This window comes from Miniopterus natalensis, chromosome 5 (assembly GCF_054644295.1).
Source record: "Miniopterus natalensis isolate mMinNat1 chromosome 5, mMinNat1.hap1, whole genome shotgun sequence".
Taxonomy (NCBI): domain Eukaryota; kingdom Metazoa; phylum Chordata; class Mammalia; order Chiroptera; family Miniopteridae; genus Miniopterus; species Miniopterus natalensis.
In genome coordinates, this window is record NC_142085.1 from 90568106 (window position 1) to 90638666 (window position 70561).

General features: G+C 57.1%; 1 protein-coding gene across 1 annotated transcript; it reads right to left on the minus strand.

Annotated features, from left to right (window-relative positions):
• Positions 1–1917: 1917 nt before the first annotated feature.
• On the minus strand, positions 1918–60694 carry RPS6KA2 (ribosomal protein S6 kinase A2). Its single transcript, XM_087817746.1, has 21 exons — positions 60595–60694; positions 32355–32471; positions 30278–30359; positions 24369–24449; positions 24089–24168; positions 20923–21029; positions 20493–20530; positions 19422–19564; positions 19233–19303; positions 17718–17806; positions 17069–17133; positions 16793–16895; positions 15058–15188; positions 13918–14043; positions 11803–11892; positions 11211–11369; positions 10567–10728; positions 9710–9786; positions 7969–8086; positions 4091–4228; positions 1918–3315 (listed from the first exon to the last, which is right to left on the minus strand). The coding sequence occupies exons 1-21, from the start codon at positions 60691–60693 to the stop codon at positions 3190–3192; spliced, it is 2202 nt and encodes a 733-aa protein (XP_087673872.1). The 5' UTR covers position 60694; the 3' UTR covers positions 1918–3189.
• Positions 60695–70561: the final 9867 nt, after the last annotated feature.

Sequence of the window (70561 nt, forward strand, 5' to 3'; positions counted from 1 at the left end):
TGGGGTGCCCGGCTGTATCATGAGCCCATGGTGTACGCTCACCCCCTTGGGCCCCCTGAGACCTGGGTGGGGAGGGCAGCTGACGTGTCCCATGACAAAGCCAGGCCCTGCATGGAGCGCACACACACGTGTACACGCTCACATGCACTGCGCACACACGCTCTCAGTGGGGAGCTGGCGGCCCTCGGCCACCTCCCCCGCGACGCGCCACCTCGTGGCAGCGGAGGTGACAGCAGCCGGAAGTCGGGGTGTTAGGTAGGAGCTCACCTGCAGGCCATTACTGGCAACAGTACAGAAAGGCCAAGACACGATGCTAGAAAAATATCACACTTCATAAAACCCGTGTTTATTTAAAAAAATCTATTCAGAAAGTCTGGAAAGCGTAATAAATACCTGTACAGGGGCCGCCATCTCAAACACAAACCGCAGCGGGGACAGAAAGGCCCGTAAACAGAACTCGGCTCGTGGACAAAGTGCAGGGCCAGGGCTTGGGCACAAAGCGCGCTCTGAGCGGGGACCACGAGCCTGGAGGGTTCCTGTCCCTTCCCCGGACGCCTGAGCTCGGGAGGCTGCACTGCAGTCACCTGTCTGCCTCACGCTCAGGACCCTGCTCCACTGTCTTTATGGTCCTGGCCGAGGTGAAGGACATGGGCTCGCGGGAGCCAACGCAGTGCAGTTGGCCGCCATGCGCTGGGGACCCAGCAAAGGACTGGGACAGTCCCCGCAGGCGGCCTCGGGAACAACACCGTTTAGTGAACAACACTGGTCGACAAGTTATCACTCAGAAAGCAAACAGCCTTCCAAACATCGACACACACGAAGCCGATCAAAACACAGACAATCCAGCCGAGGAGAGGGCGACACCGCGGACCGAGGGTGGCATCTGCGAAAAACTTCACACCGAGGGGCGCCCGGCGGGGGTGACACCCTAGAGGGTGTTGTGAAGGGTCTGTGTGGTGGTGGGCTAGGGGCCCGAGGTCCAGCGTGGGTTTCTCAGGACAGATTCTGGGGGTTTATGACCCAGGGGCGTGGCCATGTGTGAGCAGGGGCTTGTGAATTCTGACATCTGTGCGAATCCGGGAGCCTCCCCGAGCGCCGGGAGTCCACACAGGCGCGGTGAGGACCCTAATAACCGGTCATCCCCTCTCCAACTGTGGCCCTGCTACTTCTCTAAGACTTCTGGAAGCTCAGTTTCCAAGGTGGGATCACCGCTTCTCTAGGCTGACTCCTCACTTCGCTCTAGGTGAGGGTGAGGACCTGGAGGTGTTTTGGATTCAGCAGAGCAGGGCGATGGGAGCCTGGGGGGTCCCTTCGGGGCTGCACTCACCACGTAACAGACACAGACCCGGCTGGGCCACCTCTCAGATCTCCCAGCCCTGGGTCCCTCCTTCACAGCTTGGGGACAGCCCCGGGCAGACAAGCCAGGCCGAGGGCAGGTGGGCAGCGGGGGGCTGAGCAGCAAACCTGAAACAGGGCTTCGGTCTGTGTCCAGGAGGGCAAAACCTGGCCTGCGGGCGCTCTTGTGTTTCCTGTTTCTAATAATAAGTGAAGTGATTCAGACCTAAGCAAATCTATTGTGGGCAGAAGTCACTTGAGCCTCGGGGAAGCATGTTCTCCTGAGGAAAGAACTGCCTGGCCGGGCTCTGTGGGAACAAGGGGCACAAGTCTGTCCCCACCTGTATGTCCTGTGGTTCTCTGAGAAAAAATACCTGTGGAATCATTAAGTTCACGTTCTAAGGTCTGAAAGTCACAGACCGAGCTGAGGAGTGATTTTTCGGAAGACAGCACATGTGCATGTGCGTCTGTGTGAGTGAGTGTGCGTGCGTGTGCATGCGTGTGTGTGCATGTGTGTGTGAGAGTGAGTGCGTGTGCGTGTGCATCAGGTACTAGAGGGAGTTGAGATTGAGGGACAAGAGAAACAATAAAATATTGTCTTTTTATGGAGAACCTGGCTGTGACCAGCGGGTGCTCCTGCAGCCCCATCTGAGGCAGAGGGCAGACAGACTAAGTGGCGAGGGACAGACGGACGAGCGGTGAGTGACAGTCCTCCAGCCCGGTAGGTGGGTGGCTCCTTGGTTTGGGGGCACCTGGAGGAGCCTGAAGGGCACAGGCACTGTCCCCTCCAGACCTGGGCAGGGGGCCACGCCTGTTACGATTTTATTTAACAAAGGAGCGCACAGCTGGTGGGCGGCCCGCAGCGCCCGTGTGCACGTCCCGGGGACACGCTGACCGTCGCTGAACGCCAGCAAAAACAGACACAAACACAGAACACAGCACGGCTCCACAAAGTGCCCCACCACCTGCCAGTGCTGCCCCCGTCCCCCCGCCGTCCCCTCCCGTCCCCAGTGGGGCGACACAGAGGACTGGGCTCGGGGTCCTGGGGGTCAGTTTCTCGGGGACGGGAGGGGAACAAGGTGAGAAAACCCACTGCTGTGGGGAAGCAAGGCCTTGGCCGGCCAGGCCCTCAGACAGTGGACGCCCAGCGCCAGGGGGAACTGCCATCCAGAGCTGGGGGGGACACAGGGCCTCGGGACAAGGGACTGCAGCACAGGCTCCTGCTGGCTCCTTCCCGGGATGCGAGGTCCTCGTGAAAAGTGGTACCAAGGCAGAGCACAGGCCGGTTCTGGGGGCCCCTCAGGCTCAGATCTGCCGCAGAGGACACCGCCTGCACCCCCGTCAAACACGCCGGGCAAGGAGACAAGGGCTCTTTGGGTCATCTTCAGGGGGCTGGGCTCTGCTCCTCGAGTCCTGTGCCCTCTGTCATCCTCCAGCCGGGGGCAACCCCGGGACCCCGAAGCTGGACCCTCCCGAGGAGGCGCAGCCGTAACCTGCTCCCTCCTGCATGACCGGGACCACGCGTTGCAGATCTGAGGCGTGAGAGCTTTGTTGCTGGGAAATATCTGTCCGATGAACAGGGGCCGTGGTGGTAAACGGCCTACGGAGCTGGCAGGAACCGCAGGCCTTCGGCGAGGTGACTGCGGTGACCAGAGTGACCACTGTGACTGGAGTCCATGCGGCTTGCTGGGGAAGCAGGTGCGAGGTCGGCAGAGCGAGGCATTAGGAGGTCACGGTCGGACCGTCGGGCTGAACCAGAGGACGCGGGCCCAGCGGAGGCACCTGGAGTCACCCAGCACCGCCTGGGCCGGGCCCAGGAGGGGGCCCGCCGGCCGAGCGCCTGGAGTCCCGCCGCTACAAGCGCGTGGACGTGAGTCTCTTCATGCCCCTGCGCTGCGCCAGGCCCGACGCCAGCACCGGCTCCAGCCGTGGGGCCTGCGGCGTCCGGTTCAGAGCCAAGTAGGTGGCGGCCATCGCGCCCTGCAAAACAAGGGGGGCTGGTGACTGCAGTGCCACCACTCTGCTGGGGCCAGCAGCAGGGCCTCTCTGGCCTCAGTTTCCCCCACGTGTTCGGGGAGACAAGGCCGCTGTGGGACACCGAGCTCCACAGTGACCCAGGGTCCTGTCCCTGTGTCCACCTGGCACCCCAGGCCAATCTGAGCTCTGCTGCGATGTGGGGTAAATATTTCACACTCTCCAGCCCAGGCTGAGGTCAACCACCCCACTTCCGGCTGGGGGGCAGTCCTTTCTCTCGGTCTTTGTCTCTCTCCTTTTCTCTCTGTTGCGTGGGCACACGCACACACATACACGCACATACACTCACACATAACATATACACACACACTCACACACTCACACGTAACATATACACACACACGCACGCACGCACTCACTCACATATACACTCACACATATACACACACACATGCACACACTCACACATATACTCACACATAACACACACACACATACACACACACTCACACACTCACATACACTCACACATAACACACACACGCATACACACACACTGAATCTGCCAGAATGTTAACAGAGCCTGTAACTTACTCAGTGTCCTGCGTGTGATCACGTGTATGTGATGACATGTGCAAGTAAGTACATGTGGGATTCCCATCGGGCCTGCAGTCAGCCCCCTTCCTGCACAGGTGATTCTCTGGGTTAATGGGGAGGCTTCACAGAACCTTTTCTGGGTCCCCCAATCCCTCCATTTTGCTCTCATGAGGCCTGCACATACCTTCACCAGGTGGACATCCTGTCTGCTGAGCTGATTCTGGGACAGGTACTCTCTGTTCACAATCCACGGGTGTTTCAGGACCTGAACAGCAGTCAGGCGCTGGTGCGGGTCCACATGGAGCATCTTGGATACCACGTCCTGCGGGGAAGGTCAAAGGCCAGAGAGGAAGGTCAAAGGCCGGAGAGGAAGGTCAGAGGCAGGAGAGGAAGGTTGGAGGCAGGAGAGGAAGGTCGGAGGCAGGAGAGGAAGGTCAAAGGCCGGAGAGGAAGGTCGGAGGCAGGAGAGGAAGGTCGGAGGCAGGAGAGGAAGGTAGGAGGAAGGAGAGGAAGGCCAGAGGCAGGAAAGGAAGGTCGGAGGCAGGAGAGGAAGGTCGGAGGCAGGAGAGGAAGGTCGGAGGCAGGAGAGGAAGGTCAGAGGCAGGAGAGGAAGGTCGGAGGCAGGACCAGAAGGGGTGAGCTGTGCTGCTAACTGAGCCTCCCCAGCAAAATTCCTCTCTCCTTTGTAGGGCAAAACCTAACTGTTGTTCTTAGAGTGATTCTATGCATTTTGAGGTGAGATATTTATTCTCAGGTTTATAAGTATGTGATTGGTTTTTAAGTTTTAACCGTCACAGGTTTATATTGTGTTAAAGACGTTATGTCTACAGGGAAATCAGATGTGGGGATGTTCAATGGCGCATGTATGTTCCTGAAATACTGTTTCAGTAAAGATGTCATCCTCCCAAATCAGAAGCTGAAATAAGGAATGTCCCACAGATAATGAACCATTTCACAACAATGTATGTAGCTACATTTGTATCAGGATTGCCCACAAATATTTGCTACAAATAATTGCCAACCGTGGAACTGACAACCAGTAACCATCACACATGTCCCACAGGCTCCTGTCCCATCGACATGATTTGATTATTTGATTGTAAAGTGATAATAAAACTCCTAAAGCTGGTTAAACACAGAGCTCCACATTACAGGTACATGTTGTGTTACATGTACACACGTGCCCACACAGGTAGTTACTGTGATTTCCACTTGCACAGCATTCGTGCACCTGTTCTTGTGAGTCCCCAGGATCGTCCTTGGGGGAAAGAGGTGAATGTACTTTCCCTGTTGTACAGATAAAGATGCTGATGTTTATAGTCATTAACTAAGTGCCCGAGGAGGACCGGGATGAGAATCCGGGCTTTCTCACTAGCCCGTGTCCCTCCACACTTCAAACAAAGTGAATGAACTAGAGTGTGTGCACAATACAAAGCGGAATTACTCAGCAGAATTTCTGGCCATAAAACACCACAAGGAAATGCTATGTACTACAACAACACCCTTTCCCCACAGAAAAACCCGATGCCTTTTAACATATGACATTCATCTCCGTAACTTCTTGAACAAACACCTCCTGGAGGTACTGTTCTCATATCCACGTGTGATGGAAATGGAAGCAGAGACACCTACATCGTCGTGCTCAAGATTCCATGGTAAAGAATGATGTTCTTGTACATTCAGAAGGTGGGTAAAGTAAAAGCAAATGAGTCTGTAGGCTCTGCCTGTTTCTGGAGGATCGGAGGCTGCATTGTGTGGTAAGCACAGAGGTGGGGAAAGGCACTGGGGACTGGAGGAGGAGAGGACGTGGCGGTGAGGGGGCAGGAAGAAGTCGGCGAGGTCCTGGCAGCAGGGAAGTGCTCTGTCTGCAGCTGTGGGCTCGGTAATGCATCCTGCACTCAACTCTACTCCTTTCCCAACATCGTCTCCCTGCCCCCGGCCCCTGCTTCGGAGATCATGCCCCAAAGAAACCATCAGCATCCAAGTCCTGAACTGAGAGAATTCCATACTCATGTGAGACAGTACAGATAGAAGGGAGCACTGGGAGAGTCAGGGTCACTAAGGGCCAGCTACCATCACCTCTGCCATCACCTCCTCCATGACCACCACCATCTCCTCCACTATCCCCACCATCTTCACCATCTCCTCCATCTCCTCCACCATCTCCACCATCCCCACTATCTCCACCATCCCCACCATCTCCTCCATCTCCTCCATCATCCCCACCATCTCCTCCATCTCCTCCACCATCTCCACCATCCCCACCATCTCCACCATCTCCTCCATCATCCCCACCATCTCCACTATCTCTACCATCCCCACCATCTCCTCCACCATCTCCACCATCTCCTCCATCATCCCCACCATCCCCACCATCTCCACTATCTCTACCATCCCCACCATCTCCTCCACTATCCCCACCATCTCCATCCCCACCATCTCCTCCACCATCCCCACCATCCCCACCATCCCCACCATCTTCACCATCCCCACCATCTCCTCCACCATCTCCACCATCCCCACCATCTCCTCCACCATCTCCACCATCTCCACCATCTCCTCCACCATCTTCACCATCCCCACCATCCCCACCATCTTCACCATTCCCACCATCTCCTCCACCATCTCCACCATCCCCACCATCTCCTCCACCATCTCCACCATCTCCTCCACCATCTCCACCATCTCCTCCACTATCTCCACCATCCCCACCATCCCCACCATCTCCTCCACCATCCCCACCATCTCCAACATCCCCACCCCCCCCACCATGTCCACCATCTCCACCATTCCCACCATCTCCTCCACCATCTCCACCATCTCCTCCACCATCTCCACCATCTCCTCCACCATCTCCACCATCTCCTCCACCATCTCCACCATCCCCACCATCCCCACCATCTCCTCCACCATCCCCACCATCTCCAACATCCCCACCCCCCCACCATGTCCACCATCTCCACCATCCCCACCATCTCCTCCACCATCTCCACCATCCCCACCATCCCCACCATCTCCACCATCTCCTCCACCATCTCTACCATCCCCACCATCCCCACCATCCCCACCATCTCCTCCACCATCTCCTCCACCATCACTGTAGGAGGTCACGCAGTGATGGTGATGGCAGAGTTGGAGTCAGAACCCCAGATCTTCTTCTCTTCTTCCAGTCACTTTACAGTAGCACAGGAAATAGAATATTGGTGCTGCTTCTTACTAGTGCTTGGATTCTAACTTACTATTTCATTAGAGAGAAATTTGATGATGTCAACTAAAAAAGACCAAGTCTGATGAACAGAAGAAACAGGATGGTCACAAACAGGGCAGCTGCAGAGAAGCCCAGATGCAAAGTATCTAAAGTAACAGAGATGCACCTCCGGACCGGTGCTCTGCTCAGTCATTCTGTCATCAGTTGGGCAATCCTTTGGCAACATCACTAACAGTGTGGTGGTTAATTTTAGGTGTCAACTTGGTTAGGCTGTGGTAACCAGGTGTTTGGTCAAACACCAGTCTAGAAGTTTCTGTATTTCTAGATGTATTTCTTAGATGAGGTTAACATTTAAATCAACTGATTATGAGTAAAGCAGATTACCCTCCATAGTGTGGGTGGGCCACATCCAATCAGTTAACGTTCTTAAGAGAAAAAAGACTGAGCTCCTTGAGGAACAGGGAATTCCGCTGGCAGGTGGCCTTTGGAGTAGAGCTACAACATCTACTCTCCCCTGAGCCTCCAGCCTGTCACCTACTTTGTAGATTTGGGGCTTACCAGCCTCCACAATCATGTAAGCCAATTTTAAAAAATAAACCTCTCTCTCAGTCTCTGCCCCTCTGTACATACATATACATCTTATTGGTTCTGCTATACCAAGACTGTAGAAAATGTGAAAAGTGCTATAAAATATTTTTGCCCCCAATTTTTTTTTAGCTGAGCAGCTTTAAAAAAAAATCTTGAGGATAAATTATCTGTACTGTTGATAGGAAAGGGGTCCTCCGGCTCTGTCACAGATAAGATGGTTGCGAGCGAGGCTCCGACCTAAGGAACAGCATGGGCAGTGGGCTCACCTTGGCCGCCTCGGAGACGGAGTCCCAGTTCCCGCCCGAGAGGGCGTACTTCCCACTGCCGATCCGCGCCAGGATCTCCTCGGGAGTATCGTCTGGCCCGTTTGCAAAGGGGGTGAATCTGTGTGATGAGAGGATTTAGGGCGATGACCTTCCACTTTATAAACGTAAATGAAGTCCACAACGGAATGCAGCCTCTTTGTTGTTAAAAACAGCCTTTTCTTCCCCATTTTGCTCCCAATCGAGGATTACGGATAAACCATTCATTTCTAAATGCTCCGCCCATTGTCCTTACGTGGTCACTGCTGGGGGTCGACAGAGCAAGTGAGCAAAGCTCGGTGGACCCAAAATGAGGTGGACCCAAAACGAGCTTTCTGGACCGTTTCGGGCTTCCCCGGTGACAGTGTGTAGCAGTGGTCTGCCTTGTGGCTCGGTTTCCATGGTGACGGCGTGACATCATGGATGGGAGCCTGAGACCTGAGCCTGGCTGATCTATCGCCCACTCTGGGATCTTTGATAAGTTAACTTTTGAGCTTGCAAAACGGGCAGAATCGTGTGCTCACAGGGGTCCGTCTCAGCCGTGACACTGCAAACACGCAGAAAGTATGTGACCCACCACGAGAGCGAGAGGGGCGCTCATTCTGCCTCGCTTACTGTGCCCGGGGCCCGTGGGCACACACGTTGGGGGGATTACGTGTGGTTCTCACGGTGAGGCTGTGGCCCCAGCTTAGGGAGCAGCAGCGTGAGCATCGGAGGAGCCACATGGGGACCCAGTGTGACGCCAGGAGGTCACGCTGCTCTCCTCTCGTGGTCAGCACTAACTACGGATTTATTATAAATACCTCAGTAAGGCCACAGAGACAGCGGGCCATTCCCATCCATTCTACTAGGGTATTTTGTCCATTTCGCTACAGTGAACAGGACTGGATGTGCCCTCCACTTGAGCATTTAATAGACTTAAAAACATTGGCCCGGCCTGTGTGGCTCAGTGGCTGAGCATCGGCCTATGAACCAGGAGGTCAGGGTTCGATTCCCAGTCAGGGCACAAGACGGGGTTGCGGGCTCCATGCCCAGTGAGGGGCGTGCAGGAGGCAGCCGATCAATGACTCTCTCTCGTCGATGTTTCTCTCCCTCCCTCTCTCTCTAAAATGAGTAAAAACATATTTAAAACTAAACAAGACATTGGGAAGCAGAGGGATTTTTAAAAATTCTAGACCCTCATGGTTGGAAGGAGCCTCAAATGCCACCTGTGTTTCCCCTCATTGAGACTGAGGGAGGTGAGGCCAGTGGAGGCCAGGAGTCAGCCCGGCAGCGAGCGCCTGGGGGACACACGACCCGCTTCCTCTGACACGGGGGCCTCGTCCCAGGAAACCGGTCCACGCAGGTCTCAGGGCCGTGGGAGTCGGTCCCAGCACATCAGTGGCCGCCTCCTTCAAGAGGCTGTTCGACCATGACTTTTATGGGCGCGTCCTGGCTCAGGAGGATGACTTTGAGGAGCCGGTGTTCGAGGTTTTTAGGGAATGCGGGCGCCGGAACCAGCGGCCTGGGCGTTCTGTGGGGGAGCCCAGCTGTGCAGCCCACGTTCCCTAACTCTGCAGATGCCGCCCAAAGCAAAGGCAGGGCTGCCTTCCCTGTCCTGTTCCCAGCTCTCCCGAGAGGGGCTGGGAGGCCTGAGATCCGCCCACGCCCGAGCCCCAGCCCCGCGGGAAGCGGCCCTCGGGCGGCCCCTCGGGGCCTGCGTTACCCCGCCAGCATGGTGTAGAGCAGGATCCCCAGGCTCCAGACGTCGCAGGCTGCGTCGTAGCCCTGCCGCTTCAGCACCTGGCGGGAAAGACAGCAGCCAGTGAGCGCCCGGCGAGGAAGGCTCAAGGTCACGGAGGCGCGTTGTGCCCGTGGGACGGTGACGCCGGCAGGGCGGGGAGCAGGGGATGCCGTCTGCTAAGGCAGAGCCGCTCCGGTGTTCCCAGTAGGGCTCCCCAAAGGGCAGCACACGCGGGGAGCCCAGGCTCCTGCCGGAGACGGGACGGAGCGGGAAGGAAGCGTTCAGCTTCTAAGGCAGAAGGGCGTGATCACGGCGAGACGGGCATAACGTGGACCATCTCAACCACTCTGAGAGGGGCATTGAGCACCCCCACAGCCGTGCCGCCGTCACCCCCGTCGTCTCCGGAGCTTCCAATTCTGCCCCGTCCAGCACTCAGGCCCCACGGCCGGCCCAGCCCGGCACCAGCGTCCCCTCCGTCTCTGTAAACCTGGCTCCTCCAGGCGTGGGCATCTATCCCTCTGTGTCCGGCGGACCTCACTTCACACTGTCCTCAGGGGCACCGGTGCCGCGGCGTGGGACAGGACCTCCCTCCTTTCCAAGGCCGGGTAATATTCCACCGTGCGGCCGGACCCCACCCGGTCGCTCCATCCGGCCGCCTGGGTGCCCCCCCTCGGCCGCCGTGCGCCGCGGGCAGAGAGCGACCAAAGCGATCGACTGCGTTGCGTGCGAGCAGGGTTGGCGGCCGAACCTTTCTGACTCACATCTGTTCCCCGACGTGAGGGCTGAAACGACCCGCGAGGCCGCCCCGCCCAGTCCCCTGCCGGCCGGAGCCCTCTCACCTCCGGCGCCACGAAGTTGGCCGTGTAGCAGGGCGTCATCAGCAGTCCGTTCTCCGCACGCAGCTGCTTGGCGAACCCGAAGTCGCAGATCCGGATGGACTCGGGGTTCCCGGACTCGTCCATGTACAGTATGTTGCTCGGCTTCAGGTCGCGGTGCACCACCTGCAGGGCGGGAGGACCCGCCTCGGTGGGAGCCCAGGACGGGGTGGGGGGGGCGGAGCGGGAGGGCCGGGGCTCAGGGCGGCGGGTTCGTTCGGGAACCGTTTGCTCCGAGCGGGTCCCACAGCAGAAGCAGCTCAGCCTGGGTGCTGCAGTGAGGGGCCCACCCCTCCTGACACTCGGCCTGAGGAGACGGCTCACCCCAGGGCGAGTGAGTATCTCAAGGAATAAATGCGACGCTGCGCGAGCCGAGGGGACAGCGTAGGGGGCAGGAGAGAAAGGGGATGCGGTGAGTTCAGGTGACGTGAATGTAAAGGTTTCCGAGGGCGAATATTCTCCCCACGCCCGCCGCGTCCGCGGGGTAGGCGTCGGCCACCAGTGAGGGACGCGGTGCCAGGGATGACAGTGACGGGGATGACGCGGTGGCCGGGGCGCAGCCGCCCTGAAAGCCGGCCGTGCCTGTGCGGAGGGGCCCCGGCGCTCACCCCCTGGGAGTGCAGGTAGTCCATGGTCTTGGCGATGGTGCACAGCACATCGCTGGCCTCCCGCTCCGAGAAGTACCTCTGCCGCAGGATGCGGTCCAGGAGCTCGCCGCCCCGCATCAGCTCCGTCACCAGGTACACGAACTTCCCGTCGTCGTAGACCTGGGGGCCGGGAGGAGCGCGGGCGGGTCAGGGCCGCTAACAGCCCCCCGGGGGGGGGGGCGCTGGCGCTCTGCACCCGGAGCTGCATCCCCGGCCTCGCCCACCGGGGCCCCACCTGCGTGTTTGGGGATACTCAGGAATGACAGCGGAGCGCAGGTGCCCGCCTGGACCGGAGCTCTCATCGGTCACCTTCCCCCCTTTTCCGCTATGGGATTTGGAAGGACGGGGGTGGGGGGGGGAGGTGAATGGATGACCCGCACGCAGGTCAGGCAGACCAGCTGCTGCGCATTTCTGGGGGCGCGGGGCAGGAGCCCGCGTGGGCACGCGCTCGGGCGCCACGTGCGGTCGGTGGACCGTGCGGAAAGCTGGCGATTCGGCGCCCGTTGGAGAGACGCAGGCGGCAGCCTGGCCGCGGCTGCGGGGAGACACTTACGTCCTTGAGGGTGATGATGTTGGGGTGCTGGCCATACCGCAGCAGGATCTCGATCTCCTCCGAGGGGTCTCGCCTGCTCTTGTCGATGATCTGGAACAGACAGGCGTGGCCGTGGGGCTCCCGAGGCGCCTGCGGCCGGGACCCTCTCCGCGCCCCTCCCGCCGGCTCGGCTCCTGTCCCGCAAAGCTCGCGGCTGCCCAGGAGTTCACGGCGACCCGCTCTCCCCGCGGCACCCGGCGGCCCTCAGACGCTGATTTTGACGTATCACAAGGTCTCCGGGGACCGAGTGACGGCGATTTAGCAAAGCTGAGTTCAGAGGGCGTCTCCGTGAGCTTCGGATGGGAACACGAGGGAGACACGCCAGGCCCGCGTCACCGGGGCTGTTTCAGAGGCCGGCGGGGGCCGATGGGGCTCAGAGCAGCGCCGTCCCCGGGCGGGCGGGGTCGCCATGGCCGAGCAACAGGCCCGTTTCTTTGCGCTCACTGGAGGCAGTGGGGGCTGCTGCCAGTCGCCCCACAAACTAAGGGGATCCTGTGAGTCGTGGCCTACACAGGAGGAAACTCCATGACGCTAAGTCAGCGTATGAAGCGTGTGCAAAACACGGCTCAGAGTGTGAACAAAGTCCCCTGAGGCAGGAGGCGGGTCGCCGTCCTCACATCTGCGTGGACGGCATCTGGATGGACGACAGCGGCCTCCTTCCCACCCTCCCGAGGAAGAGTGAAGATAATCCAGAGCCTAGGATTAGTCGACCACGTGCCCGGGCTGCAGCCGCGAGCGGCCCGGGACACCGGCGGGTTCCCCACTGTGACCTTGGGACACAGCAGCGTCCTTCACGGTGGTGCCCCCCAGTCCTCCCCAGGATTGAACTAAAATTCGCGCTGAGTCTCCCTCCTCCAACCTCTCCTTCGTGTGCCCACTGGACAGGCTGGCCGTGGCGACGCCGTCAGCGGGACTCACCGATTCACTGTTCCTCCACATTTAGATGTGCTTGCTTTGTTTGAGGAATTCAAGATAAATTTGTAAAAGGCCATGAATTCCTAACCTGAGCTGAACCAAGGGCTGTGAGTTTTCGGGGCTGGTCTCTCGTCTGGCAGGTGAGCACTCCCTCGGGGTCAGTGTGGGGACACTGGGCAGATGTCCCAGGGGACACGCATGCCGTTCCCGGGGATACACCTCTGGAAAAACCTGTTTCCGTGAAGGGCAGCAGAGCGCGGGTGAGCTGGGAGGGACCGGGCCGCCTCACCGGGTCATCGCTCTGAGCCAGGTTTCAGAGCTCAGGAAAATCACAGCGGGTGGCACTACGCCGTCCACACGGCTGCTTCTGGTTACATCTGTCCCCAGATGTTCTCTGAAGACCACGAGCAGCGCCACAGGCCACACACCTGGGGTAAGCCAGAGCGGGCCTGGGCTGGACCTGGCTGCTCGGGGTCCAGTTCAGCTTCGTGGGCGGGGGTGGAGTCGAGCAGCTTGGACAGAATGCACAGCTCCTGCTCCCCCCTAAGGCAGATCGCGACGCAGCAGGTAACCGGCCATAATCCACCTCACCAGCCGGAAAACCCCGGAAACCGATACTTTGTATTTCCAGATCAAATACTTAATCTTGCAACAATGACAGAAGCTGAAGCTACTTTGTGGAGAGGGACAAATTGGATTATAGATAATTGTTACTATTTACTGTCCTTGATGGTGGCCAGTGAAACCACCAGCTTCAGCCGTTGCGGACATGACCCATTTGCTCTTGTCTTTATTTCTTTGACTTGATTTTTGGGGACTGTATCTACCTTTCCTCCTTCCTTCCCCCGTCCCTTCCTTTGCCAATCGCTATGCCCGTCCCCAGCTCTACTTTCCCAAATACGGGGTGCCCAAAGCTGTCACTCCAGTGTGGATTCTCTGTAAAGGGGGGCAGTACCTACATGCTGAGTAGAACTGAAAATATTCATGATTAGCAAAATAGTGTTCAGATGGGTGACCCAATGTCAAAGCAAATGGGCTCCACTGCGTGGGAGCTCGGAAAGGTGAAGGGGCCGGGGCAGGCGAGCGGGGCCTGCAGGCCGGGCACACAGCTGCAGCGTCCCGGCGCCCACACACGGCACCGCCCCGCGCGCACGGCCTTACCTTCACGGCGTACTCCGCGTCAGTGGCTCTGTGTACACACCGCTTGCACACGGAGTAGGAGCCCACCCCGATGTCCTCCTTGATCTCATAGCCGTCGGTGAAGTGGATGTTGTTCCCGTGCAGCTGCTGGAGAGGGAGGAGGGCGCCTCAGAGCTCTCGGCAGGCACCGAGCGCGGGCACAGGGTGGGGGGTCCAGACTGTGCGCCCCCGACGTGGAGGCCAGAGGGGGCAGGGCCCTCTGACAGAAGCCGTGGAGCGTGAGCCGTGGCTCCCGATCTAAATCCCGGCCTCCCTCGCCTCTCGAGCTATGACCACCGTCGACGCCGTAGTGCACTGTCGGCTGACCAGCCACGTTCCCTGACACACTGAGTGAGGATCTGGAAGGGAGGGGACGGAGCCCAGGAGCCCCAGGAGGCCCAGGGCGGGAGCTCTGACGCTGCATCCAGAGCGCGTGTCTGCATGTCAACACCTAACTGGAAATCTGACCCCATGATGTCCCAGTGGCCACCTGCTTCTGTCCCTACAAAGCCTCTGCCCACCTACTTAGCGGGGACAGAAAGCACCCAGACCAGGGTGCACCGTCACAGCCAGTGTCCATTAGGACATGCCAAGTTTCCAAAAGGTCATGGGGAAAGAAATATGAAATCCATGCCATCCAATCCACCCCGACTGGGCTCTTAGATAAAACTTCATCATGATTCCTCTTAGAGTTCTCCACGTCTGGTTAGATTTTATAAGGTGGAAAACGCTATAACAATGCCCCTTCCCTGACCTCCCACAGGAACATTTCACGCAGGGAAGTGGCTCCCACACACGGAACCGCTCTCCTGGGGTCCTGGCTGGGCTCCCCACAGCACAGACGCCCCCGAGGGCTCCGGCCACAGCACACCACATGACCCTCAGCTCGGGGCTCTTTCCCTTTCTTAGGCTGAGTGCAAAGCGGGGGCAAGAGCCACGGCCAGATGCCACGGCCAGCGCGCAGTGACGCCGCGAGGCCAGAGGAGTCAGGACGAACAGCACCTGCCTCAGCGGCGATGGCCCAAGCTGAGCTGGTCGCGACGCTGGCGACAGAGCCCTCTGACCGACCCACAGGCGCCAAGAGGTGGGCGCGCGGGTTCCCACAGAATGGGGGAGGGTTACCTGCACGATGGGGTGAACGGCGGCTTTGTGCAGGTCCTGCTGCAAGGGCTCCTGCACCAGGTTGGAGGCCACGAAACTGAAGCCTCTGAACAGATGGTGAGCGTTGGCGCTGGGGGGGACGCCCGGCGAGTCTGCAGGTAACAGGAGAGAAGTCAGGGTCCGGGGGAGCAGAGGGGCTGTGGGGACCGTGGTGCGCGGGTGTGGGGGTCAAGTCTGTGTCGTGTGTGCAGTGTAGTGAGAGTGCCGGTGCTGGAGGCGATCAACGGGCTGGAGATGGGAACTGTGTGGGGCTACACTTTATCCTGGGTGGTGCCAGAGGTTTGATTTTTTTAATGGCAAAAATACTCAGAACAAACACCGGATAATCATTGATCACAATGCACTAACTACTCCTTTCTCTTTTTTAAATCCTTACCCAAGGATATTTTTTCCACTGACTGGAAGAGAAACAGAGGGAGGGAGAGGAACATCGACGGGAGAGACACACGCCTCCCGCACTCGCCCTGACGGGTCGGGGATGGAGCCTCGCCCGAGGTTCACGTCCCTGGCCGTAATCGAACGTGAGACCCTTCAGTCCACGGGCCAAGGTTTCAGCCACTGAGCCAAACGGGCCCGGGCCGCACCAACTATTCCTAAGGACAATCTACCCAGAACGGAGAGCTCTCCACCCCGCCCGCTGCAGACAAAGGGCCACTGGGCACCTCGGGCACAGGGAGCCAGTTCTGCGTTTCGAGGTTCAACCTCGTGCGGAGACTGAAGCCTGGGGGTAAAGGACCCGCCCTGTGCCACGCGCCCCAGCCTGCGGGGTCCGCAGTGCCCCCGCTCTGCTCTGCAGGGCACTCGGGGGGGGTACAGCCCTGCCAACTCCAGCCGCGACAATTCCATCAGCGGCTGGAAACTTGTAGCCAGATGAGCACTAGCTGCCGGGCCCCTCTCCCCGCAGGGACCGAGGAGGCTACTGCGGCTCCCAGCAACCTGCCCACGCTCGGCCGGTCGTTAAAGGTTAACGGCCGACGCTCGATCCGCGTGGCTGGATGGTCAGCGACGGTGGCACAAGTAGCTTCAACAGCATTAAAAACGCTTTCTAGTCACCCCGGGGCTGCTGCCTTTTAGGGCAGTTCCCACAGAAGAGCAAAGATAGGAGCCGGATAAAAGGAAATCTAAAGCTAAGCGCAGCGATCTCTGCGGACCCCGCGGGTACTTTCTGACGTGCGCTCAACGTTTAACGGGTTTTAAATCCTCGACGGGCAGATGACACGCGACCGGGGCTGCATGCTGTCTTTAGCACTGACTTGAATAAAAAGGAAAGGCTGTGAGGCACTGCAGGAATCCGCCACGCGGCATCCAGGGCCCCCGGCCAGGCCTGTCCGCCCGCTGCTGCTGTTTCCCTCAACCCAGCCGGCGCCCGGCTCGCGGGCTGAGAAAATCCTACCCTCTTATCAATACATAACCAGAGAGAAGGCGATTCTTCCGCGTCCTCAGTGCTCCCGTTACCACCTGCCTCAAGGCAAACCGTGTGGGGTAACAAATCAACTTTAAGTAAAATCGACTGCAGAATTCACGAGGCGTGAAGACCCCGTTTCTAGACAGCACGGGAAGGCGCCGTGTCCACGACTCTCTTAGTCCGACGTGAAAGTAACGCTGAATCCCGTGTGCAGGGAAGGCCGCCGGGGAGCCGGAGGAACGCCTGCTGCTCGCGCCGGCCCGAGAGGTGGGCGGTGCCGCGGGCACCCACCTGTGGGCGTCCGGGCCGTGAACTCGGGGTCGAAGTGGAAGGTGTCCTCGGGCCGGCCCACCGCGGGCTTGAAGGGTGGCTTGATTTCCCTTCGGTACAGCTTCTGCGGGGGCGAGACAGGGCCGAGCCCGTGAGACGCCGGCCGGCTCCGGAGGCTCCTGGGCGCCCATGCGGGCGACGGGTCCCCGGCAACCTCCGGTGAGAGCCGAGCGGCGGGTGTGCCCCCGGCCCTGCCACCCCATCCCTGTGTGCAGCGGGGACCACGGGGCCACTCACGTTCCAGTCTGTGGTGACGAAGAAAGGGTGGCGTTTGATCTCCTCCACGCCATCACTGCCGGCACCTGCAGGACAGAGCACAGGCCGGGGCCTGACTCCGGCGGCTGTGTGAGCTGGGGGTCCCACCTGCCCAGTGACATGCGGGAGGGACAAAGACCCTAAAGACCACTGTGGGAACCCCCCGTAGAGTTACTATGGATGAGTTAGATAAAATAAATGACAATTTCACTGCTTTAAAAAAAGAATCACTATGGAAATGAGTTAGTATGTAGGTGACCCGCATGCACACCTTGGTATTAACGTTTGCCGAGGTGTCTTAAGTTAAAAGGAATTAAACTAGAAGCAGCCTCTCAATGGCTCTGTCCTTAGTTTTAGTTACAAAAATAAGGAGGTGACACAGGTAGAAAAAAGTGCCACCACTTTGTGTAAAAACAGTGACCTTTAGGAAAGAGCTCGCACCACGTGGGCAGTGGCTGTGCATTTGGACCTCGTGGGCCCTCGTGTCCTTGGGGCTCGGACGCAGGCAACGGCATCCTGACCCCACCCCCGTCGTGACCTCGGGAGACGGTGGAGCTGGAGCAGAGCAGGGGGCAGGTGGCCCTGTGGGCCCCTCGCTGTCGCCGGGGTGGGGCCGGGCCCGGGCGCTTACCCAGCCGGTTGACCGGGTTCCGCTTGAAGAGGGCTCTCAGCAGGCTCTGCGCCTCGGGGCTGAGGAACTGCGGCATCCCCAGCTTGGCCCTGGGCAGAGTCAGGCGAGAGTCAGAGGCGGCCTGGGGACCACAGCCCGCCCTCTGTCCCGGCCCAACCGCGCTAACAGACAAGTCCGCTCCAGCAGCGCCCTAATTTTCGGGTCTTAGGCCCTTGGTTGTTGTTGCTAACTCTCACCCGAGGATGTATTTCCACTGATTTTCAGAGAGAGTGGGAGGGAGGGAAGGGGGGGAGAGACATCGACGTGAGAGAGGCACATTTATTGCTTGCCTCTTGCAGGCAACCCTGACCGGGCCATGGATTGAACCTGCAACCCAGGTGTGTGCCCTTGACCAGGAATTGAACCCGTGACCCTTCGGTTTTTGGGCCGACGCTCTAACCACTGGGCTACAGCAGCCAGGGTGTCTTAGGCCCTTTTGCGCTGTGAGGTTTGTGAGAGCAACAAAGGGTTTTTGTTTATGTGGGTTGTACCTGTGATGTCGCCATATTAGAAATTAAAACTGAGAAAACGTTATAATAGCTATTTAATAATTTCTTTAAAACAATAAAGCCACTGAAAAGAAGCCACAGCCATCTCATGAACACAAGGACTTTCTAAATGGAAGGTGACTGTGATTTCCAAAGCGGCAGCAAGAGGGCTTTGGCGAGAACAGCGGCGATGCTCCCACCTCGGGAATCTCCTCGGGGGCCGGGGGAAGGAGGGCCTCGCACGCCCTGATGGGGGTCTCAGCCCCGGGGACCTGGGACCACAGCTGGGAGCTGCCCTCAGAAATGCTGTCACTCCCAGGGGCCGGTCACGAGCCCACACCCAGGGTTTTCTGGAGGGAACTAGTCCAGCTTTACAGAAAGTGCAGATCTTTCCCCCTTGAGATGAAAAGGAGCCGAGGTGGTCACTCAGAAACGAGGGGCCGGGCTACATGTCATCCACGAGGTGAGCCCAGGACTCTCCCCCTGGAGCTCGCCCGACGTCCCGTCACAGGGGCCTTGGGCACATTGAAGATGCCACCGCAGGAGGCACTGGGGTGAGACTTCTGTTGGGGACTCTAAGGGCAAAACCCATCAGTGTGGTAACTGACTCACACTGTTTGCACTCAGTCACACGGCAGCAGGCGCCTGCCCGGGGCAGGCGGGCTCGGGCACCTGCACCCACGGGGCCGACGGGGGGCGGGAAGGAAACCCCGCGCCCGAGTCCTCCGCCCCTCGCAACCTGTCAGTCATCACATCCCCCAAACCCACTATTGGTCCTCAGAGAGTCTTTTCTGGTGGGCAACCCTGTCTAGGCTGGAGAGTCCCGCAGAACTCCCAGTGGCCCCCAGGGCTGGCCATCCCCTTCACCCGCGCGGTTATCATTACCCCCAGCACCTACTTAACGGCCCCGGTTTCCAAAACTGGGGCTCTTCATGTCAGAAGGTGCTGACAGGTGTGGGGGGTCCCCACGGCAGGCGCTTCTACTCACTTGAGGATGAGGGCCATGGTCTCCTTCCTGTCCTTCCCCTGGAACGGCAGGGACCCCGTGAGCATCTCGAACTGCAGACACAGAGCGGGGGGGCGAGTTCAGACCCAGGGACCCAGCGGCCGAGAAGGTTCCGGCAGTGCCCGTCCTGTCCCGGGACAGGCGCGAGGCCGACGCGGACCCGGCCCTCACCATGAGCACGCCGAAGGACCACCAGTCGGCGCTCTGCGTGTGTCCCCGCCGGTTCACCACCTCGGGCGCCATGTACTCGATGGTCCCGCAGAAGGAGTAGGCTCGCTTGTCGTGGTCGATGGCCTCCTTACTCAGCCCGAAATCTGAAGGTACAACAGCACCCGGCACTGAGTCTTTGAGGGGCGCAACGAGTGGCTTCAGGCCCACAGGCGGGCAGCTGGGACCGAGCACACGGCTGCCTCCTGCGACGCCCGTGTTCAAACACTCGCGGGTGAAGGACACGGTGCACACGTGGGGCTAAGTTTAGAGCACCTCTAGTTTCATCACCTATGAAAACAGGTGCCATCACCTCCTTCCAGGACCACGCGGGGCAGCGAGAACCTCACACCCCCCGTGGGCTTGCTCACTGCTGCCTAAGTGACTTGCTTTGCACCCCGGTGTTCGGGGGGTTGTTTGTAATTTGTGTCCGGCCAACGGACGCGGTGGGTCCTAGGGGCTGGTGGAGGCGAGGAAACGGATGCTCCCCGGGGCCCTTGGAAAGGAGTCAGCCTGATGACACCTGGATCTTAGCCCCGTGAGATCCACTTGGGCCTCCGGCCTCTGGAACTGTGAGGTGACAAGTCCGTGTTGTTCTAAGTCACCACGTGTGTTAACAGGAACAGCATCAAGGCGACTGGGACACCGACGGGGGCCGTGGGACTAGAGGGTGTGTATTGAATTTGACTACACTTGGTGTCCACGGGGAGGGGGGTCCCTCAGAAACAAAGGCGGGAAGGGAAGTCGGGGCCAGGACCCCACTGGAGTGAGATCACGGACATTTGTCCCGAGACCCGCGAGGGCCACTAAAACTCCTGAACCAAACACCCGCGATGCTCAGTCGGCAGGGACGGAGCGAGAGGGCCTCAGGTCAGCAGGAGAGAAGGGAAGGAGGGACAACCTGGGACACCGTAGCATTCAGGACACCCCCCGCAACACAACTAAGCCACGGCTACGGGAAATCCAGCCACAGCCGGCGAGGTCGCAGCTGCAGCGGGAGGCGAGGGCCCGGGGGAGCCGGTGTCGCTTACACACCTGTGATCTTAATGTGGCCCTCTTCGTCCAGGAGGATGCTGCGGGCAGGGAGAGAACAGAGGCTCTGTCAGCGGCCGCATGCGGGGCACGTCGCCCAGGGACCCAGGGCTGCGTGGGGCGCAGGCTCCACACGGGCCTTGCCTGCCGCCCAGCATATAATTAAGGTGAAAGTTTATCCTGTTTTAATCTTTTCTTTTCAGTGACACCTGATCTCTGCCCAGAAATGAGCAGCTTTCGGGATTAATTCCTCACTCACTTTAATTGACAACAGGACCTATTTTCTCCAGCCCTGCAATTACACGTCACTATTTTTCCCTAGAAAGATCCTTTTGACCTCCTGGTGAGACCTCAGAGAAAGGAACACGGAGCAGGCGCCACCGGGGGACCAGCAGGACAGGGCGTGGGGCCGCGCCCCGCTGCGCCCACTTACTTCTCGGGCTTCAGGTCTCTGTAGATGATCCCCAGGCCGTGCAGGTGGTCTAGAGCCAGGGCCAGCTCGGCCAGGTAGAACTTGACGTCCTCCTCCGTGAACATGACCTGGCGAGCGGGAGAGAGCGAGGCCGTGAGCTGACCGGGGGCTGGTTTGTTTTAAAGACGCTGCCAGAGAGACGGTGACTCAGCCCACGAAGTACACACTCGGGTCGGTCCTGCTCTGCACGGTCACCCCCAGGCCGGACAGTGCGCTGCTGGCTGGTGCGGTGGAAACAGGAGTCCTATTTATAGTTTGAAGGTCAGGGAAGGCAGAGAGCACGTCCTACAAACGTGCCATTGGCCTTGTGAGTGGGGCACCTGGAGCCTCCTGTCCTCGGGTCCTTCAGGCCCCACAGGTCACCCAGCTCTGGAGTGTTTTTCTGGGTTTACTTTTTCTGTTGTTGTTGTTAATCCCCACCTAAGGATATTTTTTCCATTGATTTTCAGAGAGAAAAGGACCTTCAAGAGGGGGCGGGGAGAGAAACATTGATGTGAGACACAGCGATTGGATGCCTCCTGCACGTGGCCCACCGGGGACGGAACCTGCAACCGAGGTGTGTGTCCTTGACCGGGAATCAAACCCGAGACCCTTCAGTGCGAGGGCTGATGCTCTAACCAGTGAGCCATACTAGCCAGAGCTGGGACTGCATTTTAATCTAAGTGCTTCTGATGTGAATTTGTAAGATTTAACACAAAACTGAGTCTGACAGGAGCTATTAAAAACAGGCTTGGAACTCACTTCTCCCTCTCACCTGACACCTTCACCTGGATTTATGCCAACTGGCAGCTGCTGTCTACCCAGTGGGGATGGGCTCTACCAAGGATGACACACACGTGGGGTAGTGTCGTGGGGGGGGCGCCCCAAGCCTGGGGCAGTGGGACAGGGGACACGTGGGTGTCAGGGTCCACGACTCAGGCACCCTGATTCAGGCTAGAAAGTCACGCACCACGTCAAGGTCATCGTCTCATACGGACATCCCCCATCCGCAGCGGCTGTCAGAAGTAGCACATACTTTCTGTGGCCACCTTTTAGGGAGCCGGAGTGTTATCAGAAACCACTGTTCACATTCCCCATGGAAATCAGTGTCCCAGAGGCGAGAAGTCCACAATTCTCCCTGCAGGCAGACACGTGAAACCCACTCCAGGTTCCCTGGTAAGCGTGAGCTCATGTACGAGCACCTCGGGGACGGCAAGGTGACCGAGCCAGGCTCGTACAGGGGCAGGGACCCAGGCCCGCAGTCCTGCGGGCACGTCTGGTGCTGCCACCTTCCCTCCGGCCTCGGGGATCTCCTGCTCTGTCTTCCGTGTTCAGCCAATGCCATTCCTGGCTGGGTGTTTCTTTCCTAAACTGCTGACCGGTCACGAGTATGCACATGTTTTCGTGTCCAAACACTGCTGACCAGTCACGAGATAACTGTGCCTGCACATGCATTCATTTAAGTGATTTTAAACACTTTGCTGACCAGTCGCGATGGAAAAGTAGCCGCCTGCACAGGTGAGTTCTGGCTCGAAAGAGGCGGCCAGCAAGGTGTCGAACATGTTCACGGCTCCCGCACGCCAGCCGGGCAGCCGAGTCCTCCTGCCCCAGCCTCTGCACCTGGGTATGAGCACCAGGTGGGTCTGCAGCTTGGCGCTCAGAGGGGCCCCGCCTCCTCCACCAGGCCAGCTCTCCAGGCTCGTCTCATGGGGTCCCAAGTACACAGGACAAGGCGTGCCTCCCAGGAATGAAACCCCCGGGCACGGGGGTCCCTGAAGGCCGTCCGCGCAGTGACCAGTGCGCAGCGGACACGCCAGACGACAGCAAGGGAAGCCCTTCCTCGTGTTCCCGTGAACCCCGAGAGTCTGCTCTGCCCTCGCTTGACAACCTCGCCTCTCCTCAGAAATAAAGGGTCCTATGGAGTCACGTGTCCCTGCTGTGAGGCGACATAGGGCTTTTTGCTAATTGTTGTTGCCTTTTTGGTCAGGACGACGAACAGGGTGTGTCACACAAGATGCTGAACAAAACCAAACCCAAAGAGGCCTGATTCCCTGGAGATGAGAGGGGAAGGGAACGAATAAATGGACATCAGACGAGAACCTGGCAGATGCAATGATTCTGCGCCTTGGAAAAGCGGGCACAAGCTGGGGGGGGAGGTGGCAGATGAAGGGTCAGACACCTGCCCCAGAAGGCACCAGACACCTGCTCTGAACGGGCTTTTACCAGAACTTCGATCTGGTTCTCCAGCTCCAGGCTGCAGCAGCCCAGTATGTCCCAGTGCCGCTGCCTGGGGGGCTGTCAGGAAATGAAGGGACACAGCAGGCCGAGGCCCCTGGGACCCCCACGCCTGTCCCACCTGACCTATCATTCTTTTCAGGGGCTCATGCAAGATGGAGGGACCTCCTGATACAAGAGTGCAGGGGAAGAGGGGAGGGCAGCTGGAGCCCACGTTACGCCCAGTACATCCCCGTGACACCAGGCTGCTCTAAGGATCATCAACACGAGCTGGGCCTTCATCACTGTCTCCACAAAGGACTGTCACACGGGCTCTGGATCGAGAGCCCAGCGTCGCCGCTGTGGGCAGAGTGTGGCTGGGAGCTCCTCGAGGCAGGTGGGGCCGGGGGCCTGCATGGGGCACTAGTAACACTCTGGGCTCCTGTGAGGCCGAGGAGAACCCTGGGCTAGGCGCGGCCGGGGTCGTGGAGACGCGATTAGGTGTTCCTGAGGCTGCTCCCCGGAGGAGTGCTCAGCGTGTTAATAGCACGGTCCTGCCTTGGACAGTGAGATGTGAGAGTCTCTCCCCACTGTCACCACAGACCAGCCTCCTGGGTCCACCTGTTCCACTCGGGGCAGTAAACAGAGTGCAGGGGAGGTTCTAGAGCTTCGTGGGGATCATTGGAAGATTCAGTCTTTCAAGGTCTTTCAAGGACCACAGGGGTCTTCCAGATGCAACTTATATTACTTTCTGAAGATACAGACACACACACAAATACACACACAGAACACACACGCACACACGTACACATGCACACACACAGAGCACACACATGCACATATATAGGTGTGCACTCTCCATCCCCCTTTGTCCCTCGAATCCCAGACAGAAGCTGGCAGCCTGCCCCCCTGGAGGGCTGGAGGGGGTCGTTACCTCTTTGGAGAGCCGGGAGAAGAGGTCCCCGCCCCGCAGGAAGTCCAGGATCAGGTAGAGCTTCCCTTCCGTCTGAAAGGCTGTGGAGGGAGAGTGAGTGGTCAGCAGTCCCTGTCCTCACGGTCCCCTGGCCCCTGGAGTGGACACCGTGCCCTCGGGCTCAGTCTCAGGCTCATACAATCCTGTGCGGTCTGTGACCCTGGGCCCTGTGATTTGGGGAAAGCTGCCCTGGGTCCTCCCCACAGCAGGTGATTTTATATTTTATTTTTACTGCATTTACCATAATGGAGCTTCACAATGAAGGGGTGATTCACTTCTGCCAAGATGTCTCTCTCCATCTTCGACCTGACTCGGTCGCGAACTGCAGAACACAAAAACGAAGGATTTCAGGAGCAGGAATCAGGGTTCTAGGGACACAGAATAGAAACACTGATGCGAATAGTTTCCCCAAACTTCTGCTACAAAAAATTTTAAACATGAACAAAAGTTGAAATAGTAGGATAATGATCATCCCTAAACCCTCCAATAGATCCAACATGCACACACGCACGCACGTGCACACACACGTGCACACGTGCACACAGGCGTGCGCACACGCACACACACACGCACACACATGCACACACACACACGCAGGCACACACAGCCTTTAGCCAGAAACCTGACAGTAAGTGGCTGCCACCAGGACCCTCAGGCGCACCTCTGGGAATAAGGACGGCCCCTTACAACCAACGGACGGTTGTCCCTGAGGACGTTCCCTCTCATCCCACAGTATCGCCTAACGTCCACCCCAGACTCAAGTCCGCCCCCGTGTCGCTGACAGCGGGCTTTCCAACCCAGGACGCCATCACGGTCACGGGTGTCTGGCCAGAACGCTCCGTTACTCTCTGTTTTGGGAACAGAATGGCCCACCCCTCCTGGCATGTTCCCGGCGCATTTGAATTAGGTGTGCAAGGGACCCTAACAGGCACTTGCACACCCACCTGCACAGCAGCGCTATTCACCATGGCCCCCGTGGCCGTCCACAGGTGCGTGGATGAGCAACAGGAGGGTCATCCGTACCATGGAGTGTAATTCAGCCTCGGAAGGGAGCGCCCCCGGTGACAGGGTGGGTCCTCCCTCTGGCCGGACTGAGGAGACGCCCTTATAGCTCGCGGGGCCGTGGGGAGCACGTGGCTCCACGCTGCTGTTTTACAAGAGAAGCAACTGAGGCTCGTGGAAGAGAAAGGCGGGTGCTCCACGCCCACCCCAGGGGGACCGCTGGGGGTCTGGCAGGCCTTCTGAGGCCAGCGGCTCGTCTGTTGGGAGGGTCCATGGCCACCCCTGAAGAGAAGCTGGAGGCGGGGCCTGGGTGGGGTGGGTAAGAGAAGGGGGTCTCTGGGTGCCACTCCGTGTCACTTAAGAAGTCCTGAGGCACCTTTATCAACACACACTTCACCCCCTCGTTCTCCAAAAGCAGTTTATGACGCAATGAAACAGGAGAGCCTGTCATCAAGCAGGACGCAGCTGCGCACCAGGGGGAACGCCTGCAGCACCTGCGGGGCTCCATCGGACGCTCCCCCGCACGAGAAACACCGCGGAGGCCCGAGGGCTCCCGTACCTGCCCCCCAGCGCTGCAGCTCAGGACAGAACCCGGGAAGGCAGGCAGTTCGCGGGGAGCCAGGGAAGAGGAATCTCCCATTGCCTGCCGTCCCGTTTCAGGTTCCAACGGGCCACCTGGTGGACGCCGCAGAGAGGGTTTCAGGTAACAAGCAAAAGCTGAAGTCAGTCACTGATGAAAGATACGGAGGATGCCGGCCAAGGACCCTGAAGGGAGAGAGGGCAGGTGACGGGCAGGTGACGGGCAGGTGACGCAGGACAGCTCAGAGGCACAGGCTGAGGAGGAGGCCTGACGGGCTGGTCGGCAGACAGGTGGGAGCGAAGGGAGGGCGCGTCAGGAACCGTCGGGCCACGGGACTGTCCCTTCGAACGCTGTCCGACAAGAAGCCTCTCTGAGCAAGCCGTTGCGCGGACACTCGGGCTCTGCTGCGCCCCAGAGTTGGCGGCCTCCTCGCGGTGACAACCTCAACCAGTGCTGGTGGCCGGTCCAGGATGGCAGGGCCCCTGGGAGACCAGTCTTCTAGCACCCTGAGGGGGCCCCCTTCAGGGGGAAAGTCCCTGTTCCATCTGCCTGACACGACCATCCAAAAACAGACGTCGGGGTCCCACACCCATCTTGCCATCCCCCTGCAAAGCCCAGCCTTCAACGCCGGTTAAGAGAATCTGAAAACCCTCCGGGATCAATGTTGTTGTCACGAAGCTCAGATCCGTTTGGAATTAATAGAACTGTTTGGTCACACACCTGACTGACAATGGAAACCAAAGGCCACATGAGCCTGGGGCAGAAACTGGACAAGATCCCACGTTCAAGTTTCCAAGGGGCTGTCCAGTTACAGCGGAAAAATATCTATTTCCACCCTACATTTTACACAAAAATAGCCCCCAGATCTGTTAAAGAGTTAAACGTTAGAGAGAACCAAGCCGGGCAAAGGGTCCCACAGATGAATTCCGGCCTGATGTCTGGGAATCTCTGCTTAATAAAGGCGGTGGAAGAAACAGCACCGGAAAGGGCGACAGGCCGAGTTACAAAACATCGACAAACTGACCATCCAAAAAGGGCAAACAAAAAATGTAGGGGTTATCTGAAACAGAGAAAAAGGGCCGGATCCCAGATCAACAGGCCCTCTACACACCCTCATCGCGTCCAGAACAACAGAGAAGCCCAGGCTCAGCCCAGCCTTGGCCTCATGGCACGCAGATTCAACAGGCCGGGAAACATTTCCACCGCTGTGTTTTGTAAGACGGACGCCCTGGGCGCACAGCGACCGAAGGCGGCAGAGCCGGGCCGGGGCAGGGAACAGGAAGAGGCTGCGACGGTCCGGCGGGGCCTCATCACCGCTGACAGCGGCTACGGGGCTGACCAGCGGCTGCCAGGGCCCAGCGCGGGACACGTGCAGGGACGCGCCGCACGCCAGGGAATGCAGCTCTGGGGACTCCACGGACGGGGTGATGCGCCAAGCGGCAGCCGGTTGGTGTGGCTGCCGACCCCTTTGCCCTCCGCCCGCAAACCCCCATGAGGGCCGAAACTGCTTCCTGAGCGGCCTCCGGATGCAGAAATCCACTTCCACACAAGGCCGTTTGGCCTGCGAACAGCTAACCCGTGGCACAAAGTGGCCCCGCGACAAGCTGTGCTGCGGACATGGGGTGGCTGGAACTTTGCGGTGTTTATTACTCCAGAGAGAAAAAAGTAAGAAAACCACGAATAATAAAAATTTTAAAACGTTATCCACAGTGATCATGTATCGGGCGAACTCCCCGGGGCGTCTTCTTCGTTCTCTGTGCTAAAGTACCCAAGACAAGGCCTCGTGGTTGCTGACTCCTCTCCCCGAGGATCTGCGGGCAGCCCTCAGCCCCACGTGCCCCCGCCCAGGCCTGCAGGGTGACAAGCAGGGAAAGGTCCGCTTCCTGCTTTTCACCTGTTTACAGTTCGAGGGGCGCGGTGAAAATGCAGTTCCGGTAGAAAGAAGCACGTAAGGGACGCCCAGGTAACAGGCGGCGTTCGAGTGGGAGCCCTGTGCCTGCCTAAGAGACAGGGCGCCTCCCCGAGGGCCCCAGAAAGCGGACACCTGTGGGGGTCCTTTCATTTTACTTTTGCTCTTCAGCGGCTACCGGAGAGCAGAGACCCCAGCGCGAGGGGCCGGGTGCGGCTGCCTGGTGGGGATACGGGGCCCGGTGTGGCAGGGAGGAGCCTGGGATTCTGACCCCGCACCCTCCAAACCTCCTGCCTCAGTTTCCTCGTTTGTAGAACGAAGGTGAGGCCAACAGGGGCACTTAGCAAGCAGGGTTGGAAGCGGCCTTACCCACTCCACCCCCAGGGATCTGCAGTCGTCCACACGGGCATCGAATGACTTGAATGCCTTGGCGTGGAAATGCAGGGTGTGCCAACTAGGGCACCGACGGGCTCGGCGTCTGCGGGAGTCGGTGTTCTCCACGGAAGCTCCTCGGTGCCCGAGAGAAGGGCGGGAAGGAACGGTGCTGACAGCCACGTCCTGAGATTGCTGGACAGCCCTGAGATTGCCGTCTGCCCTTTTCTAAGGGACGTCCCAGTTCCCGCTCCTCGCCCTGTCCTTGGGCGGCCGCACGTCCAGGTTTCCCCGCCACCCTGCTCACTCCGCTCCTCCGCCTTCTTCAGGACTAACTGGCCTGCGGGCCGGCGAGGGCCCGAGGGTGGGAGACGAGTTTGCGGAACATTTGAAGGACTCAGGCCCACGATGCACAGGTGTTGGAGCAAAAGCAAGTTTAAATGGTTCTCTGAGCCAACCCCCTCCTTCAGCGGTGAGGGGAGGTGACGTCTGGAGGGGCCGGGCCTCGGCCCGAGCTCGGCACCCTCCGCCCCCCGTGACCGCCACAGGCACCCTCGCGAAAAGGACTGTTTTGTAAACCCACTTTTTGTTCTCTTAAGAAAATAAATTCCAACTGCATTTCTGGGAGAAAGTGCCTATTCGTTACCGATGGGCTGCTACGGAGCCTAATTTTATATATGGCATAAAATAAAGTTTGCTTTTACAGCCGCCCAGGGAAGTGGGAAAGGTTCTGCTCCTTGGTGCTTACACGGCTTATTCGCAAGATGTAAAAACGATTTTACATAGTCGAGCACATTGTTCCGGAATATTCCACAAGTGACTTCACGTTACAAAAAGTCAGTTTTATTTTGACTGAACGCTTGAAATACGGAGTCCAGAGAAGAAAATAAAGCCAGCAATCAGGAGCAGTCTCCACTCGGGCACCTTCCTGCCGGCTCCACGTCTGTTCAGTGCTCGCTGACACCTGCTTCTCCCGGGCCTACGGGACGCCTGCGCCCTCAGCCGCGCCGGGCTCCCTCATCCCCGGCCTGGCCGAGCAGCATGCGCCAGGCGCTCTCGGGGCCTCCGGGTCGGGTTGCAAACAAGGAGGAGACACAGCGTCCACCGAGGGACAGCTGCGGGAGGCCATGGTCAACTCGGACAGGCGGCAGGCGCAGCATCGGGTCAGACAGAGGACCGCTCATGGCTACGGTGACCGGGGAGGAGCGTCAGGGGGTGCGTGGCCCCCGGGAGCAACCCGATCGCAGGATGGACCGTATGGCGCCTTCCCGCTTCCACCTGCCTCTGTCGCGACCACGGCACCAGCTGCTCGGTGACCGAAGGGCCCATCTCAACGCTTGAGGATGGAAGAGGGGGTCTGAGAAAATGGCCCTGCTGTTTAGCGGCTGTTGGTGTTTACGAATTCAATTCTCACAGTGGCTTTCAGGATACTCACGGGGGTCTGCGGCCGCCCCCACCGTCAGCTTTAACACAGCTCCATCGTCCCAGCCCCACGGCCACGGCCAGTCCTTCCCTTTCTCGCCGCACCCCACCCCCAAGCCCCTGAAACCACAAGCCTACTTTCTGTCTTGGGTTTGCCTTTTCCAGACTTTCATCCCAAGGGGCCCCTACGGTACAGGGAGCTTTCCTTAGCGTAACGTTGGCGAGATTCACCCCCGTGGTGGCGTCAATCAACACGTCCTTTCCTTACGGCCGAACGTGTCCACTGTGTGGCTGAACCACAGTTTCTCTCCCCACATTTAGCGCACGGATCCCTCACCAGCAGCGCACAGTGGGTCAGGGCAGGCCAGGAGGGGCTCAGCCTGCGCCTCGTGGCCCAGAAGATGACCGGCGGGCGCGGACATCCGATGGCAGCCCTGTTCCCACCCGCTTAGTGCTGCTGCTGCCCTGAGGGGTGGGCGTCCCGAGGGCCGGGGGCAGGGGTGGGACGAATTTCTAAACCCGTCGCTGGGGCAACAAAGGGAAACAAAGCGGCCGAGAGTCACGCTTCCCGTGAAACTGAGCAATCCCGCCCAGGGATTCAGGCCGACCCGTCCGCACAGCCTGCCTGCCTGCCCCCGAGGGTCTTCGCGCCAGGACAGACGTGGAAGGAGGGTGTTTACGCAACGTGGCACCGCTCCCCAGGAACTGCGGCGTCTGCGGGGCAGCGAGACACCAGGGACGTGTTCACTATCAGTCAGGGGAACGCGTCTGGGTTACGCCCGAGAGACGTCTTCCAAAACCACGAAACGTGGCGCCGGCAGAGCGTGGCCGCAGCCCCCCCCGCCGTGGCGGCCCCGGCCCTCACCTTTCAGGGTGGCCTTCTTCAGGACCTTCATCGCGTACAGGTGCCCCGCGTCCGGGCCCACGGCCTTCCGCACCAGGAACACCTTCGGGAGACAGACACAGACCCGCCAGGCTTCGCGTCTCCGTTGTCGGGTGGACAAGGGGACGCGGGGGGGAGTTTACAGAACTTCTGATAAAACAAACACGCAGCAGGAAAGCTTTAAACTGAGAATGTGCGCCGACGTCCAGGCCGCCGGGAATCGGCTCGGCTCCTCCAGACGCCTCGGTGAGGCCTCGCTGTTTGCGGGAGGATCGTCGTTTGTTTCCAGTGCCCTTACCTTTCCGTTACTCATTTTAAGTCGGAAGTGAACTCCACCCTCCTTTTTAAAAACAAAAACCAGCCCGGCCGGTGTGGCTCAGCGGTGGAGCATCGGCCCATAAACCAGGAGGTCAGGGTTCGAGTCCCGTCAGGGCACAGGCCCGGGTTGTGGGCTCGATCCCCAGCGGGGGGCGCGCAGGAGGCCGCCGATCAATGACTCTCATCATTGATGTTTCTCTCTCTCCCTCTCTCTGAAATCAATAAAAACATATTTAAAAAACACAATATTCACCAGTTTTAAGGGAGAGCGTCGGGTTCCTTGTAAATACCCGGTAACCCCACGGTGAAGGCCGCCCCCGGTTACTTCCGGTCACACAGAACGGGCTCTCACTCATCCTCAAGGGAAATGTTGCTCGTATGTTGAGCTTTCTTCACGCACATTTTAGCTTTGAGTAGCTTCAGCTTATAGACTGGCCTCTAAATGGCTCCTACACAGACTCTGTGGACATTTAACACCTTCGGAAGCGTTTTAGACCAGCGTTTGAGGGAGGCTGAGCTGACAGTCGTCGTGACAGTGCTGAGCAAGTTAGTAAAAACAAAACAAAACACCAAACACAACGAGTTTCCTTTATGGAAAAAAAACAGTAACAACAAAAAATCCCACCTCCCATGCAAACGAAAAGCTGGCGCGGGGTCTCCTGCCCGTATTTCCCGGCCGACACGGCCATCGCGCGGGCGATGGGGGGTGTCCCGCACATGGGCGATGGGGGGTGTCCTGCACACGGGTGATGGGGGGCTGTCCCGCACACGGAGGTGCTGCCGAGGGGTGCGCAGCAGGGAGGGCGGGGAGCTCCGCGAGCCCCGAAGACCCGCCACCCAAACAGGACCAGCTCCAGGGCCAGGTCCCTCGGCGAGGAGCCTGTTCCCTCCCCGCCTCGTCCCAACCCCACGTACACTCGTGGGTTCCAGGGGGACTGAGAACCCCGCTCACTTAGGCCTGCACTGAGAATCGCACTCACACGAGCAGCCCCATTAAGACTTAGCTTAAAAGACGTCAGGTTTTGCATCAATAGTTGCACAGAAAACCTTTTCCTTTCTTGAATTTCAGGCTTTAAAAGTGAGGTGATTGACAGTAATGGCTATTTTGCTCGTCTGTTTTAAAAAAAGAGTTCTACGTGTATTTTTGGAGAGAACGGGAGAAAATCCGTTCTGTGAATGGTTGTCAGGATGGCGCCGTGCGCCAGGGGCCCCAGGGGCTCCCAGCCTGCGGCAGGAGCCACCCCGGGGCGAGCAGGGGGCCCACTGGGGCATCAGCGGCCTCGGAGAGAAACTGCAAAATACGGTAAAAATCCGTTTCAAAATGGACGCAGTCCGCAGAGCCGGCTTTCGCAGCTGCGTCCTGCAGTCCTCTCCTCTCCCGTCCCTTTAGGTTCAGGGACACACTCTGACGTCCTGAAGCCACTTCCCAGCAACTCTGACAACTGTGCGAAACGCGGTCCCTGGAGCTTGAATATCTAATGTCGCTGGCTCATTACAGGCCCCTCGATTCGTTTTTAGAATTGCCGCATCAGCAGGTCAGCGGCGTCTCCCCGGAGGTGGCCCCTGAGGACGCGTGGGGCAGGCGAGGTGTCATTCTAAACCGCCCCAAACCCCCACATCCGCGGGATCAGCAAGACCCCCACTTCCCCTTGCCCCCTCCCCGGCATCTGAGGGCTTGGTAGTGAGGTGGGGACCAGCCACAGGGCCCGAGTCTCCCAGAGGGGGTCAGAGATGCACTTACCTTCCCGTAGGATCCTTGTCCTAAAACCTTCAGCAGCTCGAACTGGGACGGGTCGGCCTTTTCAAATCCCTCCTTCACATGGTGGCTGATGTCGATCTCCTTGACGATGCCTTCTTCCTGCGAGACAGCAGGGCCTCGGTAAACAGGCGGGCCCGGGGGTCCCCGCAAGCGTCAGGCTTTCGTCCCACACCCAAGTCATGACTTCGATCAGCTCAGTTTTTGTTACTATTATTATTATTTTTTGGTGAAGCCTCACCTGAGGATATTCTTTCCATTGCTTTTCAGAGAGTGGGAGGGAAGGAGGGAGGGGGAGAGACATCGACGTGAGAGAGACCCACTGACTGGCTGCCTCTGGGACACACTCGGCCTGGGGTGGGGAGCAAACCTCAGGCCAGTAGGTCCCTTGACCAGGAACCGAACCCCTGACCACCCTCTGGTGTGCAGGCCGGCGCTCTAACCACTGCGCCGCGCCGGCCAGGGCCGCAGGGAACAACCTTGCGCTTGGAGCCATCGCCGAGCCGCTGGCCCAGCTCCTAAGCTCAGCTTTCACTCCTTCATCCTCGGGACTGTTCAGATGCGCGTCCCCGGAAAGTTCCCGCTGCCCTTCCCCGCAAGGGACGGCTCGGCTCCCGCTCCGTGTCCGGCCTCAGGACGACCGCGCGCCAGGCTGCCAGGCGGCCGTGTGACGCCGAGTGTGGCACAGGCTCGGCCTGCCTCCCTGTGCTGTGAAACTAGACGCAAAGGGTTAACCACCAGGCCGGAGCTGCTGACGGATCAGGTCCCGCAGGGCTCCTGCGCCCCACTCCTCTCCCACCGGCCTGCGTCCTGTGGGGGTGCTCAGGACCCGGGTCAGGGCAGGCCTGCTGGTGCCAGTGAGGGCGGGTGCTGCTCCCTCCGCTGCTGTCCCCGGAGATGTGAGATCAAGCGACTGAACCAGCACACCGTCCTCAACAGTTTTCTTTCTTTCATTTTTTAAGAAAATAAATGTGACCTTCCGCCCCAGGAAACGTTCAGGTGAGGGGACGTGCCTACTCTGACGCCACCAACAACTTTATGGCAAGTGTTAAAAATACACATACAGCCCGGCGGGCGTGGCTCAGTGGCTGAGCGTCGATCCATGAACCAAGGGCTCAGGGTTCGGTTCCCAGTCAGGGCACAGGCCCTGGTTGCGGGCTCGATGCCCAGTTGGGGGCGTGCAGGAGGCAGCCGATCGATGACTCTCATCACTGATGTTTCTCTCTCTCTCTCCCTCTCCCTTCCTCTCTCTGAAATCAATAAAAATATGTTTTTTAAAAAAACCATACCAAAGAATTTATATGCATATATGCACAACCCAAGGACACGGACAGTGGTGGGGAGAGTGACTGGGGAGGGGGCAGGAACGGGGGGAAACAGGTCATTGGGGAGAAAAAAGGGACATCTGTAATACTTTCAACAAAAATAAAAATTAAAAACAAAACAAAAACCATACAAATCGCATGTACACTCAGGGCCCATCAAATGAAAACCAATCATGAGCTTTACAAAAATAAATTGGAAATGTACACAATCTCGTTCAAAATGAGCGCAGGGCTTTTCAGCTCCTGAGCCTTTTGCCTGAGTAACTAGAACAATGTTGAAGCAGCGGCAGGGAACACCCGTCCACGCGCCACCAAGGGTGACCGATTCCGTCAGCAACCTGGACTCAAAGCTGCCGAAACGGCTGGGACAGCGGCAGGCCCAGGAAACGCTTTCCCCGCAGGTGCGCGGCAGGTTTCACGCCAGGACAGGGTGCCGTCCTTCCGGTCAGTTATTGGTGCATCTCTTTACGATCATTCCCCCAACCCCTCTAATATCTGAGATTTCACATTCGCAAGAGGACACAGGGTCGCCAGGGAGCGAGGGTGCCCTGTTCACAGACGGGAAAGGGCTGGAGGATTGCTGGCCACCAGGCAAGGGGCCACGCCCGGGGGTTCGAGCCCCCCAAACCCATACGTTGAAGCCCCAACCCCTAGTGATGGTGGAGGAGGTGGGGGCTCTGGGGGTGATTAGGTCTGGAGAGTGGGCTCCCCTATGAAATGAGTGACCTTAGAAAACCTTAGAAAAGGGGCCCCAGGAGCCAATGTGTAAGCTCTGGGGAGCTCTGCTGACTGGCCAGGGCCCGCGTGCAGAATATTGGGGCCCCACGGTGAGTAATTAACCAGGTACTGGATCCGCCTCCTGCTTTGTTTCCTAAGGAAACGGATCTACTCAGAGAAGCAGCCGGTTAGTGTTTCCCGGGGAAAAGGCAGAATTCACCTGATGGCGTCATCAGGCCCCGTTTGTGGCCCTCTGCCCCCGGCCTCTCGCTGTGTCATCCGGGCCTCTCCCAACATCACATCAGAGGCTGCCTGTAAGTCTCGCGTGGAGAACAACCAGGTGTTGGCCTCATTGGCGCCGCCCCGGCCGCCCTGTGTTTCCCCGACGTGACCTGGGCCTCCCCGGGGCAGAGCCCGCTCGCTCACGGCCAGACCGGGACGAGCCTGACGTTTTCCATCCGCAAAGCGCCGACAGGTCCCCGGGCTTTTCACTTTCCTCCTCCATCGGGTGAGGCGCTCGCTGTCTGTCCCACGCTCCCCTCCCTCTGCCTCAGCCCCAACCTGCGTTTCTGAAGGAAACGAGAGAGGAGTGGACGAGTCTCCGGGCGACCTCTCTTCCTCTCGGGCGTCCGCCTCGCGCCCGTTCAACATGAACCGTTCTGGGTTTTCCCCGTTGCGGGAGTTCCCAGCCTGACAATCAGCACAGACGGATGGAAACTCGGGAACTTTCCACTGCGGGACATCCTGCACGCCCCCCGGTCACCCAGTGGAGGTCGCCCCCCCGCGTCCCTTCACCGCGGCCCAGGATCGCCTGTCCTTCCCAAGTAGCGAGAGGCGGCTCCGGTTTCAACAGACCGAGGCCTGGGGAGGGCGCCGCCCGGATCCCTGGCCCTTTTCCGCAGCCGAGCCATCCGTGTGTGGCAGTGACCGTGCTATCAAAGGTGATGCCGCAGATTGGGGGTGGCATCAGGGTGGGGCGTCACCTCGCCTGCACGTCACAGCCCCACCCAGGGGCCACGTTACCCCGGGTGGAAGGTCACATTTCTTTTCTTAAAAAAACAAAAACAAAACCCCACCGAGCTGTTCCCCACGTGTTGGTCTGGGTGCTTGAGCTCACGTCTCGGGGCCACGCAGGGGGCTCTCACTGGGTTCCCCGTACGAGGCTGTGGCAGGAGGAATTGGCTTTAAAATGTAAGGTCCTGGGCTTTCTCTCCGTGTTGTTCTCCTGTCTTCCTTCCAGCTTCCCTGGGGAGGCGCCTGATGTGACATGCGTCTTATTCCGGCTCACGGGGCCCTGGGGTGCGCAGGCCTGTGCGGCATCACCCTTGGCCACCCTGGTGATGTCCAGTGTCGGGTGGTCCTCCCCCGCTGCTGGAACCAGCATCCTCGCCTGGCCACCGGGGGGGACGGAGCCCGCTGGGAAATCAGCGGTCACCTCAGATGAGGCGGTGGGCTCAAGACGAGAGTGAGTGACGAAGTCACAACCAGGACAAGGCAGGGTGGGAACCGGGCTCCTGACCCCAACACCCGGCCGGGAGCTCCTTCTACCCGAAACCACGGGCCACGCACCCTCACCCCGGCCGGGAACAGGGCCGCCACACACACAGGTGGCCATGATTTGATTGAAAGTTTAAAACTGAGCAACCTCAGGATCTGGGACCTCCTGAGACAGCGGATCCGGAAGACCCACCTTGCGAGGGCGAGGTGGCCACCGGCTCTGGGACCGGGGCCTGGGGCAGGCTGCCGGGTCTCTGGCGTGAGTGGGCATGAGCCGCGTGACCGTGGCAAGTGCCTCAGCCATTCCCCACCTCACTCCTCTCCCGTGAAGCAGCGAGAGGTCAGGGTGCAACAGTGAGGCCTAAGGGGAGAGGACCTGGAGCCGAGCAAGCGCTGGAAGGATCTGAGCCCTTACAACACCACAGTGCTCTTCTCTTTCTCAAAGGCTATGACTCCAAAAGCCCCTCCTGACCCGAGGCTCCAGCAAAGGGGAGGTTTGGCAAAGCTGGTCCTCGGGTGACGCTGGCACCTGAACCAGGGGCTTCCTGACACGCAGGTGCTGGGCCTGGGCCGTAATCAGAACCTCGGGCCGACCTGGTGGCTTTCACCAGGTGTCCCAGCCCGTTTCTGTCCAGCGCCACCGAGCAGGTGCTGCGGGGATGCCCACAGGGACGGGCCCAGCGGTGTGACGAGGGAGAGCGAGACCCAGGAGATTCTGTGTTGAGAACCCAAACTTGGCTCAGTGCCCTCAGGGGGACGCAAGACCCGGTACCCGTCACTTCAGTATTTAGCGAGAGGCCCAGGTGGAAGGAAGCAGCCATTCTGGTGTGGAAGGTAGAATCCGAAAGGTCACAACCGTGCGGAACAAGACGGGATGAGCAGCCGGGCGAGTCAGGCAGCCGGGCCCTGGGCGCGGCCAGGCCCGCGGGAGGGATTGGTGAACACACCCAGGAGTCTGTTTATGCAGCTCAGTAAACTGTATATAGTTGTGCTCTGTTTTCTGGGGTCAGCATTTTTTGAGTAAAGTGATTAAAAGCCCAGGTTGCCACGAGCCCTGTGTGCGACCACAGCCTTGGGTGCAGAGCGGGAGGCAAGGCCCCGCCCGGAAGGCGCTGGCCTCCCAGGGAGCAGGGGGCGGAAGAGATGGGAGCCGGGGGCTATGCTGCCAGGCCCTGTGACGGCAATTCTACTGTGAATATTCAAATACATTATCACTGCATCGCCAGTTATGATAAGACTGCATTTGAAGAAAATTTAGACATGAGACTATAGAGAGAGAATCCTAAAGATTCCACCAAAAAAACTATGAGAACTGAGAAATGAATCCAGTAAAGTAGCAGGACACAAAATTAATATTCAGAAATTAGTTACATTTTTATGCACCAATAACAAACTGTAAGAGAGAGAAATTGCGAGAACAATCCCATTTACCATTACATCAAAAAAAACCCTAAAATATCGAGGAACAAATTTAACCAAGGAGGTAAAAGACCTGTCCTTGGAAAATTGTAAGACACTGAAGAAAGACACTGACAATACAAATAAATGGAAGCATATGCCATGTTCGCGGATAGGAAGGATTAATATTGTTGAAATGTCCATACTACCCAAGCCACCTATAGATTTAATGCAATCTCTATCAAAATACCAATGACATTTTTCAACAGAACTAGAAGAAATAATTCTAAAATTTATATGGAACCCCAAAAGACCCCAAATACCCAGGGCAATCTCGAGAAAGAAGAACGAAGTTGGAGGGATCACAATACCGGATATCGTGATATCACAAGGCCATCGTAATGAACACAGTAGGATACGGGCGTGAAAGCAGACAGAGATCAGTGGGGCAGAAGCAGAGCCCAGAAATAAACCCACGCCTGTGTGGGCGATTAATCTACGACAAGGAGGCGAGAACACACAAGGGGTAAAGACAGTCCCTTCGATAAGTGGTGCTGGGAAAACTAGACAGATACATGCAAAAAAAAACGAAACTGGACCACTTTCTTACACTCCATACGAGAATAAACTCAAAATAGGTTAAAGCCTTAAAAGTAAGACCCAAAGCCATGAAACTCCTAGAAGAAAACACAGGCAGCCAACCTCTGGCGCTGCTCCCAGTGATATACTTTCTGGTGCGTCTCCTCGGGGAAGGGAAGCGAAAGGATAAACACACAGAAGGGACCACGTCAGACCGCAGAGCTTTCGCACAGCCAAGGAAACCATGAGAAAAACAAAAAGACGACCTACCCATCGAGGGAAGGTATTTGCCCATGGCACATCCAATACAAGGTAAATATCCAAAATTTATAAAGAACTCATGCAACTTAACACCAAAACCAAACAACCAATCCAATTAGAAAACGGGCAGAGAACCCGAATAGACACGTCTCCGAGGAGGGCACACAGACGCCAACGGGCCTACGGAAAGATGCTCAGCGTCACTAATCATCAGAGGGATGAAAACTCGGGTCCATTCTGCTTTTAGTATTATCTGCTTTTCTCACTACAAAAACTTTTCCGCAGGGACACATATCAGGACCACGGACAGGGCTCCTGAGCCTTCCCGGGGCGCCCCTGCGCTGTCCCCCCTGGGCCCCTCGGACCCCAGGCCCCAGCCCCACACCCGCCCGGACTCTTTCTATGCCCCTCTCACAGTTTACCCTCCGAGGGGGGATTCAGTGGTCCCCACGCCCAGGAAGGGACCCCAGCAGAGGTCAGGCCACGGCTGGTGGGGCGGCGGGTAACGTGTTGTAAACATTTCCCCTGACTTCTGTCACCTTTCCATCTGAATTACGGGGAACTGAGCCGAGGCGCACACCAGCGTAGGTCTGAAAAGCCGCGAGGAGCCAACTGTCCCTTGAACCTCGGCTGAGCGGCTGGGGTCGGGCAGGAGGGCCCAGCAAATAGGACACGGGGGAGGCAGAGCACCGGCCACCGATCTGCTGTCCTGCCGAAGGCATCGGGTCTGTGAGGCCGGCAGCCGGGGCACACACTTTTGGAAATAAAGCTTTTTCATTTGAACGGGGCACGTCTGATAAAAACAGACCTCTAGGGACAGTAAAGGTTTTTAAATCACTGCCTCCTAACCCACTGCACGGACCATTCACGGCGGCTTAGCCCCAGCGACATCAGGAACCGGTGTCAGGGGACAAGCAGTGACGACTCTTACAAGCACCAATTACACTTGGAGAGCTAAACGCCCGCGGGTCTGTCAGTGATATTTTCCATCGCGAGGTTTCTGGTAGGACTCTAAGTTTTACAAAATTCCTAGCATAACGTAAACACATATAAAAGTGAATACACATTAATTTTCTCTATGGAAAAAGTGCCAACTGTAAGCAGGCGGTAATGGGATTTCTATTATTAACGATGTTAGATGTGATTTGCGTCTTAACTAAAAAAGCAAGCGGCTCCGAAAGAAGTGTTAGAGGCTCTTATGTAAGAGCTGCCATGATGCATCCAATTTATAGGGTAGGAAAAAGCCTCGAACACTGAAAGCTGGAAAATTTAGCAGTGTGGCGAGAAGCTGGTTTTAGAACTTAAATATTTTTGTAACTTGCTGTGGAGAAGAATTCGGAGGTTGAGGGAAAATGCCCACTATATCTTCCCCTTTCTGCGCCTTCGAAATTCGTTCCCTTTATCTTAATTTGATGGCTGGCTTCTTGGAGTCACAAAGAGCCACTTGGGGAAAATAGAATTAAAGTATAAACACATATTAAAACTGGAAAAACAAAACCATCATTTCAGCATCAACTCGAATGAAGATAAAGCGATCTGGTAAGTTTTACTCCACATCTGCACATTTTTCAAAGGATGACGTTACACCTCGGCTAGTTCCTGGGAATGGCCACATTGCTATCTGTGAGCTAAACGCACTGGAATTGTGCTTACTGAGCAAACACAGGGCCTGGCGTGAGGTCCTGGTCCAGCCTCAGTCACGGGCTTCCGGCGGGACCAGGTCATTGTCACCTCCGACCGGTGAAAACGGCCCCCCCACCTTGGGTCCCCTGCATCTTAGGGACTGAACAGCTCACGAGATCCTCGCACAACTTCACGAGCGCAGAGGGGACACCGGCCGCCAGAGGAAGCGGGTTGGGAGGGCTCGAGTGTCCCGCACACTTACGTAGCCGCGGTGGGGGCCGTGGGGGACCCATTCCCCCCACGGCCCAGACGGGATGAAAAGACACCCCTGAGAGATACCTGCACGTGACAGGAGGTCATGAAAAACTAAAGCCAAGTGCATCGAACTCCTTTTGGGTGCTTATTAAAAGCCCCGGTAACCGAGAGGGATGACGGTCTCGCAAGGCGCCCGGCGTCTCCGCGGAGGCTCCTTTAGGCTCATTTCCATCCAGGAGGCGCCACAAAAAGCAAAGAACAAATCTGCCCAGGAAGAGACGTGCGGATCTGCCGGCTCCCATATCTTCCTACAGCATTTTACATCCATAATAAATGTATCACAGTCAATACATTGATTTATCGTGATTTCACAAGCCCACCCAGTGGGGACAGAGACACTTTAAGTACCAATAAAAATGTGCATCGTGCAATGTGTCTTATGGCTGGAAAATGCTGTATAGTTGTGCCATGAAGCATCGTCGATACATGAAAAGCTGCTCGGGCTCCCTGTGGACACACAGCCCTCAGTACGGAACAGACGCAACACTGTACCCCAGTGTCCTCACTGTCACACGTGGTGGTATTTGTCACTCTTTTAGCTCCCAACTGAAAGTTTAAATGAGACGGGATGACGCTGCTTTGCCAAGTTTTCAGTAAATCAATTCTCTGAAGAGCTGTGAACACAGAAATCAGCTCAGTCGGATTAGTTTCCCGCTGAGCAGATCACGAAGGATCTAGCGGAAAGGTGATGTTGATCCAGAAACGCAGACACTTTCGGCGGGACGCGGGTTTGCGTGAACAACCGTGACTAGAGAGTCACGTGGGGTATTTTAAGATGGGCAGGGGGGAGACACACCAGGGTGTCTTAGAGACGCGGCAGACGTGGGGACGTGCAGCTTCCCGGCTGCCTCTGGCCCTCGGAGCGCGGCCCACAGCGGACGCAAGTCAGCAAGGACGTGGGCCCCGGGAGGTCTGGTTCCAGATCAGAACAAACACGCTTTTCTTCCCACCCAGGATGTCCCGAAATAGATAAGGGGGCGCAGCCCTGGTCCACGCAGACCACAGGGCTCGGAGGGGCTGGGAGTCACGCCCCCCCCCGGGGCAGCGTTTCATTCCCACAGGGGCAGTGGCTGTGGCCCCCACATCGTGACGTGTCCTTTGGAAAATGAGGGACTGAGGTTGCTTACGTATCAGTATGATTAGTTCTCCGTTATGAGCAGCTGTCAACCTTAAGTACAAAACCCAACTTTACGGCTGCTGCGGGCCCGTGAGCAGGTTGCGGGAACGGGCACAGCTCTGCCAGGGCCGATTCCACGGAGGAGAGGAGGCGCCGTGGTTGGGGGCTCTGGGAGGTGGGTGGCCGGGGAGCGGGCCCTTCGCAGAACAGGTGGAGAAAGCTCTGAGCCCTTGATGAGTCACAGCCGAAATTAGTAACGTAGCTCCCGGGGACGTTGAGTTGTCACCAATCTTTCATAAGTTAAGTGCTTTAAATAAGGGCCCAGACTCTGTGGAAACAGATGGTCAGATTGACACAAAAATGCTGCCACGGAGCCTGCGCCTCCCCCCGCCAGCAAAGGCGGGACGTCCCCTGCGCTCAACAGGCGGTAGGAGTGAGCTCAGCCCCTCGCCACGGACCCGGGTGCGCCCAGGCCCGCCCGGCAGGCCTCTGCCCATCTTCACACGGAGAAAGAACGGGGTGGGCAGGATCTGTCTGCAGAACACTGGACCGCGGTGTGGCCCTGTGGACGCTGTGTGTGGTTCCGGGAGCACGTGTTCTAATGTGTTCTCACCGTTACGATTCGCGTGGGCCCTGGAAAGAGAGCCAGCGTGACTCACTGGGGGGACCCAGCGTCCACTACTGCGTCTACCCTGTCCCTGACCCGGGAGCTGCGCCTATAGAACAGAAGCCGCTGAAATTCCTCATCTTATAGAAAAGCTGCACCCACAGTGCACTCCGCCCCGAGGCCTTAGTCACGATGAGGCCTGAGGCAGAGCTGGAGACTGGGGACTGCGCTCGGCTCTAACACCAGCTCCAGCGCTGACTTCCAGCAGAAATTTAGGGAAGAGACGTGCTTTAAAGATGCCTCACGGGTGTCCCCAATGTCTCTTCCTTAAAAGCAGAGTGTGTGACATTTGTCTCAAAAGGACGTTCAGGAAATGTTAGGCCCGTGAAGTTGGGTCTGGTAGAAACATTTCCCAGGCATCTAACTAACTCTCTTACTTTGTAAACAAGATAAACCAAACTCTTGTGCTGTGAGCAGATGGAGATAAACTTGTAATGTAGTTGGGGAGACAAGATCTTCTGTCCCCAAACGCAGACATGGAGGTCGTGGACATGCCACGTGAGATGGGTGGACGGTGGGAGCAGGAGAGGTCAGAGGCGTCGGGACAGGCGGCTTCACCAGGGCCGGCTCCCAGGAGGAAACGGGCAAGGCGAGGGCCCAGAGACGGTGGCAGGGAAGGGCCCTCAAGGTGAGACCAGCAGCTCAAGGGAGAGGCAGGGACTGGACGGGGCAGGCGTCTCGGGAACAGCGAGGACTACATCTGATTAGATTGGCTTCATTGCTGCTGTTTTGTTTCTACCTTTTGCTTAAAACTTGGAAACAGTGGGAAATAAGTTCAAAAAAGTAAGTTACTGGTTTCCCGGTCGCGGGCTGGGAGGAGCACGGCCGTCCCAAGAACTGGCAGGAACGGGGGCCATTGGGGTCTGGCAGGTACGACACCCATTTAAGGTCGATTTACAGATTCCTGATGTGACCTCAACCCCCCCTGAGATCCAGGAGAGGGGAGATCCTATTTCAGGGCACGGAGCACCCAAGAGGGAGGGACGCTTTAATCTTTCATAGACGGGGGGATGGAAAGAGCCAAGGTCAAGGGCTCTGCAAAGATACCTGCCAGGCCCTGGGAGGAGCTGAGGCACAGGAGTGACATCAGATGGAAAAAGCTAAGCGGTCACGATGGGAGAGCCCCACAGGGAATCAGCAGCGCGCGTTAGACGGGCCCTGGCAGGCTGCCTCCGCCAGCAGGGTAATGGGCGTGTGTTAGGGGTTTAAGTGTGTCCCCAAGAAGTATGCGGTGACGTCCTGGGCCCCAGCACCTGAGAACGACCTTATTTGGAAATGGAATCACTGCAAATGTAACTAGTTAAGATCAGAGCATACTGGGGGGGGGTAACCCAACATGACTGAGGCCCGGGAAGAGGCCACGTGAGGCACACGGGAGGAGAGCACCGCGTGAGCAGGGGCAGAGGCCGGCGTGATGCTTCCACCAGGCCGGGCCCCCCCGGCCCACCAGGGGCTGGAGGCAGGGAGGGGCCCCCTCCAGAGGCTTTGGAGAGGGCATGGCCCCACCCAGCACAGCTCGATTCAAACTTCTGGCTCCCAGGGCTGTGAGAACACACATTTCTGTTGTTTGAGCCCCCGGTTTGTGGTGGTCACGACATCCACAGAAAACCAATCCAGCAGGTAGCGGCCTGACTTTTACTAAAACATCGGCAGCCCCCACGGACAGTCACGACACTTCTGTGGGTCCGTATTGTGCAGTTTGCACCACAATATGTAACAGCAACAAAGCCCAGGCCGACACAAAAGTCCTTCATACCTTTGCGGGAAAGAAAGTGTGTCTGACATGGAAATAATTCAGAGTCATAGATCCAGAGCCACAGCAGCATGGAACAGACTGCGGGACCCCAGAGGGAAGGCGGGGGGGGGGGGGGACTAATTAAAGAACTTGTACGCACATGTGCATGACCCAGGGACACAGACAAGTGTGGGCAAGGCCTGGGGGTGCGGATGGAGGGGGTCAAGCGGGGGAAGCGGACAGCTGTAATACTTTCAACAATAAAGATAAACTTAAAAAACAGAGAAATAGTTCAGCGTTTACATAATGAGAATGACGGGAGATTTACTTCATGAGGAGCCCAGCTTGCTGGACAAGCAGCAGGGACGCAGCAGGGCCGGGCGCTCGCAGACCCCCGGGGGGGCACAGGAGACGGGGCGCCAGCCAGCGCACTGGCGTCACAGAGCAACCGAAAGAGCAGCTCTGCCCGGGGCCCGCCGGAGGGAGGATCAGGCCTGACGCACGGTCCTGGCGAAAGCGACAGGAGAGCGGAGGAGCCGGTGCGGGGGGACCGGCCGCAGAGAACAGCGGCGGGAGCCGCATCCGACACCAACCGCACTCGCAGCGCAGAAGGGAGCGCTGGCTGGGCGGCGGGTAGGGAAAGGATGGGTCTCTCTTCTACTGGAAAGTGCGAGGAGGGCGATGCACAAAGAAATTAAATGTGTACGTTAGAGAGAGTTAAATTAACATGTTGGAGAGTTAAATAACTGTCAGTGATTTAGGGAGAAAAAGGGCAATGATCTTGTAGTTGACAATGCACAAGACCAGCTCCAGTGGGTGCCACAGGCCAGGCCGTTTCCACGAGGTCTCTGGGTTTAACCGCAGGGCCGGCACGGGTCTGAGTCGGGCCCGAGTCGGGCCCGTGGGCGAAACGGCCCCACATGCCCAGCGCCGCTCTCCGGCGGGCAGCCCGCTGTGCACAGGCCCGTCCTTGGCTGCCATGGACAGTGCCCGTTGCTTTATTTGGAGCACTTGTCCCCGTAAAGGACCGCGGTGCCCACGCGGCACACGGAGCTTTTGTGCGAATGGTGCTTGTCTTCCTGTTAGCATGGTCCAGGCTGTTCCCATCTGAATGGGCTCAGAAGTGGGCTCGGCGACATCTCCAGTCACGCTGGGCACAGGCTGTGGCCACATGGGCGCCCGATGACCATAATCGCCGCTATTATTTCCCGAGAGGCAGACAGTAAACAAAGCCCTGCTCAGGAGGAGGGAGAAAGGCGGGAGGCATCGTGGGACGGGGCCCTGCCGCCTGCCTCCTCCCCGGCCGCCCACAGGGGTCCTGCAGAAGGGGACAGGGCAGGTGCCCAGCTTCTCTCTCACAGGCACCCGCGCGCGTGGCGGGTGGGGCGGTGCGCGGGGTCCAGCCAGGCCCTCGGCAGTGTGGGCGGGCAGGGCACTGAGAGTCGGGGTCCGTTCAGGCTGTTTCAAACCAGTTCTGGGAGGAGAAGCTGGGATCCCGCCATCCTCCGGACTTCAAGACCTTTGCTTACCGACCTGGAGCCCGCCCACCGGGAGCTCAGTCTCGAGTGCGCTGTGCGGGGAAAGCTCTGAACATTTTGGTTCGAAGTGTCTGTGTTTATGCAGCAGACTTTCCTCCTGCGTCAGGCCAAGGAGCCTGTTTTCTCGCTGGGAGACGGCGGGCGGGGGCGGGGGCGGCGGGCAAGGAAGGGAAGCACGTCGGGAAACGCAGGACTGCCGGGCCTGAGCACCAGCATCTCTCCTTCCCTCCATCCCCCCTGCTGCCCAGCCGGCCAGGACTCAGCCCCGCGGGCGCGGCCTCCACCCCTCGGGTGGCAGCATCCGTGGTCCCTGCCGGCCGGGCGGGGAGGGCTGGTGGCAGCAGGGCTGCCGGGCCCAGGTCACCCGCCCAGGTCAGCCAGGGCGCGGGAACTGCCCATCCAGGCTGGTCACAGCGTCGCGGGTCCGGGTGTGAAGGCCTGCTCGTGGTGACGCCTGAGGAAGAGGGGCTGATGCTGAGGACAGGCGGAGGTTTCGGGAAGGTGGGGTCTGTGGCCCCCGGGCCGGGGGCCCCGAGCGTAGCTGAGCGCAGGTTGGATAGGAAGCCGGGACTGAGGGTGGCCAGTTACACTAACCAGGAGCCAGGTTTCTCCCCTTCCTTCACGAGGCTACGAGGCAGGGAGATGGGGGAGAGCGGTCCGCACGCTGTCCCTGCCTTCGGGAGATGTCCAGTAAGGTTTCCCCACAGCCGCACCGCGTCAGGTGAAGCAGGAGCGACTGGTGGCTTCTTTGCTGCCTGACCAAGTCCACCAGAGGGGAGCAGCTGACCGATCCTGCCAGCAGGGAGGGAGGTCTCTGCGGCAGGGAGGTCTCTGCGGCAGGGAGGTCTCTGCGGGGAGGGCGGTCTCTGCAGGGAGGGCGGTCTCTGCGGCAGGGAGGTCTCTGCGGCAGGGAGGTCTCTGCGGGAGGGAGGTCTCTGCGGGAGGGAGGTCTCTGCGGGAGGGAGGTCTCTGTGGGAGGGAGGTCTCTGCGGGAGGGAGGTCTCTGTGGCAGGGAGGTCTCTGCGGGAGGGAGGTCTCTGTGGGAGGGAGGTCTCTGCGGGAGGGAGGTCTCTGTGGCAGGGAGGTCTCTGCGGGAGGGAGGCCTCTGCGGGAGGGAGGCCTCTGCGGGAGGGAGGTCTCTGGGGGAGGGAGGTCTCTGCGGGAGGGAGGTCTCTGCGGGAGGGAGGTCTCTGCGGGAGGGAGGTCTCTGGGGGAGGGAGGTCTCTGCGGGAGGGAGGTCTCTGCGGGAGGGAGGTCTCTGCGGGAGGGAGGTCTCTGTGAGGCCACATCTCCACGGGCCGGGCTGGGGGGAGCTCCTGCAGTGAAGGGACAGCCCACTCACAGGGCGACAGATGCGTAGCTCTAAAAACACCGACAAACCAAACGACGGGATTTAACAGACGACTAAAATCGCAAAAACAACGGACCGTCTTATTCCTGATAAATGAAGACAATCGAGCTGTAAACTCGAGGAGCCGACTCACAAGGAGTCATAGTCCACTCTGAGCTCAACCATGTGACAATGACAATGGTGGGAATTACAGAAACGGGGAGATGACCGCGTGGCCTCCCTGGGCAGGCAGATCGCATCGTGGAATCAGTCACGGCCACTGTCCTCCAGGCGCTCCCTGGACTTGGGCTGTGGGGTCACGGTCCCCTCCGACCAGATTTCCACCCGCTCACTCCCCCGCCTACCGTGCTATCTCCACCCGTTGACCTGTCGGACTTGTCAAGACTTGGAGCAAAGGCCACCTCCCCACGAGCCCTCCCTGATCACCCGTCAGGTCCGACCCCTCGGTTAGCGGCCCGTGGCCCCAACAGTGCTGGTCAATGTGTGTCTCCCGAGCAGACAGGCTCCGCGGGCGACACTGGACACTGCTCGTCTCCTTCCCGGAGTCTCCCCGAGGCAGTGGCCCCCACGTGGCCGGCACCCCGCAGAGACCGGCTTCAGGGAAGCAAATGCACCGCCCAGCCAGAGGGCACTTTCCCTCCCTGACGGGCTGCCCTAGGAATTTGGGGACATCTCTTACTCCTGATGGATTTAAGATCCTCTGGTTCGGGGAACACAAATGATGACCTTTAAATAGGCACCTATGAGAATGTCATGCCCACAGGTTGGCTGAGCCCGGCCAGCGCGGCCCAGGGGTTGAGCTTCAACCTATGATCCAGGCGACAGAGGTTCGTCCCCTGGGGGGGGGGAAAGGGGTGCAGGAGGCAGCTGATCAATGACTCTCTCATCACTGATGTTTCTCTCTGTCTTTCCCTCTCCCTTCTCTCTCTGAAATCAATAAAAACATGTATGTGTATATATATATATATACACACATATATATATATATATTTTTTAAAAAAAAGGTTGGCTGAATAAGTGAATTCAGGGAGCACAAAACAGTGGTTCTTTTAACATAAAAATTGCTGTTCTTACCCCCTTTTCAGGACTAAATAATAAAGCTGCCTGCAGACCATTTTGAGTGAAATGAAATTTCAAACATGTAGAAATAGGGGGCGGGGAATCTCCTTACTTCTCAAAGTGAATAGAAATGGCGAATGGAATGCACGTGCATTTTTTAAGTGGGCTTATAAAAATCAGTAGAAATTAAATTTCAAACCTGAAGTCATCTTTATTGTATTTTACCTGTTGAAATCTGTCCTGCTTTTGCCTCGTGGGCATGGGGAGCAACTTATTTAAATATTCTACAAAGCCAGTACTTCTTAGAAGAAAACACCTCTTGCCTTCACCTCAAAAAGATAGTGATAAATAAAAAAAGAATTATTTTTAAAAACCCAGCTAACTGGTCTACCTGAGCCTGACTAACAGGACTCCATGCAGGTATTTCCTGAGCACCCACAGGCTACATGGCATTGTAAAGAGAGAAATAAAAATCACAGCATATTTCTTTGCTTGTGAGCAAGTCATATACTAGCAGACACATGGGAAACAGAAAATGCTCTTAAATCCGTATAAATCACAGCTGTTTGTAATATGAATTCACAGCTGAACTCTACACAGCTCCACACTGCGTACAAAACACTCCCACATAAAGCTTATTATTTGATTTGTAAATTAACCCAGTTTAGGTTACAGAGCCGTGTCCATGACCAGCTGTCTCTGAAGGCTGCTGGGAGCGTGACGCTAGGATAATATTGAAGAAAAGCAGGTGAAGGTGGGAAAGACCTGCTGTGTTTGGCATCAAGACTGACTTTAAAGCGACGGTAAGACTGTGGTTGGGCACAGGTGAGACAGGGCACAGGTGAGACGGGGCACAGGTGAGACGGGGACAGAAACAGACCCAGTCCTTCTAGGGACTCCCGGGACGTGGCAGGGTGGCCGGGGGTCCGTGGAGAAAGGATGGGCATTCGGTAAGCAGTGCTGAGAAACCGGTTATCCTAATGAGCTCCAGGCCTGGGTAAAGAGCTCCAGCGTGGGACGGGGGTCCCTGAGAGGTGGTGGGCAGACAGCTGGCAGGGCACCGAGGAAGACGCAGCACGTCTGGGCTGACCTAGGGCACGAGTTAAACAAAGGCACAGGTTCCATCAGGGGTCCTGGTGTGGCCGGGCCTTGGTGCGGGGAAGGGGCAGGGGGCCGGCCGAGGCTCAGGTGCACCAAACGAACTCCTCATCCCACTGGCCAGAGAGAAGCAGCGACTTACAATCAAGGCAGCGAAGTCACCTGCACTTGGGCCCCGGCTCCGGAGGCCCACGGTCAATGGACACTCGTTCACTTTATCCACGGAGACTGCGGCCCTGAGAGCCGCTCCTCCTTCCAAAGCCCTGGGGTTCCACGGCAGGTTTACTTAGGGTAGGGCCCAGCTGTGGTCTACACCTCGCCTGTGACACGAGGTCTCGCAGCATTCAGGCCTCGGCAATATCCCTCTGTCTCCTTGGTTAGATTATAAGCTCCTTCGAAGGGAACTCTGGGCGGCACAGCCTGAAAGACGCACTTTCCTGGAAACCCTAAAGTTCTGATTTGGAATTTAGAATCACCTGCTAGGGTCATTCGGGTTAGAATAGAATAACTTATCCCTGCAAGTCTCTAGTAGATATTCCTAAGTTTTAAAATGTCACGCGATCTAGCACTTAAATCCAATGTGACATTCTCGCGAAAAGCTAACACAGCCTGTGATTCTAACTGAACGAGGGCTGCGTGGGGAGCGCTGGAGATAGGAATGCAGGCAGGGACGCCCCCAAGCATTCAGCTGAACTGTTTAAGGGTGACATAGAAATAAAAAACGGCACACACATTTTACAGAAAAGGGCAAACCCAAAGGTGGCTTTCTGTGGCAACAGGACCCAAAACCAAGATGTGTGATGAGTGGCTGAGACGGAAGAGCCTGATCCTGACCAAGACTTAACCGCCCAAACAGAAAGCCTTTTACTTTGCTCATGTGAATTTAACCAAAGGCACAAACCCCTCCCATCAGATCACCGGCCTCCTGGGGTGGCAGAGCCTGGATTAGCTCCACAGGGAAGCGAGGCCGCCCGGCTCCCCGCCGACGGGCAGAGTGGGCGCCGCACAGCGGAGCCCTCAGCACCTTTTGTTACAGCTGCAGCCGGGCTGTGGCTTCCCCGCTTCCTCCCCCGTGAAAATGAACCGCTGAGCACAGCACAAGGCTGTTCCCCGGGCCACACCCCAGCCATCGCCGCCGTTTCTTTGAGACCCACAGACCTGAGCACTTGCAGAGTTAAAATGGACCCTCTGAAACGCGCCCACCAGCTCACTGCGGGGGGCCAGGCTGGAGAGGCCCCGCCTTCCTGCTTTATTCCATGAGAAAGGCAGGGGTTTCATGCTGCAGACCCGCCGAACACAGCCCGCGGGAATCGGAGGGGCTGAGCAGGCCCCAGAGGCCTCCGGGGGCCTCAGGCCACGGCGGGATGGCCACTGAGCGCGCAACTCGTGGCACCTGTGCTACAGACGACACCACCAGGGACTGTATCCAGAATATTTAAACACCTCTTGCACCTCGACAGTAATTTTTAAAATCACGTAATCTTTAGCAACGGGCTAATGACAGACATCTCTCCAAGGAAGCCACGACTGGTATCTACATGCAGAGATGCCCAATGCCACCGGGCACAGGGGCATGCCCCTCAAGCCACCGCAAGGAACTGCCCCCACCACCGAGCAGGTGAACCGCAGCGAGCGTCGGTGCCAAAGCGGAGCCCTTATCACCGCCGGCGGGAAGGGAAAGGCTGAAGCTGTGCCGGAAGGCGGGCTGGGGGGTCCTCAAGAGCCTGGCCAGTTACCCGTGAGCAGCAGCCCAGTCCCAGGCGCGCAGCCGAGACGCATGAAAACACATCCACGCAAAGCTCGTACCCCGTGTCCACGGCTGCCAGCGTGGGCCCAGCCTGCGTGCCCATCAGCTGACGGCTGGACAGAGGCGGTGTGTTTTAGCCACCAAGCGGAGTACTTGGTGATAAAGGGAAACCCCTGCCCCAACACAGGCGAACCGTGACATCAGCAAGCACGTGTGAGGCCGTCACAAAAACGTCCTCTGGTTCCGTTCACGTGAAATGTCCAGAACAGGCCAATCCTCGGAGACAGAATGTGACCTGGGGCTTGGGGAGGGGCCGTGGAGTCCCTGCCAACAGCACAGGGTTTCGGGAGGGTGACGGAAAAGCTGTGGGTTGTCGTGATGGTCACAGCTCTGAAAATACTGAAAGGCACGGAAATGCCCGCTTTAAATGGGTGAATTGTGTGGCATGTGGATGAGATTTCATAAAGCTGTTTATGAAAAAAGTCCTGGCATTCGAGGGAATTTGGGACAAATGACCCCTGAGGGGGCTCAAAGGGGAGACTGCCCCAGGGCAGAGCTGCTCTTCTCACAAATCTAATTTCAGTTCTGAGTCGATTCTCAGGGAAAATTTGGAATTCTTCACGGAGACCCCAGGAGGCACTGTCTCGGGGTCCGGGGGCAGTGACCACAGGATATTTGCTATGAGGAGTCTAGGATGGGACATAACCCACTTGGGATGCGAGTCCCACAGGCGAGGCTGCTGCCAGGCGGAAAACAGCCCCTGGGCTCAGCAGCGGGGTAATTTCACGGGGGTGCCGGTAACCGCACCTCCACAGCCGCGCAAACTTCGTCCAACGGGGCGCCGCCAACGTGAAAATGCTCGGCTCAAAGTGCTCTCATCTCCCTTAACCTCCGGTGGTCCCTGAAGAAAACACTCCACCTGAGAATCCCCAGTTACGGACGTGGGGTGACTGCGCCTGGGAGGGAGAATCAGGAGTGACTTTTGAGGCTCGTGGAAAACTGGCATTTTGACTCTTGTGTGGACGGAAAAGGCCTTGGGACAGACGTCCCCAGACGCCCCACGGGGAAGGCCCCGGCGGCTGCTCCCCGAGGGGCCTTGCGGGACTGTCCCCCTGGCTGTCCAGGTCGGCTCTGGGGGGAAGGACCTTCCCGGTGTCGCCGCCCGGGCCCCTCCCATCCTCTGGGTGCTCATCCCGGCTCCTCCACATTTACACATTTACACAAAGTCATGTTTATCCCAAACCCAAGCAGCCAGGAAGCTAGGAGCCCTTTTTAAAAATAGAACGTTTATGAAAGAGAAACAGGAACTCGGGTGAGCGACAACAATGCGAGGTCGGGGTTTACTGGGAGCGCCGCTTCCGGCCCCGGCAGCAGCCTCGCCCCGGGTCTGGATCGGGGCTCACATCTGGAAAACCGTCGGGCGGGGCGGGCGAGCTTTGGTCCCCGCCCAGCGGGACGAACGGGCGCAGGTGATGAAGATGTTCCTTAGCTCCTCCCCCGGGGATAAATGCTGGCCGAGACGGGTGGTTTTCAAACTGGGGTTCTCTGGGAGCCTGGAGTCCCCGTGGCCAGGCCACGGGAAGAAGCGGCAGCCACAGGGCAGCCAGAGCGCCTCTCCTTCCAAACCTGCTTTGTACAGCGCGGCTCTGGGCAGGATGGTGAAAAACGGGAGCCCACGGATGGTGAGACAAGTGCTAAACCGTGATTTACGCCCAGGGACAGTGCAGGGAGGACTGCTGGCCGCCTGGCAGCTGAATCCCACGACCCATCGCTTCTCGGTGAGACAACGTTGTTGCAGCGACAGTGGCCGGCCCGCGTTGGATATTCACACGGACCCGGCTCGTCGAAACATCGCAAAGTATATTCTGAATCACCGGACTCTTAATTTTATTTAGAAATGCTATAGCGTCGAGTACATCTTATTAACCCGCGACTACTCGAAAATGGGGGGTTCAGGGACTGAAATAGTCAGGGAATCAGAAGACACCTTCCCGCACTCACATCAACGTGAAGAGAACTTATTAGCTTGGAATCACAGTCTTGCTCTTTTACATATTTTTCTAACCATCCTCACTCTCTTTTCTCTTTCATTAGGTAGAAGCCCGGCTTCCTGGGACGTGGACTCGGACACCGATTTGTTCTAGAACCAGCATCACTCACGTGAGGGCGGAAAAGCAACAGCCCGAGGGCTCTGCCCCTTGTTTTGACTTTTTCCCGCTCGCGTCTCCTCTTACAGCTCTTGCTGTTTATTTCAACACAGTATCTGCTACTCCCAAGGAGCCTGCCAGAATCAGCCGTCTTTAGTGGTAAATACCGCGAACAAGAGGTGCCCCGGGGCGGCTGTGCACGTGCGAGGCGTCCCGCGACGTGCGGCCCGTCATCCAGGGAAGGTGTGGAAAGGGGGCCGCTCTTTTCACTCCAGCAGCAGAAGCAGCATCGCGGGGGCGCCTGCAAGGAAAACACAACCCGACCAACACAGACGGCACAGCGGAGGCAGAGGACCCACGGGAAGCGGGTGTGAATCTCCCGAATCCTGAAAGAATCGGCTGCCCGGCGCCTCGAGGACACAATTCAAGGGGGGGAACTCGTGGCAAATGCAGGCGACAGGTTTAATGACGCCAGGCGGGCGGGTGCCTCCAGGGCAGGAAAGGCTGCTGGCTCCCGAGTCTCGCGTGGCATAGTTTTGTCCTTTGTCGTATATAACAAATTCCTTCTCCCAATTTACCAAAATACAGTCACCACAGTTAAGAGACAGCGCTGGGGAAAAAAATTGGCCACAAAAGCATATGAAATGTAACAGCAAAGAAAACAATGTTGCGATGTTCTCATAAAATTTATTTGATAAAATGAATACATACATAATCGTTTATTGCGTAGAGTTGTAACTTTAGGAAGCAGGAAGCTAAGTATAATAAATAAGATAACTTTTCTAGACTCAGTCTTGTTTTCTGTCTTGTTTTGAATCCTTTCTTTAAATCGTTATTTACATAGTGCAGGTTTTAGACTGCAGATGATTGTAAGAAAGAAAATACACAGAAAAGGAACGGAAGTGTCCTTAGGCCCACAAAACACACTGGAAGACTAAAGAATTGCAAACATTATAAAAGAATATATTTCATTTTTTTCAATGAATAAAAAAATCTAATTATGATCTGAGTTAAACTGGGAAATCTGACAAAGTGTTTCTACTATGTTTTGAAACATAAAAAGTGTCATTGTCTTTTCCAAATACACGTACTCTTAAGACACGTCAATATTCTTCACGGGTAGCGACTTGGCGGACTTCTCTCAATGTCTCCAAGAACCCGATGGACCACGAGCGTTAGAGCGTCGGGGGACCCGGCCCCCTCCTTTCCCTCGGGGGGGCACGAGCTTTGCCTGCCGCTGCCTCCGGGACGACGTGCATCTAGGAGAAACGTCCTCCAACGCGCCGGGGCCGCCGGCGATGACACGGTGCTGCGAGAGTGAGGTTCCTAGAGCTCGCGGCTCATGAATTCGGGGAAGTACATGGAGATCTGGAAGCTTCCACCACAGACCTGCTGCCCCATAAACCCGTCCCGTGGCTCTAACAAGTATTCCCACTGTCCCACGGGCGACGATGCCGTCTCACATTTATCTGTCTCCACCCCTGGGCGCCAGGCTCTGCCCACCAGGCTCGGGTGGCCTCCGGGTCCTCAGCTGTCCCCCAAGGGGAACCCAGAGGGCTCTCCACGTCCCCACCCCCACCCCCGTGTCCCAGGTGTGACGTAAGAAACCGACTCCAGTGTGTCTGGGTCTCAGAGCCGGCTGACGGATGTTTACGATCAGCACATGGGCCGCACCTGGACGTCCCAGCTCTGCCGGGGGACAGTTCCACACACGCCCGTGGTCAAGCAGACACACCAACGCCCGTGGAGGGTACCGGCGGGCACCGCGGGCCTGCGCCCTCCAGGGCCCTGGAGCCTCTGCGTCTCCAGCCCCTTCCCGCTCCTCACACCCCACAGTGAGGAGCCGTCTATTTTTTCATCCTCACAGAGAGATCGGCCGCACTCTGCTCTGGCTGCAAAAGCGCATTTGGATGTGACTGTTCTACCCTGTTCTACAAAGGGTGCAATTACCGGGTCAAAAGTGATAAACTTGGGACCTGAATGAGCGATTTCTACCATAACCATTCCCAAATAGAGCCTTTCAAAGGAAACACCCCATCCGTTTCCGATAAATTCGGCAGCACTTTTTTTTAACGGATATGTTTTCCATTGCGTTTCAGAGAGACTGGAGGGGGAGGGGAGAGAGAAACATGGGTGTGGGGGAGACACATCAACCGGGTGCCTCCTACACGCCCCCAACCAGGCCGGGCATCGAGCCTGTAACTGAGGTAGGTGCCCTTGGCCGGAATGGAGCCGGGGACCCTTCAGTCCGCCGGCCGATGCTCTAAGCACTGAGCCAAACCAGCCAGGACTCGGCCGCACATTGTAATGAGAGTAAGTGCTGGGGGCCTGTGGGCCTTGGACGGACGTCTCCCTGCAGAGAACGTCACGGCTCACGCTGACCAGGCACAGCAGGCGCCCCCTCGGGTCCGGCTCGTGTGCACCGGACGGTCCCAGCGCTGTGACTGGCGGACAAATCGTTCCCAGGCAGCGCGTCCTTCTTAGCTTGGCCGTCTCGCCTAGAGCGTGTCCTCGGGGAAGCAGCGTGCGGGCCGGCAGCCTCCACGCTCATCCTCTGATTCATTTTTCAAGCCTTTACTAATTTTACGTAGGACAGTAGAACCGCCCAAAAAGGAAAAACAGTTCTTTTCTGTAAAAAGCCAGATCAGACCCCTGCCGCCTCCCCCTCGGCCGGCTGAGCCTCGGGCTGACCTGGGCAGCGGGAGTGCGTCCCCGCTGAGTCACGTTTAACACGACAGCCGGGGGGACGGAGCCCCACGCTCGCAACCGTAACAGTTACAGCCTGGGCAGAGCCGGCCTCGTGGTGGTAACACGGCCTTGAAACACGTGTGCTCGGGGGCGGCGGGGAGGAGGCTGGCGACAGAGGAAACCCATTTTGTCCCAGAGTCGTGGAGGGTCGGCCGAGGCCAGCGCCGTGTGACACCCCAGGGGCCAAGCGCAGACCCTTCCCTGACGGGGCTCGTGCCACTCGGCAAGCATCCGGGGACGTGCGGCTAGTGTGACACGGTGGTCCCATGTCGCAGGAGCCAAAGGGATGCAGCAGCTGACGAGGCCACAGGAGGACGAGGGGATGTGAGGGGCCGGGGCAGGGGGCAGGGGGCAGCCAGCAAGGTGGGCTGGGCCGGGGCAGGGGGCAGCCAGCAGGGTGGGCTGGGCCGGGGCAGGGGGCAGCCAGCAGGGTGCGCTGGGCCGGGGCAGGGGGCAGCCAGCAGGGTGCGCTGGGCCGGGGCAGGGAACAGAGCACAGTGCTGGGCTCAGTGCGGGTGTCCAGGGACAGGGACACTGCCTGCGGGGCTGCAGGACCTTTGTAAACTGGAGCTTGTAGCTCATGGAGAAGGAGTGGCCGCTGTATTTGTAGCTGGAATCAAGGGGGCTCTCTGACCAGCAGGGCCCTGGACGCCCTTTAAAGGGCCTCAGGGAACATGTGCCAACTGCCAGTAACAACCACCGTGCCAACACTTTCTAAAGACGGAGGAAGACTCTTCAAGGGACCCTGCGGAGGGGTCATGCAGCAGGGGAAGGGCTGAGCCCAGCGCCAAGGCCACGAGGAAGGTGGGGATTTATGGCCGAGGGCCGGCCGTGGGGGGCGGTGGATGGAGATGTGCTCAGGGGACAGGCTGAGCGTCTCTAGACTGACCTGCCAGGTTCCTGTTGAAGGCACCACCTGGGGCAGGTGGGATGAAGAATTAGGTCAGATATTGAAGGGGATCGAATGTGGAGGGTGGGGTCCCTCTAAATCCACTCAGCAGGGTTCCTGCTAAAACTGGGTGTTGCAGGCCCACAGGGGCCGCAGGGAAGCCCGAGGTCGAGGAGAGGGGTCAGGGGATGCCGGGTCGAGTTTGGGGGACAGTCCTTGTCCGTGCACCTGGGTGGTTTCAAACGCCGGCTCCTGCTGGGCGACGGCACACAGCCCCGCGGGCCCCGCACGTTCACCCCCCGCCCGTCGGCGGGGGCCCGCATTTAACACAGCTGCCCCGAAGCAGGTCCCCTCAGCCGGCTCGGCGGTGGGGAGGCTACCGACACAGCTGCAACTCGGAGGTGACGAGCGATATTTTGTCCTGAATACATCTGCATCCGACCCATTCGCGTGATTGAGTCACACTACAGCTCAACAGAGACTATTTGTTGATAATTCCTACTTGAGTTTAATTTCACAGCTTTTACCAGTTAAATATATCAGCAAACATATAATGCTGGGGGGAGGGAGAAGTACAGCACAACACGTCCCAGCGTCATCAGAAATAAAAGCAGGGCACTGGCGGGCACGGGACCCGCCCGGCTCGTTTAACAAGCAGGGAACCTTGGAGAGAAGTCAGGAGTGTGTCCGCCTCCGTCTCTGGTCACTTCATACAAAACAAACGCATCCCAGCCTCCCCTCATTTCAAAGCAGCGCCTTCCACTAGAGACACGAGTGCACTGAGTGAGCCACCGACGCTGTTAATATTCCCTCCCTTCCTCTGCTCACGGCCAAGGCCTGTCCCCCCACCCGCCCCCGTCTCGGGGAGTCCGCACATCTGTCCCCTACCCACATTGAAGCAACGGATCCCCCAGCGTGCAAGGCACAGAGCGAAACCCTGGGTGACAGTGAGTCGGACGATGAGGACAGTCCGTTTTCATGGAGTGAGCTTTCATTTCATTCCTCTACTTCCAAACAAATGCACTCAAGCAGTCTCGCTGCATCGAGACCTGGGGCAGAAGACAGCGGGCACGTGAGCTTGTTGGAAAGATGGGGAAGGGTGGTGAAGAGAGGAGAAGGGAGGACACCTCAATATATTTGGGTGTCTTTCCACATATTTTTGAATAAGCCACTTCGGGCATCTTCTTGGGTGTAAGGAGAAAGTATGTAATGAAGTTACACAGATAGGCATGCCGCAGAAACAGCGACCGCAAGTAAGAAACTAGGCTTAGTGTCTTTAAAATAGAATGATGCATAAATAAGCAAAATTATAAACCAATTAAACATTCACTGACTAACATGGACCCTCTATCGTGGTCGCCTCTGATTTTTTGTTGCTGTTGTCTGAAAGCCCGATAAAATCAAGATTAACATAGAACTTCTTTGGGGGCATTTCTTAAAAGTACCTGAAAATTGTTTTAATTAAAAATGGTTTTTCTGGAAAGCGCCCAAGACCTAGAAGAAGAGCTCACCTACCCGGCACCAAGAACAAGCCGAATGTTTAACTCTCCAGGAAGTTTCCTCTGCCCCGTGGCCGGAGCCAGCGCTGCCCACAGTATTTGCTGAGTCCCTTAACTTGACTTTATTAGGACGCCCTGCTTCTCTTAAAAAAGGGGTGGGCAGGTAAAATATATTCATGTTCCCACATAGATAAGGCTCGATCATCTGAGGCCATGAGAATCAAAAAGAATTGACAATTGATATAGTTAAACGACCTCCAAGGACATCAACAATTCCACAGGATTTACACCCTACGCAGCAGGCGGCTGACGCTCAGCTCAGGGAGGGTGGGGATCGATCTTCCTGCCCCAGTTACTCAGCACCGTGCACGTGGCCCTATATGCTGAGCACGTGTCGAGTGTGCAACAACTTAGCAAAAAAATAAGTAGGATTCTTCTCCCACTAAGCTTACCAATACCAACATCCCAGTTAAAAACCTTGCATTGGATTCTAGATACAAAGTTAAACATAAAAGCCAGTATGAGAACATTCTCTCCCTGAAAGCCTTTGTAATAAAGATATTGTTTTAAACTTAAAGCAACGACTCTTACCTTCCTGTTTGTGTCACTAGATTTCAAATTTCAAAAATCAAAATTTTTCAAGGTCTCCATGTATATTTTTAAATATAAATGTAAATTTCAAAGAAACAAACTTTTTTTTGGAAAAATGTGTTATCTTTTTCATTAGTCCAAACACAGGAAACATGCACATGTTAAGGGCTTTCTATGTCCTATGTCTCAGCCTCAAATTATTAACTGGCCTCCCCTCTTAAACGTGACATTTTTTGATGAGTGATTCTTAGCTTATAATCTGCTGTGAGAATACAAAGAGGCAGCTTCTCTGGGAAAAGATGGGAGGGTAGCTGGGCAGAGTATGGAATCTAATGGACCAACGCACAGGGCCGGCCACTTATTAGATCCCCCAAGAGGCGGAGGCACCCTGAGGCCAGGATTTCTGGGTCCGGTATTTCTGAGCTACAATGCCCTGAAAAGGGCTGAACACATAGCAGGTTCCCCACAAACACCTGCAGAGTGAATCAGCTGGTCAGCCTTCAACAAGACCCTCAGTTTCTCAGGGTTTTGCCCCTCGCGATAGAGCGAGGACCTTAGGGCACGCCTACTAGTTTCACAGCGTCCCAGACAGAAGCTGGTGAGCACATCTGTGGAGAGTGGGGCACCGTGTGGGTGCTGGTCATCTTTATTACTCATTAGTAGCACTTCTCTCCAGCACCCGGCACGGGCGTCGGGTCAGGTGAATGCTCATTGACGATGCGTGGACAGACCACATTTCTCCTAGACGGTCAGACCTGCCGCATAGCTGATGGCTTATCAATGGCTTTAGGAATGTAATTTTCATATTGAAGAAATTTCATTTCTACCCCCTCCCGCTCTCGGTTCCATCACATTCTCTGTGGCACTTACACAGCCCAGCTCCCTCTGCTGAACCAGGTGCATGGACCCTGCCCCGGGACAGCTGAGCCTCCCGGTCCACCCGGCATCCTCCTGAGGACCCTCGGAAAGGACAATAGGTGAAGGAGACAAGCAGCTGGACAATAGGCTTGGTGCCTGAATGAATAAAAACCTGTCAGGCATGCAGGTAAATGCTGTTCTGAGCTGCTGTTTCTGTCAACTCCGGCTTTCTAAAGCGCCTGGGACCCAGGACAACGACTTGTCTCAATGAACCCCTGTCTAATCTCCGCCGGCGCGGGGTTTAAAGCAGACCCTCCTCCGTCATTTGATTTAATAAGTTGCGTTTGCCTGAAAAGACGTTTTACCGGCGGAAACGAGCCCCAGCCACAAAGATCCTTTCCAATACTTTAAATTCTGATTTAGCGATACCGCGACAGGAACTTTTTAAGCAAGTAATTCCAGGCTGCTTTTGTGTCTACCCCCAAGCTTCGCTTAAAGACCGTGATTGTCCCCGAGCCCCTGCCTGTATCTCAGATCATGGCAGCTCGAACAAAGAAACCCCGATGGAACAGGGGACATCGTTCCAACTACTCTGACTTCGTTGGAGACAGACGAGCCACAGCCTCCGTGGCTGCCAGCCTTGTGGCAGAGGCCAGGGCAACGCCGGAGGAAATCCCCGAGGTGTGTTATCCGCCCCCGGGGCCCCCACCCCAATGTCTCTTCTTCACTTGAACATATGTCACCATTTTGTCGTCTACAGATTCAACCATGCGACCGGGACACTGCATTGGAGAGAGTAAGCCTAGGTCGCTGGAATGGAAAACGCAGCAGAGAACTGTCCGCAGATGACTTTGGAAACCCGAAGATGACCCGCCGGGGGGCCGGAGGAAAGAAAGGCAGCGACTCCCCGGGGCCCTGGGTTCCGGGGGATCTGTGCCCCGAGCCGCAGGCTATTGCATCAGCGCTCGGGGCGGCCGAGCGGGTCCGGCTGCGCTCACACGCCCTTTTTTGTTCACCCCGCGCGGAGCCCAGCACGCCCGCCGCCCGCCCCGCGGACGCACCACGCGGCTCCGGGCTCCAAACCCGCCCGCAGCCGCGGCGGGGGTAGGGCGGGAGGTCCTGGACCCCGAGCCCCTGGGTGCCACCGGAGCAACGGCCAGCCCCTCCCCTCCCCCAGGGCACCTGGGGGCACCCCGAATGCTGCCCAGAGCGCGGAACGGCACCGGTGAGAAATTCGTTAGGGGCAGAGTTGAGTCTCCACCGGGGCCCGAGGGCCGTCCCCGGGTCCACGTCCGCAGCAGTAACGCTGGGCTTTAGGGAAACGGGACCGGCTCTCCCGTAACTTTCGCTCCCTGGCAGCGCTGCGGGCACCGCGCATGTGACAGCGCGCAGGGCGGGAGGGCCCGGAGCCGCAGCCCCGCGGGGCGCGGCGGGACCCGGAGCCCGCCCGGGGCGTCCGCAGTTACCTCGAGCCGGCCGAGGCTGGAGCTCTTGGAGCGCGACTTCCTGCGCAGGTAGACGGAGAAGAACCTGCGCACCGTGAACTTCCTCATGCTCAGCTCCATCGCCCCGCGCCGCCGGGGGAGCCGCGGGGCCCGGGGACGCGCATCCCCGGGCGGGGTCAGGTCCGCGGGCGGGCGCGCGGGCCGGGGCGCGGCGGGCGGCCACCGCGCGGGGCGCAGGCTGCGGGCACAAAGGGCAGGCCGAGCCGGCCGGAGCGGCCGGGCGCCAGCGGTCCCTCCTCCAGCACCGCCGCCTCCAGCTGCGGCCGCGGGCGAGGACCAGCGGCGCCGCCCCGCCCGCCTCCGCCGCCGCCAATCAGCGCCCGCCGCCGGGGCGCTCCCTCCTCTCCATCCAGCCCCGTGGGGGACCGGCCCCGCGCGGCCCCGCCCCCTTCCCCGCCCCGTGCCACTACCACCAATCAGCGCCCGCCGCCACGCCCGGCCACACCCACCGCCTGGTCTCCTCCACTACAGCCAATCAGCGCCCGCCGCCGGGGCGCTCCCTCCTTTCCATCCAGCCCCGTGGGGGACCGGCCCCGCGCGGCCCCGCCTTCCGCCCCGCCCCGCGCCACTACCACCAATCAGCGCCCGCCGCCACGCCCGGCCACACCCACCGCCTGTTCCTCTCCACTACAGCCAAGCAGCCCGCACCGCCCCGCCGCCCCAGGCGCTCACTCCTCCCCCGGCCTCCTCCCCCCGCCCTCCGAGTAGTACTCGCTCTGCGCAGCCCCGCCCACCGCCCCCCCGCCAATCAGCGCCCGCCGAGGCGCATACCTAATGAGGCGGGCGGAGGGCCGCGGGGCTCAGCCGCGCCCGGGCTGCGCTGGGCTGGGCTGCGCTCCGCCCGCCTGCGGGGCGGTTTTCCTGGGTAAGGGGCGTCCCTACGGTTTCTATCCTGAAAACGTGCGTTTCCACTCTTTGCCTTAACGCTCTGCGGTGCCGAACCAGACTTTAATTTCTGATGAGCCAACAGCTGTAGAAAATGGAACAGAGTCCGCGAGGGCACGTGCTCTCTGCACCTCCCCCGGCCCCACGACCCTCTCCCCGCGCCCCGCAGCCCGGGCGCCCAGACCTGGGGTCCCCCCGCCACTCCCGGCGGGGAAAGGATCCCCACGTGGCTGGGCCGCGCGCGGGGAAAGCCGCCCCGGGCTGTGGTCGGAAACAAAGCACGTCCGTCCTCCGCCCTCCGACTCCTTATATAGAACCTCGCGGGCCGCGTGACCCGCGGGCCGCGGAGCCGGCTCCCAGGGGCCAGCTGCTGGCCTCAGGCGGCAGGGATTTGCCTTAAAGGGAAACAGGCTCCCCCCCCCCCCCCCCCCCCCCGCCAAATGCTCGCGGGAGGGCGGAGGCAGCCCCAGATCTGCGGGCCGGGGTCTGAGCGCCCGTCTGGTCTGACCCTTGCGCGTGTCCACGTGCTGCGTGTGTGCAAGGCAGGGTCCAGCGGCCTTGTTAGCCTGGTGCCCCAGCCCCTGAAAAGCCCGGAGGCAGCGAGGCGGGGCCAAGCAGCCTGAAAATCCACGGTCACGCCATCCCCTGGGCAGAATCAAAAGCTGCATTAATACCCGTGACAGGCCATCGGTGCTCAGTGAGGACGGGGGCAGGTGACCCCAATAAGAGCTGGCACGGTCAGGCTGCACCCAGGTCACAGGTGAGGTCAGACAGCTCCGGGGGTGTAATGGAGGCTGCAGGCTCCAGAGGCCAGCACAGAAATCAGTGTCCCCACGCGGGCCTGCCACTGCCTTGCCTGGTGAACTTGGGCTCACTGGCCGTTTTTTGCCCCCACTGGGGATCTCTAAGGTGAAAATACGCCCGTCAGGCCCGGGCCCTGCTTCCCCGAGGGTTCTGCGGGAGGGCATTACTCCTACTCTGGGAACCAGCTCCTTACCACCCTGTGTTCACCCCGCCCCAACCCCCCCCCACACCGCTCAGGCATCCCAGGCCTGAGCCAATGCAGACAGGTGGGGCTGTGCCACGTTGCTGTCTGGCAAAGGGAGCCGCTGACTGACGCTGGACACCGGCTGGCCACCAGCTCCAGGGCAAGGGAAGGACCATCTCCACCAAGCTTCTTGGTTGGGAGCGGGTACTACTCACGAGACAGAGATGGGTACCTTATGCCAACTGCCAGCTCAGGGCAAAAGCCTCGGGGGTGTGATGGGGCTGGAAAGGAAACATCTTACGGGACATTCACAACTCCCCTAAATTTGAGGGCATCAAAACTGTCCCATTGAACTTGAACAACCCAAAAGATCAGAAGAAAAGTTTTCATAATTTAACTGTGGAATTCATTTCATTGCCAGGACAAATCTGTTTCCTCTGTCTTTGTCCTGGTAAAACAGGTGTCTCAACATCCCTACAGCCACCCACCTACCACAGTGCATGTGCCTGCGCAAGGAAACCCTCCAGGCCACCACGTCTGGGGTGGGTGTCAGGGTCCACTTCCCCTGGGCCCAAATACCAGAGGACAGGTGAACTTCATTAAGGCTGGTGCCCGAGGAGGGAGAGGGGAGCTTGGAGAGGACACACGGAGCCCAGCAGACCCCTGGTTACCTCCGGTCGTCTCCGGTTTCTCTCTGACATACGCACAGCGTGTGGGACTGGGTTCCATGGCTACGTTCGTGTCTGGGAGAGCGCCGGGCTGGCTAACGCGCACTCCACTCAGGCCAACCAGTGATCGCAGATCACCTCCCAGCACCCAGACTGCGCTCCCGTTAGGGATGCGGAACGATTACACGGCTGCTGACCTCCAGAGGTCCACAGGCGTGCGGGTGTGGAGTTGGGCAAACAGACACACAGGATGTGGCTCTCAAGAAATGCGAGGGAACGTGTAAGAAATGCTGCATGACCAGAAATAGATGAGAAGTCGGGCGGGGGTGGCATTTGGGGTGATTCCTGGGGTTAAGGGGACATTTCCCTGGCAGATAGAGCAGGTGGGGCCCCAGGCTGCAGAAAAACAGGGTGACTGAGAATTTGGACAAATAGGATTTCATGATTGATTAATGAAAATTAAAATTCTTACCACCAAGTCCCCAAGATACATGAGGCATAAAATTTCAAAATTTCAAGGACAAATAACTATGCCAATTAAAGGAGAGGCCAGAGCCTGTTCTCCAGGCCTGGGAGTCTCATTCTCTGTGAGAACACAGAATGTCCTAGGCAGGGAAGGCGGGGGAACCTCTACTGCAAGCCCCCCCATGAAATCTGTTGTTTGCTGGGCACATGGCAGTGTAGGCCTGGCGTCTGGAGCACAGTGCAGGGATGAATACCGCTCAGGGAGGCACAGAGGGGCTCTTCTCTGAGTGACCTGTACCCACAGGGCTGCTGTCAGAGGCGACATATGACAGTTCCCTATGGGTCAGAGGTGGCCATGCGAGAGAGGGGCCAGTCTGGAATCCCTAAGACCCTACCTGGAGCAGAAGCCCAGGGCACCAGGCCCAGGGCTGAGGGAAAAATTCTAAGAAACCCCAAACCGAGGGGCCTCTGTCTTGAAATCCTGACCCCCAGGGCCTCGGAACATGGCCTTATTTGGATATAGGGTGGATGGAGGTGGAATTAGTTTAGGTGAGGTCATACTGGAGTAGGGTGGACCCACTTCCAATATGACCAGTGTCCTAACCACAGACACAGCGAAGGCCAGGTGACCGCCGAGGCAGAGACTAGAGCGACGCAGCCACCAGCCAGAGAGCATTACAGCCTTGCGGCAGCTAGGGAAGCTGAGGCAGGGTCCCCTACATGTCTCAAAGCATCGTGGCTCTGCCCACACCTGGATCTCAGACTCTTGGCCTCCAGAACTTGAGATGAAGCATCTCTGTTGTTTGAAGCCGTCACGGGAGACCCACCTTCTCATTCTGCGGGCTCCAGGGAAGCTTTGAGTCAATGATGGTCACCAAAGAGGCGCCTTATTAACAGAGCACTTGGTTTAACAGTCTAGAGGGAAACCCAGCGGTGAAGAGAAATGAGGGGCTGTTTGGGGCCAGTCACGCCTGTATATAAATTACAGAGGGGCCTTAAACGGGAGGGAGTCAGCGGGAAAGAGGAAGTGGGTTAAAACTATAGCAGGAAGGATTTCTGGTTACTTAAAAAGGAAAAAAAAAAAAAAATCCCATCACGGGAAAGTCTCTCAGACCCTGGAGTGGGTACAGAGGAGACTGTCAAGTCCCTGCCAGAATTTTTTTCTTTTTAGCAAGAAATATTCATCCTTTAAAAACATATTCCATAGACATCTACAGCCTTTCAGGCACAAAATGCTTATATCAGAGATGGGAACTCACTGCACACGTACAAGAAATGCTCAGGGAAGTAAACACAGTGGGGTGCAGGCCATGGCCCCTGTGCCTGGGGTCCACCTTCCCCTCTCCCCAGTCAGAGGGAGGAGGCGGGGAGGCACCAGCCTCGGCTACCCATAGGTTACTATGTGGAGGGCGGTTTCCTGAGACACACACGCGTGCTGGATAAACAAGGGGAAATCGTGATCTTTCGAAAGCACGGCTGATCCAATAGTAAGTGGGCGGGGAGTGAATTTAGGCCAAAAATGAGACTAAGACGGTGTTCCCCAATGCTACGAGCTGCATTTGTCCTGCAGTCTGTGTCAGTCCCTGTAACCAGGAGCCGAGGTTATAACAGGGTCAGGAGAAGGGGGAGACCCGGAGAAGGAGGGGCCTGCAGCGTGGGGTGAGGCCAGAGCCACCCTGAGGAGGTGAGGACCCTCCCAGGTGAGCCGGGGCCAGGAGCTCCTGCCCTGTGGGCCTGGAGGGGACAAGGAAGGGACTCTCTCCTCCCAGATTCCTGCAGCTCCTGGCTGCCTTGTGAGGCCATCCCACTCCCAGGGCCGGCTGAACAACTCCGAGCCAAATTTACTTTCCCAAAGGGCCCAGGCTGCAGCACCCCAAGGACCAGACAGAGGCAACTGTCCGACCTCTGAGACATGCCTCAAACCTGTCTCAAAGCTCGAATACAGAGTAAGCCTAAGGAACACGACTCAGTCATAAATGTAAACACGCAAGGAAATAAGCTACCGTGAGCAGGGGTCGGCAGGCACAGCAAATGCAGAATCAGGCTCGTGAGGCCGCACAGGTTGACATTGTTGTACAAATAGTATAAAACGTTTGCTTAATGTTTTTAAAAAACAAAAGAGGGGAATGACCGCATTCCAAAGACATTAGAGATTACGAAACAATCAAGCAGGTTTGTAAACATAAGTAAAACTTTTAAAATTAAACTATAATAGTTTAAATAAAAAACGTGATAGATTAGATAGATAGATAGATGATAGATAGATAGATAGATAGATAGATAGATAGATGATAGATGATAGATAGATAGATAGATGATAGATAGATAGATAGATAATAGATGATAGATAGATAGATAGATAGATAGATAGATGATAGATAGATAGATAGATAGATAGATAGATAGATAGATAGATGATAGATAGATAGATAGATAGATGATAGATAGATAGATAGATAGATGATAGATAGATAGATAGATAGATAGATAGATAGATAGATAGATAGATGATAGATAGATAGATAGATGATAGATAGATAGATAGATAGATAGATGATAGATAGATAGATAGATAGATGATAGATAGATAGATAGATGATAGATAGATAGATAGATAGATAGATAGATGATAGATAGATAGATAGATGATAGATAGATAGATAGATAGATAGATAGATGATAGATAGATAGATAGATAGATAGATGATAGATAGATAGATAGATAGATGATAGATAGATAGATAGATAGATAGATAGATAGATAGATAGATGATAGATAGATAGATAGATGATAGATAGATAGATAGATAGATAGATAGATAGATAGATAGATAGATGATAGATAGATAGATAGATAGATAGATGATAGATAGATAGATAGATGATGATAGATAGATGATGATAGATAGATAGATAGATGATAAGATAGATAGATAGATAGATGATAGATAGATAGATAGATAGATAGATGATAGATAGATAGATAGATAGATGATAGATAGATAGATAGATAGATAGATAGATAGATAGATAGATAGATAGATAGATAGATAGATAGATGATAGATGATAGATTAAACAGCAGTTTAGGTAAAGTCCAAGGAAGAGTTAATGAAGGAAATGTTTGATCTGCTGAAAATGGACAGAATGCAAACCAGAAAGTCAAACAGGAAGGAAGGAAGAAAGGCAGGTAAGAGGTGTGGGAGCTGGAGAGAGAGAAACCCAGCCTTGCCGAGCCTCAGAATGAGAGAGACAACAGCGGAGAATTATTCAGAGTCCACAAAATACACCAATCCTCGTATTCTCAAAGGCCCCCGAATCTTAAGAATTAAATAAAAATAAATCCACACCTAAACATGTCATATTAATCCTGCAGAATGCCAAAAGCAGAACAAATCTCTCCAAAGCCACCAGAAGACAGGACAGATTTTTCTACCCATGAATGTGAGACTGTCAGCTAACATCTCCCCCGGGAGCCACAGGAGGGACAAATAACATATGCAGCGAGCTAAGGGGAAGGGATTTCTCTACCTTGCGGAAGGTCTTTCAGAAACGAGAGCAAAAGAAAGACTCTTCCAGATACACCACCCGAGGACGTTTGCGCCCAGTGACATGAACAGGTGACGCTAAGCGCTCACGGACGCATAAAAAGAAATAAGAGTATCGCACACTTTGTGGACCAATCAAGCTAAAAATCTGATTTTAAAAATAGCAGTTGAAGCAGGAGGGTGATCATCGAATACAGTGATTTTCAACCTTTTTCATCTCATCGCACACACAAAATAATTACTAAAATTCTGCGGCACGCCAAGAAATATATGTTTTGCAATCTGACAAAAATGTAGGTATAATTTTGATTCACTCACACTGAACAGCTATTGTTGTGTTGGCTGTTGTCATTTTTTAACTTGACAATCTAAAGGGAAAGAGGTCAGTGCCCTTGGCTAAATAGTCCGGTGTTGCATGTTTTAAAAATCCTCGTGGCTCACCAGTAGGATGAGCCTGCAAATCAAAGACGTGCTGCGTGAACAGGCAGGTGGGCCGGGCAGAGTGTGGAATGAAGGCCCACTTAGCAAAGTCAGGTCCCCTCCCCTTCCCATCTCTCACCTGGGCTGAGGGGACAAGTCAGTGACCCTAAATAATACTTGTAGGCTTGCTAGGGACATATGACATGTACTATGTACAAAAAAAGAATTCTTTAGTAGGGAACAGGTGAGGATCCCCGTAGTCCATCCTGAAGTTCAACGCTGTGTACAGCCCCCATTTCCCAGCCAACGTGTGCCCCCTGCACCGTGCCTGCGCCTCGGTCCGTGACGTCACCGCTTCTAGCTATCCTGTGGTCATCCTTCCTTCCCGGGACAGTGGCTGGGGAGTCTGGTGACGGTTCAGGAAGTCTGAGACTCCAGTCCCGTCACCATTTGCCGGGATGCGAGTGCTGCAGCTAATCTCCCAATCTTTTCAGGGAGGGATTAGACATAAGCTGCAAACATGAAAGCATATTGCAAAAGCATTTTAGCTCGGAAGTATTTTAAGTAACAGCTTAAAAATATGAAAAACCAAAAAGAAATGGAAGTCTGAGAATTCTCCACTTCCACGTAGTAGTGACAGGACTAGTGTTGTGATTGGTGTCCCCCAATCTGTATTTATAACATTTCCTCCAACACCCGCATCTCGTCCGAGCTCCTCACCTTTGTCATGTCCCTGCCCATCTCCTGACCACTCAGCCATCAGACCCAGACGTGGGTGCCTGGCCCAGGGGGAACCTCTACCCTTCCCTCTCACCACCCCTTAGGCATCCCTTCCATCGCCAGGTCCTGTGGAGTTCACCTGGGCCATGTCTGCAGATTCACCTTCCCCTGCACAAGCTCCGCCCCAGGTCAAAGCTCCCCCAGCTGATCTCCTTCCTGTGATCTTATCCCACCCAGTCGGCACATCACGCACCGATTAGTGCCTCTGTACTGGGCGGCCCTCAACCTCTGTGCCACCAGGGCCAACTCCAACTCCAGCTGCCATTCAAAACACCCACCGCTGTCCCCACCTGCCCTCCAGCTCACGTCTCCAGCCAGCTGGGCCAGACAGCTGCCAGTCACGTCCTGTCCTTGCTCTGCCCTGGCTCCCCTGCCCCACTCCCCTGGCTCTGCCTACAGGCCTTCTCTCCATCTTTGAAGGTAAAAATCAAACAGAGCCTTTTATTTGTGCATTCTCTTTTCCCAGTTAGAGAAAATTTTTGTCTGCAAAACCCTTGGTACTTTGTAGCTATTATATTGATGATCATATTTTTTAAAAACTTATCTTTATTGTTGAGATTATTATAGATGTCCCCTTTATTTGCCCCCAATGACCCCCCCTCCCCACCCCCACCTCCTCCCCAGGCCTTCCCTGCCCTATTGTCTGTGTCCACGGGTTATACATTCGGGCATATGAGTTCTCTGGTTAGTCTCCTCCCGCCCTGCCACCCCCCCAGAATTGTTAGTCTGCTGCATGTGTCCATGTCTCTGGCTCTCTTCTGATGATCATATTTTAACTCTCATTCTAGTTACTTGTTTTTATCATCCTTCCCGTTAAATCACACACTGCTTATGGGCGGGGTTCCACCTCACTCGCCTACGCTTCCCAGCCAGCGTCTCCTGATACGCAGCAGGTGCTCAGCGAGGGGCTGCGGAGCTGGACGGGATTTCAGACCCTGGGCTGAGCTCACGAGGATAACCAGGGCGTCGGGGGCTCCTCGCACCTCACCAGGCACGGGAACCTGTGTGCACAAGGGCGGGGGTGCACAGCGATTCCTAGGGGAGCGCACGGCGCCCGCCCGGCATGAACCGGCAGGACCGCAGGCTGCTCGGGGCCTGTTCTGCCAACTCTCCCAGTACAGGGCTCACCAGAGGCTTCAGGATTGGGGGTCAGATCTTACGCTGACAGGTAGAAGGTGCCATGAGGGTAGGGAGATGGCAGCCTTTAAATTACACTTACTTAAAAAATCCTGTTGCCCTTCAGGAGACATTGGGCTCAAGGCTGAAGGGTTAGATGGGGTGACGTGACGGCTCTCAGTCCCAAAACCACAGAGGCTTGTCTGCCGTGAGGAAGATGCCCTCAGCACCGTGCTCTTGTGTCTTGTTCAGGATTATGCAGAATTTACTCCCCCAGCCCCCAGCTGCTCAGCAAGGTCCCCATCTACCTCTGTGGGATGGAGAGGCCTCCCCCAGGTTTCTATTCTGGGGTCCCCACAGGAATCTCATCACTGAACTCTCACTCATAGACTTGGAAACAGTGTGGTGTCCCCTCTGCATCAGGGGCTGGGACAGGGACAGGGACAGGGACAGGGACAGGGACAGGGACAGGGACAGGAGGGGCTCTGGCTGCCCAGAGGCATGGGGGTCGGGGAAGAGGGGTCAACATTCATAGTCTTTTTACCGCCATCCCTTGAAAGTCAGAAAACGATCTTTCCAAGCCTGCGTCCTACATTCACTACAACGTGTCCCAGACACAGTCCGGCAGCATCTTTCTCCCTAATGTGGTGCGTAAAGGTAAACTGAGTCACACTCATGCGCTTGGGTGACATTCTACAAGCTCGGGAAAGCCAAGTGCTGGCTTCAAACTCACCCAGTTCCTCCCCCCACCATGTCCCCATTGAAATCCTGAATGATTTCAACTCTCAGAGCAATTGCAGGAGGGTGCCCCAGAGGACCACAGGCAAGGCCGAGGGCGTCTGTCGGGACGGCTCAGCAGGACTTGGGTGGTGCACCAGCCGGGAGGCTCGGGTTGGTTTGGGTCTATACCTGGATGGCCCTCTTTTTGTTTGTTTCAGCACCTGTCATTATGACCCATGGACATCTCCATGCAATGGTCCCCCACCTGCCGGGATGCGCACTCGCTGTGACCACATGACAGACTCTCACTCCAGAGCTGCGGACACCGTCCACCGAAAA

What these genes read in the sequence shown, in the direction of transcription:
- RPS6KA2 (XM_087817746.1), bottom strand. Translation starts at nt 60,693, where the DNA reads ATGGAGCTGAGCATGAGGAAGTTCACGGTGCGCAGGTTCTTCTCCGTC. An exon ending in CATTGTGAAGCTCCATTATG is followed by an intron (nt 24,169 to 24,368) that starts GTAAATGCAGTA and finishes CTCCCTCCACAG; the next exon opens with CCTTTCAGACGGAAGGGAAG. An exon ending in CCAACTTCGTGGCGCCGGAG is followed by an intron (nt 9,787 to 10,566) that starts GTGAGAGGGCTC and finishes CTTTCCCGCCAG; the next exon opens with GTGCTGAAGCGGCAGGGCTA.